Below are 72,089 nucleotides of genomic sequence, written 5' to 3'. Positions count from 1 at the left end.
ATGACCGAGGCATCCACGAATTCCAACAGCTCTACTATACCACATACTTCACTACACATGGACCCCTCGTCACCACGATCACGACCGGATCCTATAACAAGTCATGACCAGCTGCTGGTGCTCACTGATCACGGTGGTGATGCCCTTGTTCAAGAACTGTCAAGAACTTCTTGCACGCATGCACACGGCTTCATGAAACGTGCGTGCGTTCTCGGGACTCGTATAAGCACTACATATCAGCTTACCGCTTCTGGTGTTGGTAATACCCACGTTGCCATTGGCAGCGTTACCCGACCGTAAAGAACTGGTTATATAATATATATGCGGCTCTTCAACATATATATGTGTCCGTATTAAATTTATACAAATCTTTAGCATCATTTTGTAACGTGTCGCTCAGTAAAATGTTACGCCACAGTCACCTACCCGCTGCATGCTTCGCATAACATCGACTCCCACGGTACGTGGGATCTGCCGAATTTTTAGGACAAGTTTCCTTTGGTCATGAGACTTTATAACTGGCTTAATGCAAAATGTGAAGTTGAATGCACCATCATTAGATTAGATGGTACATTTAACTTCTAGATGGGTGACACACTTCTATAGGCATGGGATACTTCATTTGGTTCAGTTCAGCCCAGCACTCTAACTTTCACCATTCCGCGAATGCACCCCTTCAATTGCTACTGCACTTTCTTTTACCTACAACTGCCATTTGCAGACTAGAGCAGATGCACACAACCAACATTTGTAGCTGCAAATGCTTGCTCCTTTGTTATACTGAAATTAGTTTTTTTTTCATGTGTTGCTCTTGTACTTGACATCAAAACAACAGAAATGGGAATGTCGCTTATGTTGTTTGGTTTGTTTCCTGACTGAGAACCTGTGACCTTTGACTATTGTGTTGCTTCATCCCTTACCTTTGCTTTTGCGATGCTCTGTCGCAAGAGTGTACCTGCCTGTCTGTTGCCGATTCCGCATATGCTGCTTTAATGGTTCACAAAGTGACACACATGAATGGTTTACCGTGTACTTTCAGCATTTTTTTTACATTCACACAAATGGAAAAATGTAGTTGTTTTCAAATTGCAGCTGCCCACCTACCAACAAAGCCACATATACCTGTACCCTCTAAACAAGGAAGCATGACGTTTCAGTTAATAAGGCAAGGACCAATGTTAATGGAGTGTGGAAATTTTTTTTCTCACCATGTCTCCTTTCTTGTTGATTTCTCTTGTCATAAATGCTTGCATTTTAGCTGTTCTCACTTTATGTGTGCTTACTGGTATGAAGTTTATTTTGTGCCACTGAGAGCTGTTTTCACTGAATTTCGCCCGTTTTAAGACAGTTGCTAATATTTTCCTGTGATAGCCAGCCCGAATGACAAGTAGGAAACCATGCAGGACATGTGGTTCTTTTTCATTTGACACTGCAGTGAGCTTCGACAGCTTTTGGGAACCCGACAGCAGTGACTGCAATAACGATTTGTGTGCAGGAGGATCACCATTTGTTTTTGACTGCCTGCACGGGAAGGTAGGACGTAGTATATGATGTCACAAACACAGGGTGGTACGCATTCAAAGGTGTAATACGGGTCTCGCTAAAGAATGTTTAACCCTTTGAGGTGCAAAGCATGAGTTGGCAGTAAGCATTCCATCTTCGTCGTCTCTGTGTACCCTGTCCTCTTCATGAAAAATTAATGAAAAATTTTGGCCGCTGTTCAGCCGCACATTAAAAAACATGCCCGACAAGCAATTTTTGATCGGCAATGGGAAGGATATAATTACAGAGCTCGTGCAGAAGTACAAGGAATCGATCGAAAAAAAAAAAAAAAAAAGATCGGACACAGTGTCACTGACAAAGTACTGCAGAGAAGCACCCTTTTAGTGCGAGGAGCGAGGTAAGGAGGCACGAAGGTTGCCCTAGTGCTACCTTAACTCAAGAGAGCACCAAGGAAGGCCTCAGTGAGGGAACCTTGGTAAGAAGCGTTATAGAATACATGGCAAGGCGTCCTGAAGCAGTTATGGCCTCCTCGCTGAGGCAAGGAGCATTTCAGAATACGGGCCTTACTTCAACATTAAAGGCTTGCTAATCTGAAACACTGAATCAGTTTTTATTGATAAAGTAATCAAGGACTTTTATTCGCCTTGGTTTCATGGCAGTATGTTATTAAGAGGGAAAAGAATGGTACAAATTGCTTTTTTTAACTTTGCACCAAAAACAGTTCTTCAGTGTTCTCAAAACCATGTGGCCTGAATAGAAATCGCCACGAGCTCATAAATTATCTTGTTTTAGTGGTGTAACAAGTGATGCACTCATTCAGTTTACCACATCATTCAGTTTACCATTAATATTGCCATGCTTATCTTTCACTGCATGCATTTCGGTCTTTCCTATAGAGTTGCCTGGTAGCTGTTTCGATGCCATCACCTTTTTCACTGCTCTTTGATATCATAATTCCATATGTCACTGGGCTTATACTTATTGATAGCTTTAATAGCTAAGCAAATTCTATTTATCTATGCCCACCCACTTATCTGTTGTTTCTTTATCCAGTCTTTTGTGGTTCAAGAGATGTTGCTTACTTCTTGCATTGATGCTTTACCTCCAACTTCGACTACAGATTCAGAAATCGGTCTAGTTGTGGTTTCCTCTATGTCTTTTGTTTCTTCTTGTTCTAAGGTGTCGTATTTGTTTTCTAGGGGAATTCTAAAGTATTCTGTTTTTTTCCTGGGTTGGCCTGTGCATTAGTGGTTATTTTTTTTTGTGTGTGTTCTTCAAACTGGGGGCAAGGATTGCACTCACTAGCCTATGATCGCTGCATTTTACGTATCTATACCCTGTAGCTATCAGATGAATGAGATCACTAAGACATTTAAACACTTTTTTTTTTCAACGATCGAGTGACTGGGACAAACTACCACCAGTCCACAAAGAGAATGAGAACTATGAATCTTGAACTGTAATACACCTGTATGGTTCTTCCATGTCGTACATTTGTTTATGATGTTGGTGCATGCGAATGATATGTTTTTATTGATCATTGTTTATTCTTATTGTGTATTCGTTAGCCTTGTGCTTCATGTGTTTATTAAACCAACTATTTTTTTTCTATGTTCATTACTTATTTACACACACACATGCACACACATCCACTATACCTAACAGAATGGCTGATTGGGTGAGTTGGTAATTCATGATACTTGAAATATGAGGGCGTTACTACACAGGAACTTAACCCTGTAATGCCCAAGAGGCGTTCCGCCTGCAGAAAAATTCTGAAAAAACACTCAGCATAATTACTCTTCCTGTAGAGTTCATTTTAAGAAAAAAAAGGGTGAAATTTTATTTCGATCACAACTTAATTACTCTTAATTAAAATTAATTAATTTCATTAAATGAATAACTCAGTGTAACTTCATTATAACATGTTAAATATGCAATAATGGCTTTTCCATGAAGCTTTGACGGGCTTATTACCTCTTTTGAGGCATTATTTTTAATGTATCATATATGATACACTGGGTTTTACAGGGTTAAGTATATAACTACATCTGTTCATTTGCCCTGCTGTTCTGGGCTCAAGGCCTGCAGTATCCTGCTAACAGATAAAACAAAACTTCTACTCAACTTTGTGATGTGTTTATATCTGCTTACCTATTGTGAAGCAAGTTTTTACGAACTCACTGGAAAGGTAAAGAGCATGCTTGATACTGGCTGTTGGGTGTGTGCCCAATTCTTGCATATTTATATGCTGCGTTCCCCAAAGCAACTCTGCCTACGCAAAGCCCCAAACCTTGCTTGTGCTTGTCTGTAATGTCGTTTGGGTTTTTCAGTACTCCCTGCAAGTCTGCATGGGCAACTTTTACGTTACACTAATATGAAAAATATAACAGTCCTAGTTAGAGCATGTGGTGACAGCATCATGGTGTCAAATAATTTGCAATACCGATGCCACTTGTCCATTAAAATTTGTGCATGCTAATAAATGCATTAAAAAGTGTGTGATCATGCAGGGTGGTCATTTCAACACCTGCGGTAGGGCAAGTGATTTATAAGTTTTAGAAACCTTTACGAGTCGTGTGTGGCATGCCGCATGACATTCAGAGTTTTTTTTCGCACTTTTCCTTATTTCTTATTTATTCTTTCTTTTTTTTGCACTGTGCATAAAAAAATGGGACGAGACAGTAAATTTTCATCCTTCCTGAATCTTTGACCGTAAGCTGCATTAAAATCGAATAATTTGCAGGAAAACTACAGCCCAATGAAACAGATCAGTTCTAAAAGAATGACCATGCACATTTGAATACATGTCTAGCTGGCATGATTTCACTGCCACGACAACAGCAGCTTTGCTGGATGCATTAGGCAGCGTTTTGAGAATATGACACCGATTTCCTCACTCAGCCTTTTCAGACAAGCGGTGAAAAACATAATACCGGTGTCACACAACCTCTTTCGATCACAATCGGGCCTGATCCACATCGAATTTCTTGATCATGATTGGGTCTTTTACTCAAGCTGAAGAAGGCGGCCATCGCTGTTCATAAATTTAATACCCATAGGGCTCAAACGCGATGTAAAGGCGGTGTCTAGCGTTACGCCCAGACGTAACGATTAACAGTTGCTAAATTAACGTCCAGGGTGTCGCTCACGGAGCGCACTTGACTCTCACTTCGCCAGCATACGTGGATTGTCACTCGGGGAGCTGAGCCCGCAGCGCATTCACTGTGAACACGCGTCCCGGACGCAACACGTGCGCTCCGCCTCTTTCAGCTACGCTACTATAAGTACAAATGCGTACCCACATGCAAAAAGTTCGTCGTCTACAAGATCGGCATCTTCAGAAATTGCGAGGCCCTTTAACTAAAGCAAGGGGCAATCTCGAAGCGTTCGATGGGTGTAACAACTGGAACGGACGGAAAGTAAACACACCTCGGCCGCAGATCACCATCCGCGCGCGCTTAACAAGCAGCTGAGTGGCTGGGTTTCTTAGGGATAAACAGTTGCCTAGGTAGTACCCAGACGTACAGGGATTTTCAAGGAGCAAGCGGACGAAAAGTCTCCAGATCTCAAGTTACCCGGATGGAGTCTGTGAGAAAAGAAACGCTCGTTGGGGCGCCGCTCTGGCATTCCTGCTTTACCCAGGCGACGTGAATATAAAAGAGTGTGTGGAGAGTACTCGTTGAGTGCGGACGTTTCTTCTGCTTCGGCGCTTCGCGCCAAACAGCGTGTTCGGGCTGGCTGGCGTCCCCGCCGGTCTTGCCTGCTGCTGCGCCGGGACTACCAGCCCGTAACACAGCATTCACGTTTCCCGACGTATTGCCAGATGGCGTTCATATCTCACGCAGCGCCTCTTCTATCGTCTTTACACGACATTTGCAGCGAAGCACGCAGATACGCGGCCAATTTTTTTAAAGGGACACTAAAGAACAAAACGATTTTTCTCGCATTAGTAAAGTAGTCTTCTACGATACCAAAAACACCACGCTTTCTGCGAGAAGACGCTTAATAAGCGAGAAAACGCGCAAAAAGAAAATACAGGTGGCGACGTCACCTTGGAATTCCCGCACCATATGCCGTGACGTCACATATTTTTGACGGCGCCTGCTTGGGCCTACGTACTTTCTAATCGGTTAAATCGAAGTACATTGTCCTCTCAGGGGGCCAGAGACTTGACATAACGAGTTTGTGGAAATTTCGTCGAGCCAGTTGCGCCAAAATACGTTAAATGCTATTTGAAGTCTTTTACGTCACGAATTACAAAGTTCGGAGCGAAATTTAAAAATGAAACTTTCAACTTGGTTTTCTCCTCTTATAATAAACCTATGGTGGTGAAATAAACTACACAATAGTTCTCCGAGCACACTTTATCAATCTAAACCAATTCATTGTTTCTCTTTAGTGTCCCTTTAACGCATTCCCCCTTCGCTAGGTGGCGCCACCATCTCGGCTAGGGCACGTAAACGCTATCCCGCTAAACTAAAACACGCTTTCCGCAACCAACGTTTGTGGCACCGTAACGCTATTCCATTAACCCCCGCTATCACGCTAACGCTAAACTATAACTGTCTATTGTACGGTCACTAGACTAGCGGTGTCACGAGCCAGTGCCGCATGAACATTTAGGTAGACGCGAGATGATAAATGAACCTAATGGGCACTAGAACGCGGTTGAATATTACAGTTTAGTTGTCACAGCTGGCACCTGCACGACGCGGAAACGGTTCGAACACGAACGCATGCGAAAGGAGCGCAGATTATTCTTGCATCCCGCTGTAATTCAGAGTAAAAAAATAAATAAATAAAAACACATTCCATTTCTGTGTTTCAATATTTCTCTCAGCTTTCATTCATCATCGAAGCAGCAGATTACACAAACTACACGCCACGTCGAATAATTCTAGCAGTGTCACGTGCAAGCGACGTCAGAGCACCGATGTATATCTAGAGGAATGACGGCAGAGCACGGATAATTACGTATGACCATTCCTTGTTTTACGTCATCCCTTCCACCTATGGGCGCGCGCACGCGAGGAGGACGACAAGCAGCGTTCAGTTTGAAATTTCACCTCTTTCCGCGGCACGTAGCGTTGTAAATCTTGGCATACGTGATCGTGAGCGCCCGGGCTATGCATTTCACTTGTCACCTCGAAATGGTCAGACCTGGCGAGGGGTCCTTCAAGTTCGACGCTGGTGGAAAATCCCTACGGAGTCTCTGCTCGTAGAGGGCATGTGCTGCAGAAATTGGGCAAGCCCCACTACTCACCTCCGGTCGCACGGAGCAAGATTTCTTGAGGAGGCGAAGCTGCGCTCTCACGGGCGTCCTAATAAAGTCACGCAATCGGTCACAGCACTGACTCGCGCTTTGTCGTTCTACTCCGCCAGCGGAGAGGGAAAAATCGCGCGCTCCGACAAAGCTCGCCGGTTTAAGGCCATTCGCCGTACGCGCTTTACGCCCATGTGGGTGTGTTTCTTACAGGAGTAGTGACACGATATTGAAGTGCAGCAAAACGGACGTTTTTGGTTTCCTTGGCATGTAGTGTTAAACGCTCTCCCCACACCGCATCCGGGAAAGGGAAACACGTATAAATATTTAAGTTTGATTTTAAAGTTTTCATCTCCCAGCATCTGCAAGGCAGCTTCACCGCATGGAGAGCCCTATGACGTTTCAAGTCAGCTCACTTGGTTTGCGAAGTCTGGGTTCTGCATGCAGCCTAAATCACAGAAATCGCTGTCGGAGGCACTGGACAACAGTTCACTCATCATGAACCACGTTCGACTGACAGCAAAGGACAGCAGGTGCACATTTCGTGGGTTGCAGTCTGCCCGTGACGTCACGGGCAGACTTGACACGTCACTATGAATCCGCCCTCTCGAAACCGACACCGAAACTGCTGGTTGAAAGAAGCGGTATTAAAAATATGTGCAATGCATCCCCAGGCACCACGACACTCTTTTTAGGGTTCTCAACACCCGATCTTTCATTTAGAGCAAGAACCCGAAAAATTTTAAAATTCATGTCAGTATTCCTTTAAGGCCGTTTCTCACTCAAAACAGAGTGATTTTCAGTCTGTGAAATCGCTCGCAGCGAAAAAAAAAAAACGGCCGGTCGCACTCACCGCAGCGGTCAGCGGCGAGCGACCAAAATGTTGGAAATTTTTCGCTCTGTTCGCAGCGGCGGATCGATTTTTCAGTCGAGACCCGTCGAAATTACGCCGACCCGGTCGAGCCGTCGAAATTGCGCCAATGAGTTTGTTTTCGTTATGGCCGTTGTTGCGTATTCGTAAGTAAATTTAGATTGGAAAGATTTTTTAAATAACAAAGCACCGGTGATGAAATGTTAAGAATATTGTAACACACAGATTGTTACATTACATTCGAAAATTATGTAGTATTTGCCACAAACAACGGCAGCAAGCCACTTCGCGCGCCGCGCCAGTCGCAGAGCGAAAATCGCAGACCATTCGCAGTCCATGTCAAACGAAACCGCCATTAGCGGCGGTTGCGAATAGTGCGAACCGAGCGATTTTCTTCGCTGCAATCGCGGCATGTGAAACAACCTTTATGCGTTCTCGCCGGCTCCATAATTTTCGGTAAGTTAACGGAAGAAATGGCGTCATTTACCGAAAAATTACTTGAGTGAGATATCATGTAGAAAGCGAAATCTATAACTTTCCTTTCCGTGACGTGAACACGATAGGTTAGGTATAATTTTAAAGGCGAAAGCCTTAGATACCTCATAAAACGCAAAAATTGACCGTCGGCGTCCCGCGTCGGCGGCGTCAACATGAGAGATGTGAAAAATTATCGTCCCGTGATGACGTCACAGATCGCGAAAATTTGTGACGTCATCACGACGCCATGGTGACGTGACGTCATCACATGGCATCGTCGCTTCACATTGCCTCCGTGATCGGTGGTCAGATCACGGAGCCAGTGCAAAACCAGGTGACGAGCAGAAAGCTTGGAATGTCTCCGATCCTGGACGCAGTGCAGAACCGCGTTAGGTGCAGAAAGCTTCTGAACGGGGGTGGGGCAGGATAGACACATCGACTGAAAAGAAGGAAGAAGAAAATGGCTTTGGCATTCGAGTCGTCTTAGTCTAATGCATAAGGACCATGCGAGTTTCTTCAACGAATGTTGGGACTTACTCTCCTAGAAGTGTTTCTCGCAAACATAGTCACGAGGTGTGAGCTCTCGATCGTCCCTTGACATGGCGCGAACCCATGCTTCTAACCTCACCGGGTAGCTAGAAACTTTGAAGGTTGCGCGCTTATTCCTTGCAGGATAGGTATACACAGTTGCGGTTCGGTGCGACACAATTCCGCGCCATCCCAAAGGAGCACTGGTGGAAATCTGCAATGTGCCCTTCTTCACGTAGCAATAGTTCTTTCTGCGTACCTTTGTTGCGGCGTGAAAAGCGCGCGAAAAGTTCGAGAAGCATGCAGCGCCGCGGGCACAACGCGGAATCTAGCCACTGAGCGCGCTAAAAAGACAGAAAGCCTGCAAATCGCGGAGGAATGCGCGACAGCTTGCCCGCGCGAATTGGAAGTGTCCCTCCGAAGGCCATCTACGCAAACGTGCGCACAACGCGCACAAGCGCATAAGCTGCTTCGCATCTAAAATAGTGGCATACTAATACTAACCGTGACTTTATTCAGCCTGTTGGTTCTGTTCCATTCTTTAAAGGAGCGTTCACCCTGAAACATTCGACAGCTAGAGCGTAGCGCAAACCAGTTCGGCGGCGGAGATCCGCCGGCGCAGACCCTACCGCGCTAGTCGGTCTCGCACCAATTTTTGCGGCAGCTGCCGCCGGATTACTTCGCCGCAAAACAATGAAAGCGCGAGCCAAAATTCCAAAAAAGGCGGCGCGCTTGTTGATTTTATGCGTAGTCGTCGAAGCCCGTAGCGACAGCGAAGTCCTTCATAATCACCGTTCTTTTCGACACACGCCAAATGAAGCGCAGCGACTGTTGCACGAGTAGCAATATGTATCGATCCTTCTCAGTACACCAGGCCGCGATGTCGCAGAAGGTATAGCATTATCTCGGCGCGGCGAAGTTTCCCGCGCCTCTGCAAAGCAGGACGAACCGACCACAACTGCTTGCGTTATTAGAAACGAAGCTCCTAAAGGCCTCTCCGCGCTACGACCGTTCCGTCTCTCGTGCCCCGTCTCTCGTGTCCCGTTCCGTTTTTCGACCGGGCCGGAGACGGTACCTGCTTTTTGGCTTCGGTCGGAAAGAACGGGCCCGTTCGCTCTCTCGGTCGCTGATTGGCTGAGAAAAACAACGGTGGCCGCCTGCCCGTTTGCGGAAAACATGGCGCCCGCGTGAAGCGACGAAACGACAGTCAAGGCCTAGGCAGCAGCCGCAAAAAAGGGTTTATATGGGTGTTATTGTGATGAGTACAAGAGTTAATGATCATCCGCAGAGATATTCATAGAAAAGGAGCAAGCCGACGTTACCATTCTGCCTTCCTCGGAGCCCGCGATCGCCGACGAAATGTGCTACGCGAGGATCGGAGGCCGCCGATTTCGTGTGTTTTGTGCCGTCGTTCGCTTTGCTTTGGAACTCGTGCTAGAATATCGCCAGGTATCTGCGTGTCACACATGCGCACCGTACGCAAACGTCAATCATGTTCGATCGCCGCAAACGGCGTATGCTATGTGTATGTGGTCCGTGCCGTATTCGAGGTTCATTCCAGCGAAATGCGTACGTGTATGCTGCAGCTTTGGGTGAACCGACAGGTCCGGTGTGAAGTGCCGAGTGATGATACAGTCAGTAGCGATAAGTTTATTGTCTCATTATCGCCGTCGTTAAACATGTTCCGCTGTGTGTGCGCTGTTTTGGCGCTTTCAGTGCGCTGTGGTGACCGCATCGCCTCCGAAGTGCTCGAACGTGTCCCCAGTTTGCCCACGAAATACAAGTCGGAATATGAACCTGCGATCAGGGGCGTAGGCAGAAATTTTTTTCGGGGGGGGCACCTCCTTGCTCTGTAGTGGGGACGAGCAGGCAGATGTGGTCGAGTGTCATTTTCTGCTCTGTATGCTATGGCAAAAAAAAATTTCGGGGGGGGGCACGGGCCCAGGTGTGCCCTAACGTGGCTACGCCCCTGCCTGCGATGTGCTGCAGCAGTGCCATAAGCAGTGCTACAGGCACAAGTGTTGTTTGCTGTGTGTGTGCTCTGGAGTGTGCCGTGCATGTGGAGCTTTCTTGTGTATCAGTGCAGCTTTCTTGTGTATCAGCCATCTCGGTACAGAAGCTTCATCAAAGTTGAATTTGCTGTTTCGTTCGCGTATAGATTGTTTCAAGTTCTTTCTGCACTTATCAACTTTGTGCTTTCGTACAGCGCTGTATTGTATATGCCTGAGAATACTGAAGTAATGATTGACAACATCAGGTAGCCTTCATTTCTACCGCTTGTAAATAATGCGCCAAGAGAAAATTTCAGAAATGGCAGGCCGTGATGCGAGCAAGCACCACTAGCAAGAAGCTATATTGCTTGGTTCTTAATGTTTCCCAACCACACAAACTGCTCATTGATAGTCATGTCGAGTAGAAATGCTTCAATGCTCAACAAATGTTTACTTTATAATCGAAAGTCATGTACGTGTAGGAGAAAGGTAAAGTAATACTCTCACAAAATTACGACTGGCCCAGTGACTTGTATGAAACTTTGCTGACAGTTTGCCCTCACATGCTAGCTGCGGTCATGTTACAAAAGCTGGCAGAGTCGCCCAAATCAAAGCTTTCCAGTACCTTGCGGATCGGCCTTTGATCATTCCATCATTTGTGACATACCGTTTCGCCGTAATCCTTTATTACAATGCGAGTTATAATTAACACGTATTACCCAAATAGCCTGGCTGGACACTCCATCAGGTACTCTTTGTTCACTAATTTTGTCTACAGCTGATGCCGAATAATGCGTCTTCAACTCGCACCAGCAAAATATTCCCGTGAGCTATTTTGCAAGTGCTGTCACACAGCTATCACTACTTGGCTGACATAAAAAGCATTGATATTGCTGGTGCTGGACAATGTGTTGAAAGAAATCGCACTAGCAAAATATTCCTCTAAAATATTCTGTAAGTACTGTTACACGTAACTGTCACTGATTGGTTGCAAAAAAAGGGCAGTGACGATATGACGTCTTCATCAGTGGCGTAGCCAGAAAAAACATTTTTTTTCGGGGGAGAGAGGGGGGGAGGGGGCTGGCACGTCAATATATATATATATATATATATATATATATATATATATATATATATATATATATATATATATATATTGTAATGAAAGAAAGACAAGAGACGGCACCCTTGCTGCAGGCCAGCTGTTCTTATTCTGACTTCCTCTTTCTCGTCTTCGCGCTAGCCGAGCTCGAGCCCGTGCCCGAGCGCCGCTTCGTCTTCCTTACATTCGGCCACACTGCGAAATGGCATGGGAAGCTACCGGAATTGTCTCTGGCAGGCGGCATAGGGAACCCAAGCTCAAGTTTACAGCGCGACGACAGCATTGCGTTGCGGCTCTGAAGGCAAGCGCTGGTGAAACTGGGAATGGCGCGGCTGACCATGCTTGTTTCATGACCGACAGTGGCGGCACACGTAGCACGCATTTTTCAGTCGATGCGGGGAACTTAGGCCGCCGTGCCTAGCCGAGCCGTCAGCTCGGCACGCTGAACCGAAAGGCTTGCTGCGCAAAGCTGCATTTTCGCGACGGCAGAAGCAACCCCACAGAAGAGGAAGCGAGGTCAGAAGTATTGCTGTGTCGATAGTTACATAATAACAGTGCAGGCAACACCAAGGCACGCTTTCCAACTGTAAAAGTCGATCGGTTCCCGGACAAGTCGTGTGAGGAAGAAAGGCGACAAGTGTGGATTACCGCACTTCAAAGAATGAAGTAAATTCTAGCTCTGTCTCGCTTTGTGTTTTGGCTCTTTCAATTCATCGCTTTCGTTCGTTTCAACTGCCTGAATCAGTACGAAACGCGGCGAGTACATGCAACGACTGTAGTAGTCTCCTCGAATTGTGAAAGTCCAGTTACGATTCTATGTTGAAATAAGTTTATGCTTTGATTGCTCGCGTTTGTGAGACCTAGCCGTCGTCGTTCAGTGTTCACACTCACACACACCGTACCACAGTTAGCGTTGGGCTGTTGGTTGAATTCAACTGTTCTCCGCACCTGGTCAAAGGTTCGTCGCCCACAATTCACGCGTCGGGAAAGCTGCTTTATCGCGCCGAAATGAACGTCTGTGCATTTCCAGCAAGCTTTGCCTTCATTTTGTTGGTTTGCTTTGTATTTGTCGCTTTATTATGGTGGTACTATTTAAGCCGCTTAGTCTAAGTTGCACTAAGACATGCTTTTTAGTTGCCACCTTCAGAGATCATTTTTTTCGTGTGTGCACGTATGCGCGAGTGTTAATTAATCTCCGCACAGTGCTTCAACTGTGCATATACGAGCATGCTAATTGCGCGACGCATGTGCATGGCGCGCCCAGTACTACATCACATCTTAAAATCGGCACCTCATGCGGAGCCGCGTTTGCGCAGCAGGTCTACTAGGCCTGTAACGTGGATATTTTCATGAAAAGAGTGCGAGCGTGACACGAGAACCGAAAACAAACGAGGCAAGCAGTTCAACTTCCGTTGCAACTAGTGGTTAATTAAAGCTAAGTTAGCTGCTTCGCGGCTGAGTCAGCAAGTGATGCTCCAGCGGCACAGAGGACTTGACTCTAACCTTCTCGGGTTGTTCATTCTTCGTCATTGCTGTCATACATGTTCAGTTGCTTCTCAGCTGTTCTGCCATTGGTTGTGCTCCGTGGTGACCGCGTAGCGTCTGAGCGATTGATGGTGTCCTTTGAAGTGTATCTGCAGTGTGTTGCAGTAGTTCGAGGTGCGAATTGTTTTGTGTTTTGCGAATCATGCAATGTGTTTGTGCTATGAAGTGAACCATGCAGACAATCAGTCACTTATTCCTGTATGTCAAGCTATCAAAGCTGGTCTTATCTGCTTCACACATGTACTGTCTCTGAAGAGTTACTAGTGTACTTCAGGAGCAACTTTCGTTGAAGTGCACCTACAAAGTGGCTTGATTTACATGAGCTGATAGATCTAAACTTGACCATTAGGAAGTCTCTTTTATGGGATTTGTGGATGGCCCTCATTTTTTGTTATGTGGACGTTAGTTTTGAACCGCACAATATCCATGATTAAATGTGTATTTTTTTTTGTTCAGACCCACATTGTTTGCACAGTAAAGAATCAACTGCCCTGTTCTTGCAGGTGCCTAAATGTACGTACGGGTAATTAGTGCAGGAATTTGGGAGAGCAAATGATAGATCAGCACATATTTTGTAAGGACTGTGTAATGTAAAGGCCCCTAAACAGCCTCTGATAATGTGAAAAATGTGTGCATTATTCTCTCGTGGTGTTTACCTGTCTTTCTGGCTCAATTCCTGATGCGATCAGTCTGTTCACGTGACGTCATGAAGAAGTAAGCTGTCGATTGTTCCATATACGAGGGTTATCACTTGAGGATTGTCTTCTATCCTGCTTTGCCACGCAGTCGCACGCTCGTTCTGTCTAGTCTCGCATGTCTATGAAGCGCGATCATCTGATTTCACTTCATTTTGCGAGTTTTCGGCTGTGCGAGCGGAGATAACGGCCTGTAGCCAACAAGCGCGAAATCATGATAGGCTCAACGCTTAGTGCTGACATTTTCCGCATGCTTTTATGATAAAATAAGTGGCGAGGAGGAGACAGCGCTTGTAGGAAAGGTTGTGAAGGCGAGGAAGAAACCTATCTTTCGTCTTTCAACTCGGAATCGTTTAGGAGCCCTTTATTATTCATGTTTTCCGTATCTTCGTGTTCCGATAGAAAGGTATGTGTGTAAGTATCCAGCTCAGTAATTCACGTTGGTGGGCTGCATGGAGTGCACTAATTTGCTTTGAGAACAGAGTAAGGCATTTTTGGATAATCACGGTCATAGGGGAGTCCCTGCTAAATTGTTGTTTCACGAAAATTCTGTATTATTGTGAGGTTGCAGCAGTGAACTATGCAGCAGTGAAACCTGTAAAGTATAAATGAAGTCTTTAATGGGCAAACGTGCACCTAGCAAACCTATCTACTGAAATTTTTCGTGCAAAAACGGCAGTATCATATCAACGCATACTGTTAGGGGGTACTCCGGATGAATTCCTTGGAGTTATTAAACATTGACCTCAACATAAGTACTATCATGAGCACTATGATTAGGCACAAGCGAGCATGTGGCAAATAGCCTTGAACATAATGTTGTGCAATTCGTGCCAGTAGCTGATGGAAACAGTGTTAAATTTACGTTATTCAACTTCGTGAAGTGACGAGGACACGAGTCAAGAGCATGCACTATATCACGGGCGCAGACTGCCAACTGTTTCTTTCTCGAAAGCTAAGAAGAGATATTTCATTCTGGAAACTGGACGCGTGACCAACCTGTAAAACTTGCATGTGCAAACGACAAACATAAGAACATAGCTTTAATAAGGATGCGGCCCAAGATAGCATGTGATCAATCTCACTGAGCTTTCTGCATGTAAAGGAAAACCAGATGTCACTTCACAAATAATCTAAGTAAAGCTAAAAGGAGGGCGTAACATCGCTTGAAGAAAACATGAAAGATTGGCTGATTAGCATATCTAAAGGTGAATATGTCGTAAAACCACATGGAAACTAAAAATATGGTGGCGGATTTAAAAGAGATGAAATAAAACAGTAAGGCCCCCAGTGAAGGACTGGTGGTCATCCATATTTTTATTATAAAAATTAACGAAGGACATTGCAACAAAAACAACACACTTTTACAGGGCACTCCCCAAAACTGCAACTTCATCTGGCAGTAACGAAAGACATGGCGTGCTAATACACTTGTCACCAGTTTTCATGATAAGCTTCAACAGTCTGTCTTTTGGTCCGTTATCTCGATTTAAGTAAGAGCTTTCTTCTTTCAAGAACTGGTTTACAGGATGTATTTCTTCTGCCCTCATCTTTTCCTCTGCATCTGTCACAACATTGAGCCAAAGTGCCTCCTTCATTGTTCATTACATGCATTTGGTGTTCACTTGTCCAATATACAAGCTGTCACACGTAAGGGGAATGGCATACACCACCTGCCATGCACACTCAGTGTAATTTGTTTGATGCCTTGTTGAGCACTGGTGCTTACTCTCATTGGGAAGACCCATAAACTGGACTGCCCCTTGCAAGCTATCGCTTCAGAAAAAAATTCCTGGCAAAGGACAATTGGAAACTTCCTTCAATCTAATGTAAAACTGATTGTCAGCAAAGGCTTCTTTCTAGTCCACTATTCGATGGGAGTTGCCAGCCTCCTGAAAGAAGGTATTCAAATGACAACTACAGGGTTTTCGATTGACATCAAAGACCTGTTCTACTCAATCCCACATGACGGTTCGTTTGCCACTGTCATCTGTGCTGTGGTTCCATAATATGTGGCAGCTGGCTACAAGTGCCACTATGTGATGAATTTGTGAACATCTGCAGCAACTCATCGGTATATAAGAAGTATGATTTACGCCGTGGTGAAACATTAGACCAAAATAAGCAGCAGAAGCTGAGAAAAAAGCATTTCACTAGTGTGCTGTCATCAAAAAGTATGAGAAACTTGGGCTCAAGAAATGGTAAATCTGCAGCTTTCCCATGGCACAGTGCCTCCATATTGGCATCATCATAAAGAGGACAGATCGCAGCTCAAGATAGCCTCAAAGCTGCATTTCTAAATGATAAATAAAACCAGCTTCCTTCCGAGTTCTCTTTTCTTAGCTTGTAGCTCCTTTCTCTTAAGCTCCATTTTCTCAGCTTTCATTTACTGAGCTGTTGCTGTCAGTCATACCTTTGCCATTTCACAACAAATAAAGATATAACCCTTCCGTTTTCTGCACTTATATGAGCATAGGTCAGCAAACTCACTCGCAAGTCGACCCACTGAGACACAGATTGGGCCGTAAGTTTCAGTGAATCCGGTTGAAGAAAATTTTCGTGCATCCGAGTCTGAGTGAGTCCGGTTGAGAAAATATTTGGTGAGTCGGAGTCCGATTGAACACTCAGAGGAAAATATATTTCTCTAGTGAGTCTGAGTGAGCTCCACTGTTTCTTGCCAACCTATGGTTCTATCCACTCATCTTCAGCATTAGTATCAGCCTTATGCGGGCTTATGTTTATACTCAAGTCTATTGACACGTATCTCAGCACACTAAAGTTCATGTACCACCTCAATATTTATGGATCAGACGCGTCAGTTCGGGGAAGAGGTGCCGGGAGGTCCCCATGCACTCTTTCATTAGAAATTTTTGAGAGAGAGAGAGAATAAACGTTTATTTAGAGCAAGCGCGCTGTGCGCCCAAGGTGGGTGGCCTCCTTATTCCAGGTAGCCGCGGGCCTTCGCCATCTCTCGTTCCCGTTGAACCAGGCTTCGCTGATTCTTCAGGTCTGGGTCCGATAACTTGGCTTCCCACTGCTCTTCGGTCAGTGTAGCGGTGCTAGGGTTTTGTATGCATCCCCATAGCATATGGCAGAGAGCGTCTGGGACATCTCAGTACTTGCAGATGTACGAGTGCTCAGTCGGTGAGATACGGTGAAGTAATATACCGTGAACGTAAGTGTTTGTTTGCAGCTTCCTGAGGGTTACTGCCTCTTCCCTAGTTAACTGGGGTGAGCTGGCGGATAAGTTCTTCAGTCTAGCCTGTAGTGCTGTAAGATGTCGCTGTACTTTTTGGGTACATCATCTTTCCTCCTAAGTGCGTCCTGTGGGAAGGCCCGGTGAACATGAGCTCGGGCGGAAGCGTCGGCTGCCTCATTTCCCATCAGGAACTCGTGACCCGGAGTCCAAATGATGTACATTTCTGGTAGGTTCTTCTTTGCTGTAGCTTTGAGTATTTCTAAGGCTTGCCTGGAAATTCTTCCTTTCCGAAAATTTCGACAAGCTGCTTGTGAATCGGTCAGTATGATTGTTTCCTCAGCACAGGTTGAGATGGCCAGGGCTATGGCTGTTTCTTCAGCCGTATCGATTTCCATAGTTAAGATGCTAGCTGCCGTTCTCTCTTTTCCTTTACTGTCGTCTACGCTCACAGCATGGGCTGGGATTCCTGAATATTTTGCTGCATCAGTGTATCTTGTGTCTGGATATCGGCCGTAGTCTTGTCGCAGTTTCTCTGTTCTGGATTTTCTTCTTCCTAGATGGTAGGTAGGATGCATATTTCGTGGGATGCGGCCTACCGAGATGTACTGTCGAATTGTTGCTTGGATAGGCCTTTTCTCATCACATTGTTGTATGGCTTCAGGATAGCCTAATCTTCGAAGTGTCGCCCGTCCTGTTTCAGTTAGTCTAAGTCGCTCGAGTTGGTTTACTTTGTGTGCTTCCACGAGCTCCTCCCAGGTGTTGTGGAGACCTAAGAAATTTTTGATAAAAAAATCTTGTGCGGGTCATGTATTTCATTAAAAATGTCCTTAGTGGATTAAAAACACTGATAACTCGTACTAGACGGTACAAGATCAAAAGGCGCATTGTAGAGCACCCGATTATGTGAGATATTGGTGTTAAAGAGCATGGATACCATGCTCGAAATAGTAAATTTTTCGCAAACTTACTCATGAGTCGACTTAAGCAGCCTCAGGTGAAGCCGTAAGTCTGAGTGTGAGTTAGTCTGACTGAATAATAGGTTGATGAATCCGAGTCTGAGTGAGTCCAGTTGAGAAGAAGTTCAGTGAGTCTGAGTTCGAGTGAGTCCGGTTGAGGAAATCTTTGGCGAGTCTGAGTATGAGTGAGCCCTCAGAGGAAAATATATTTCTTGAACGAGTCTGAGTGAGCTCCACTATTGTTTGCTGACCTATCATGGTGAGTGCCGTAAAGCTGTCCATGCTTGTCTGCACGTCATTCATATTTTTATAATTGGGTTTTTGTACAAGTTGTTAGACAATACGTGCAGGACATTTCATTTTGTTTCTTTTCTGTCATTATTTGAGTACTAAAAATTAAACCAATAGCTTTATGACATAGAATGGGCCCCTGTGATTATCCTTAAAAATCTTGATGATTTTATGTCTAATTCATCATTTTTTAATTTCGGTATGACAGTGACAGTCTATCAAGTGCTGTAACTCAAAAACTACAACAAATAGCTCGAAAACGGATTCTTAAATCATCACTCTCTCTTTCTACCTTGTGATCATGCAGACTAATTGCCTTTCTTTGCCCATTTCATAAGATCGCCTATAGTGGTAATCACTCACCGCTGTTGCTCGTGAAAGTTTTTTGAACCTCGCGTCGTTCAGAAAACCCACTAATCTTCTGTGGCATTTTAGGTAGAACCCTTGCATTAAATTCATCTGCCCTGCCGCTGGTGTTCGCTGGTATGGTCTTCAGGAACACATCTACGTATGAAAAGCTACCAATTTTAGGGCTGAGGTTATGGCCACCGTTTCTAATTACTGATGTGTTGTTTAATTAGTGTACAAGGAATTCTTTCTTTCTTCGCTTCATTGTTCCATATCAACAGTCAATAACCATTGCATAATGGTGTTCGCATGATCCTGTTGTTATCACCCCTACTTACGTAACCCCCCCCCCCGCCCTCATACAATGCCCTGATGTGGAAGCCTGTCGGGCGATTTGAATTTGAAATGAATTAAGTCTTCATAGATTTACTCAAACATGTCGGCTTCTCATTGTCATTCTGAGTAAAGCCTTTATGCTCAGAGGAACTTTTGAAGCAAGATTCTATAAGAGTCAGTATTCGGCTGCAACTGTTTGGCAAGGAACTGAAGCAATACTGCTAGCCAGCCTAGTCAGCAAGGTAATGTTGAAAACAGTAGAAAGCACATTCGTGGTCTGTCAAGCTTCATCTGAAGGTTTATTGGCTGTGGTTTGAGCCACTACAACTAAACAGCAGCAACTTTTGCAGGAAGACATTGTTATTGATACTCTGGCTGCTGCACTGACACAGCGGGCCAACCATTCATCGTGGCTAATACTAAAGCAGCCGCGCTCAACATATCGCCGCACCGTGTATACGTCACGGTGCCCACGTTTTGTTGCTGTTGCATTTGCTGTTTAAGAGAGTGACACCTGCGAGGGAAAAAGGAATACTTAAAGATGTTTGTCCTGGCATTATAAGGGATTAATGAGGCAGAGTGGTGATGTCTTGTTCGGCAAGCAGTGAGTGGCTTTATATAAGGTTCAGGAGAAAGAGACAACTTATTATTATATAGTAAGAATAGAAATTAAGCCTGTGAATTTTTCTTCTTAGTTGCAAAGGCTGAATGTTGTGTACGGTCATTAGGTCACTTGGAGAATAACTGGGGCGATATTTAGAGAAGATGAACCTTATTGCTTTACGTTGGATCCTTTCTAGCGCATCAATGTTAGTTTTAGTGTAAGGATCCCATACGATAGCTGCGTATTCGAGCTTAGGACGGACAAGTGAGGTATAAGCAATTAGACGGGTCTCAGCAGGAGCATTTTTCAATTTGTGTCTGAGATAGCAGAGTTTTTTTTAAAGCTGATTCGCAAAGGTGAGAGATGTGGGAGTCCCAACTGAGATTATTAGTTATTGTGAGGCCGAGGTACTTGTATTCATCAACCTCTGTAAGTGGCATAGATGCAAGATTATACTTAAATGACAGTTTATTAATTTTTTTGGTGATTTTCATAAATACTGTTTTATCAATATTAAGCTGCATATCCCAGCGTACGCACCATGCTAAAATAATTTGAAGGCTAGAGTTTAGGGTAATTTGATCTTGCTGGCAGGTGATTTCATTAAAGAGTAAGCAGTCATCGGCGAACAATTTTATCTGTACAGGTTCAAAAATAGAGTCAACAATGTCATGAATATATATGTTAAATAACAAAGGTCCAAGAACACTTCCTTGGGGAACGCCAAAAGTTACAGAAAGGTCACCGGAAAAGCAATTATCAACAACGAATTGCCTACGGTTAGTGAGGTAAGCAGAAATCCAATTTACAAAATATGAACAAATATTCAGATTTACAAGTTTTACTATTAGTTTTGCGTGTGACACGAGATCTAACGCCTTACTAAAATCCAGAAATGTGATGTCAGTTTGTCCTGATTTGTCGACAACACTGGCAAGACTATGAATTACAGTAGTTAATTGGGTTACAGTGGAAAAGCCCTTCCTAAACCCATGCTGCATAGGAGTTAGAATGGCTCGATCATCAAGAAACGTAGTGTTTTCGTTAGCGATAATCTGTTCTAAAAGTTTACAACAAGTGAGGTTAGTGATATTGGGTGGTAATTTTGAACTAATGATGGATCGCCTTTCTTTAGAATCGGAATGACACGAGCAGATAGCCAGGTGTTCGGAAGCACAGCTGAAGATAGTGATGCACGAAAGATGATAACAAGAAAATGCGATAGCATTTAGGCGTATCTGTGAAGAAACACGTTTGGTAAGTTGTCAGGCCTGGGTGATGATTTTGTTTTTATATTCAAGAGCATAGAAAATACGCCTGGCAAAGAAATAAAACTAAAGTCATCTTTGACTGGTGGGTCATTCACGTGATGCTGAACAGGCGAGCTTGAGAAAATGCTATTGAAATAGGCATTGCAGTGAGCAGTGATCTCTTGTTTAGCGGCAACAGGATTGCCCTCGTGCATAATATGGTCGAATGGTTTACTTTATTTGCTGAGAAAAGGGGGTTAAACCGACCTCTGAGTATGTTCGTGTGTATGTTTGTATGTGTGCGTGTATATACAGCTCCAGAACTTGCTGGGAGCAGTTCGGATAAAGTTAGGCAGGGTAAACTGAAAGTAACGAAGTTTAGAAGCCTTAACAGCCTTGTTTAATTTAATTTGGTATGGTACTATTACGTCACGGTATGGTACTATTACATCACGATTCGGTGAATGAAATGCCTTCGGACAGTTTTCTTGTGATTCACAGAAGAAACTGTGGGTGTGTAACTCGGGTTCATCAAGCTGGGATGTAGTAAGGATGAGCTCACTGAACTAATAATCGAGAGCGAGCACATGGACCCCTGTGACGCATTGTGTGTTAGTCAATCTTGCATTACCTTGTTTCACAAAAACTTGAATTTCCTCCTCATGCGTAATAGCACTCTACCCCTCGTGTATTATTTCTTTTGGAAGAGCTCAGGCTTATCCTATACTCCTATTGCCAGAAATGATACCTCGTAATTGGAGACATACTTCCAAAACTACACATGGTTGGTATGTGAAGGAATTAAACGTTGCTGTGAGTAGCACCCGTGTGCCCTTTGTGTCTATCGTATGTCCTTGTCGTTTCTCGTGCTGAAAAAGCTCAGCCATTCACTACGCGTATGCTATGCTCTACTAAACACTGTGCAGGTGGAAACATTCAAAAATGAAATGTTTCAGCGATGCATAACTGCAGCGGAATGCACGACTAATACCGTCCAACTCCCAAGCATGTCGGCAATACAAGAGAATGCTCACTCACCCTGACATTTTTCAGGCTTCCAACTCACTTACATTCATACTCATGTCTACCGACATTCACAGGTACTCACTTGCATTTATACTTGCATATACCAATACTCCACGCTGCTCACTCACATGCTTACTCACGCCTTCTTACTCTCACAAGTACTCACTCACGTATACTCACGACTACTAACACTCAAGAGCACCAATCACTCGCATTCATACTCATGCCTTCTCACATTCATTAGTACTCGCTCAGGGCCAGCTCATGCTCATCAGTACTGACTCGTGTTCATGTATGTAAGTTGCCCACCCGTCATGGAGAAATCAAGAGAGGCAGATGTCACATGACTAAACTGCAGAAAAGAGAGCTTGTCTCTCTCCTAACTTCGAAGTCACTATGATCTTGAAAATTTTGACTTGTTCAACTGTTCATATCAAGATGTTCCCAAGTTATTTGCTGGGGTGTGAAACTCGAGTTCAACTACTTGGCACTTATTTTTTACACAGCTTGTTTCTGTGTGGAATCGAAGCTGTTGTGTCTAATTATTTTATTTTGACTGTATGTAGGTGTTTGTAAGGAGGTAATATCAATATTATTTTTTTTGTCAGTGTGATTAGTTGTATACATTAGTCAGCGAATAACAATCGCATTATGATGTTACTGGAAACCGTATTCTGTTTACGTTTTCTATTAGACGTATTTTAATAGTCAGTTTGAACCTTACGTAATGCAGTGCGAGATTCACAGTTTGGTTCTTTATTGTGTATGCACTGTTGCAGTATGCTACCCGTGAAATGTCAATTTATCTTTTTTTTTACTGTGGTTCCGTAGCTACTCCAACTTTTCTTTTTCCTTTTTTTTGTATGCGGCTGTGAACTAGTCAAGCTCTTCATTGAAAAAACAGCTTTTCGTCACAGTTCTTTCTGTATACTGCAGAATGAAAATAAACTTGATTTGCTTTGATTCATGATTACGCCTACTCATGCTCGTGATTACTCTTACTCATACTCATCTTTGCTCACACCCTCGTCACAAGCTCATACTGACTTATGTCATCTGAATGAGTGTGACTGAGCGTTCTCAAGATGCCGAGCTCTCTCTCATGTAACACAATGTTATTTAGATAACAGCCTAATGGCCTGAACATGATGCATTGTTCAGGTATTTTATGTCTTATGAGACATATTTTGAAATTGTAGTGCCCCCCCCCAATTAAAAAAAAACCAATAACTTCATACTCTTAAGCATGTGTCATCACACAGTGGTCATTAACTAAATAAAAAGTGGACAGCTTTTGTTGCTCAAACCCACCTTGTCACAGTTTGGCCAAATGTATTCTGCTTTCATGCAACAAATTTATAGAATAAACTACTCATTGAAGCTGTACAAGTTACATGCCGCTCAGATTTTGTTTGCACTGAATTATCTGCAGTTAATGTCAAGGCAGAATATTTCTCTATTACATGTGCATCCATTACCACATGCTACATATCTGTATGTATTTTGTGTTTGTCACCATTTGTAAGTAACATATTTATTTTTCATAATGGCTAGTAACATTCAGACCATGTATTATGTTCCAGAAGCAACGATTTTGGGTTAGTAACACTGCAATTCAAACCACTGTTTCAGTTACTGAACCTAAATGCTGTTGTTGCTGCTGGAGCCCTTCTTTTGCATTGCCCTTGGGTGAAATGTAGCTAAGAAATGAAGAAATAAAAAGTATATGGTGCATGAGTAATGTGGCTTCATAACATATGTATTACATTGCATTCCTACTAATTAAATGAAGCACACGTAGACACTATAGTGTTACTTTGGCTGGTACAGTGGGACCGACTAATTCTCCTTGGCGACATTAATGCAAAGGGAGGGTGCAAGCGAGATATAACCAAAGGAACCAATCCGCTGCCACCTACCATGTTCATCAGTTCCTACTGCTTACATCCCCATGTGTTCCTAAAAGGGTGGGTAACAGTTTAGCTCCAGACACTGCCAGATTCCGCCTTATCAAATATTAGCAGGAACAACTTGTAGAAAATCTATGCAGCAACCAATATATCCAGTGTATGACTGTGACCATGAGAAAGGTCCACCTACCCTTAAGGATAGCCAGACCAGCAAACTTGAAGCAATATTGCTACTGCCAGCAGAGAGCCCTCTCAAAACCCGCTACTGCAAGAGGATATGTATTTACTTTATGAGGGAACTTTATGCTGCCTCTGTTCAAGTAGCTGTACAGATAGGGTCGAATGTCATTGATTTGAAGTGCAGGCGGGGCAGGCAGATAGGGTCGAATGTCAATTCGTGCTCTGCATGCCCTGGCGAAAAAAATTATCTGGAGGCGGGGGGCACGGGCCCGGTGTGCCGCTGTCGGATGTGTCATCCTAAGGTTGCAGGTTGAAGGTCCCTGCCAGTGGCAAAATGTCTTTCAGGCCACTTTACTTTCTTCGTATCTATGTCGCAATTATGATACACTTAAAACTGCACAGCTAACGTCCCTTGTACTTTACTTGACTTTATTGTCTGCTGGTTTTTCATTAACGTGGTGTCAAAAAAAGAAATGATGGAACCCCAAAGGTTCCCTTCTTTCATTGATTACAGATTTGGCTCAAGTGGAAGCCATTGCCAATGCAATAGGCAATTAATTGGCTCTGTAGGTGTTTTCAGCTCACATTAAGCCTGCCACTTTGGAATCACCATCTATCACGATAGGCACGTTGCAAAGAGCTATCTGCAATTGTCACATCAGTGCTATCTTAATCTTGTGTAATTTGGGGTGATTCTTTCTAGGTAGAGGGAGCACCTGAACCTGTCGTCGCACATTGTGGGGAATGTTTCCTTTTATACTGTCTCATGCTGTGTAGTTAACTATGTCAAGTTTATTGAGTGTGTCTGCCCATAGGACTCTGGGTGAGTTGTATTATTGCATTATTCTTAGCGATCACTTTGTGATCTTCCCCTGAGATTTGGAGTTTGGTAGGGGTTTGCATACAGCACATGATAATGAAGGCTTGCAATAGGCATACCAAGTGGACTACTTTCATGACATAGTGATAATTGGATATCCTTAAATAATCAAGCCTCATCACTTGTTTGGTGCATTGCTGAGCCTTATGTATAGTATAATTGCCCATTTTTCTATGCATTCGCTGCTGTCACCTGTCACCCACAGGCCACAGCATGATGTCATCAGCTTACAGGCCATGCTGTAACACTTTGATGCTACTCAGTAATGTGGATAGACGTAAGAACGCTACATTAAGCAGAAAGGGTGACAAGACCAATCCTCAAGGTGTTCACCGATTTTTGAGTTCTACGTCATCTGATCTGATCTTGCCTCGTATGAGTTGCTTGACATGGTACATGTGGGTTCCCTCACACACATATAGGTATATGTAAAGCTTTTGCACCTTCTCTAAAATAGCCTTGTGTGTAACATTGTCAAATGCCTTCATGAGACCAATTCTAAGGATTGCTTCAATATCTGCAGTGTCACGTGCATTATTTAGTGTTCAGTTTGTATAATAATGTTGTGTGCAGGCTCCTGTAATCAATGTCACTTGAAGCTACGTATGTATAGCTTTTAGCTTGTTAGGTCCTTTTCGTAATGTGAATAAAATAATAGTGATGTGATTTGAATGTACTCGGTCATGTGAGTATTACATGATAAATAAGCCGCGTGCCTGTGCACGATGTTAATGAAATGGACCCGATATTATCTAGTTGCACCTCTTGGCTTTGGGATTATTAGTACCTGTGCAGTTTAGCAATCATGTAAGCAGCTGTCCGTCTTGCCAGCATTCAATCAGATACCCTGTGGAAGCCATGATAGAATCCTCACGAAGATTTTGCCATATCTAGTTAATGATTCTATAGGGGCTGGGCGGGGATGGCATGCGGAGCCTAAGAAGCTATACCCTGTCAACCCTCAATTATCGAGCTGTCTATAGGTCCCTCTTTTTCTTCCCAGCTCTACGAGTCCGTGCATTTTATGTGGGCAGGGCAAGACAAGCTCACAGTTACTCACAGGCTTACACAACTGTAATAGAAAAGGCAGAATGTAAATTTGATGCTGTAACTTCTGGAAATAAAAGTTAGTACATCGAATTATTTCGCTTTTTCAGAAGGTCTTTCAGTAAAAAAGGACGGCCGAGTGCAGTGACAACAATTTTAGCAGGCACTTGGGCTTTGCCATGGCCGCAGATTTGTGACGCAAGGCTGAACTGAACTATAATACAACTGTACCTTGTGGAAATTGTGCAACTTGCTGCTTTATATATATATATATATATATATATATATATATATATCATTTTTTTTGCATCGAACGTTGTTGCTTACAGCATATATTCTGCAATGCTAGCTGCAGAGGGAACATACAACTGGTGCAAGTAAGCATTTCGTTTCATTGCATTTTGTGACGGGGCCAACCGGTGGCGTAGCCAGAAACTTTTTTCGGGGGATTGGGCGGAGGGTGGTTCAACCATGTACTGTAAGCATGTTTGCGCATGCATTTGTATGTGCACGCATAGGCATGTGCAAGGTTCCCCATCAGGGAGGGCAAAGGTTCATCGTAGCACCCCCCTGCCATATACTAAGTCAATGTATGGGGCAGATTTTGCGCCTCCCTCTTAGGTGAATGGGGGGGGGGTGGCCGCCCCCCCCCCTGTCCCTATTGTGTGCCCCCTCTGTGTGCGCATGTATATATACACATGCAAAATTGAATATCTTTAGGGGGGTGGGGTAACGTGGCAGGGGTCCGCCGTTAGTTTATGGCGCTCTCCCACCCTAATCCGGCACTGCGCACATAGGCGAGAGCGAGGTTCCCCTTCAGGGGGGGGGCGAAGGGTTATTGTAGCGCCTCCCTCCCCATATTACGTCAGTGTACAGGACATACATATTGCCCCCCCCCCCCTCTTAAGCTCTTAAGTAACACGGGGGGCGGCTGTCCCCCTGCCCCCCCCCCCGCCTCCCTGTGCGTACGCCTGTGACTGCCCACTTCTATGACATGAAGAGCTTGAAATTTTATTCGTGACCTATGCGTCCGCACGTCGCGATCGACGGCCTGATCGTCGACAGCGAGCAAAGGTGTTGCCGCGGCAGGCTCCCTACCTGAATCGTCGGGTTACAGGCGTGTGCGGGGACGCCGCGTTTTTGCTAGTCGACGCGCTCACACCTTCAATCGCTGCCATGCCACGCCGGATGCGATCTAGCGAAGATGGGTTGATTGATATGCTACGAGATGCGGCAGCATTAACTGAATTTGAACTGTTTCACAAGTTGCTAAGCCTCTCTGTGCATCATTTCGGGCGTCAGTGAGCGCAACCATGCCATTCGTGTTGCTGCAGAACAGAACGTAGCAGGGCGAATGCTTCGTTTACGCCACAATACTGAAAAATTGAACTCACATGGGCATAAGTGTACGTTTGTGTCGTCTGCTAGTAATACTCGCCGCCATCGAACTCTTCTGCTCTGCCGATTGGCTCTGCCGAACTGTTGCCAGCACTTCGAAACACCACACCGTCCAATCAGCGTGCTCACGCCGGCCGCTCCGAACGGTCTCACCGAGAACGACCTCCGTCGCCGGACCGGTCGAAAAACGGAACGGGACTCGAGAGACGGGACACGAGAGACGGAACGGTCGTAGCGCGGAGAGGCCTTAAGGCCCGCACCGCGCCGTCGCCGTTGAAGCTCGCTTCTCTTAAAGGGGTCATGAAGCACCCCTTGGGCTTGTTGAAAAAACACATCCTGCGGAAAGCTGACGCGGCTATGACATGCTCTGCCAAATATTACAGTCGTGCGCGTAAAGGCCACAAGCGGAACGCGAAGTTGCGTTTCCTCAGGCGCCCTCTTTTCAAACAGAGGCCGGTTCTCACTCTCGTCGGTGGGTGGGTCGTCTGCCCGTTGACGTCGTGGATCTGCCTGTTCACGTCGCAAGAGACATAGCATGCTCATTGGCCAATAGCCGACATAAATCGAGAGCGCCGTTCGGATCAGATGCGTTTCTTGCTACGAGGTGCCGCCACTTGCCCGCGCCGCACTGCTCAGTACACGGTAGCCGCATTCGCTCACGCGAATCAGCGGGAGAGCGATCGCGTTCCATGACGCGCGCTGAAGTAACTTCTTACCCCCGTGCCATCCCTCCCTGTGTAGCTTCCAGTGCGCTGGTCGGCACGACGAGCGCACTGGAACTACACAGGGAGGGATGGCCCCCTTAACTCCGCTCATTCTTGACGGATTCGAGAAATTTTTGCTGCAATCGATTGGGAAGGCAGTAAACTCCGATACTGAGGTCATTAGATCATTACTTTGAAAAGTGGTTCATGACCCCTTTAAGTATCACTTTGGGTTGCAGTGACCGATGATTTAAGAGGAACTGTTTAGGCTTTGAGCGGTTTGGTTCTAGCTAGTCTCTAGATTTTTCCCTGCTCTTCTTAAGTAGCGACCACTGCCTCCTCTCTCAACCCCCTATCAAACGCAGTCGGCGTCAGCCGCCATGTTCTTCCTAAACCCCGAGGACGGAGAAACCGCTTAAAGAGTGCCGGACCGCTAACGCCCGCTGAGTGCCGACAGCGTTAGCTGTTCACGACTGTTAACGGCCGCATAAGTGCAGACAATCAAATACGATCCCAAAGGGGCTTAATACCGCACTGTTGGGGCTCAACGCGCAACTTGTCGGCCTTAACCGAGTCCGCCGCAACTTTCCTTTTTTTGCGACACGTGCTGCGTTGTATCGCACCGGGCTGTAAAAGGTGACGATTTCTGAGCGATGTATTTACAATATAGCCACCCTGTGTTTCGCATATTGCAGAAACGTGCGTTCCGCCGCCTCGAATATTAGAGCAACGCATGTATTGCCCTAGCACGTTTTACAAGACCCGAGTCTTCGCATGCCATTTACGCACAAAAATATTAGCACTTTTAAATACGTGCTCTTCACAGCAAAGACGTGAACACCATTTACTTACTTTTCTTACCCTACGGCTCACAGAGGCTGAAACGATCGTCGTAAAACAACGTGATCAGCTATCTGCGCGTATTTAGGATGCTTTCAGCCATCACGCGAATCTGGAAGCTTTCTAAATCAGGATCAGTGGTTCTCAAATTGGGGACCGCGAAGCCATCTTGGGGGGTCCGCAAAACCTATCCTCGGAGCTCCTCGGAGTTCATATTTAGTCCGAAGCTTTGAAAGCAGGCACACAAACAACACATTACTAACACCTTAAGTAGCGAGTCTTATGTATTTGAGGTTATAATCAGGATCAGGTAAAAGTCGCCTTGTTGATTGTTCGCGGGGACTTTAGTTTACAGTAGCCACGGAAGTTTACTAACTCTACAGTGCATCGATATAAAATACTGCGCATTCGTTTAAGTGAGGTTGGGGTAACAGCAGCTCCCATCTTCAGATAGCCAGTTATTTTTGTCTGCTTGTGGTTAGCAGTATATAAAAAATATTATGTACATTTAGAAACTACAGATACACTTACACATGAAGATCGTAGGGCTACTTTCACTGTAAGTTATTGCTGAATAGCTTTCACATCAATTTTGCATATGTCATGAAAGCAGATCCTTTCAATTCTGCGATGGAAGGTACGCGCCGTATTGTTTCAGAAACGCAAATGATTCCAATACACGAGGCAATTCTTTAATACCACTAATGTGTGAGACAAAGCCTAATGCCACTAGATCTTTTTTCCTGCAAGACGAGCTGTGAAGGCACCGCGAAGGATAGACCACGGTGCTTTGAAATGCACATCGCCCGAAGCGACAGTCGCGCTATTAATTATGTCGTAATGACTAGAGCTGAACACTGTATTAATTTCGGCCACATGGTATCCTTTGACGTGCGCGGATGAAGTAGAGCACAAAGTTTTTTTATTAATCCCACTGAGCTTCTACCGGCAGTCTGCCACAGCGGCCTGAATCCAGCACGAGCCTTAGCGGAACAGAGGCACCTATGTGCTGAAGGTGGAAAATATGCTTCGCGTTAATACTTTCTAAAAAGCGGTTGCAAAAGATATGCATAATCAACGATCTGAAATTTGTCAAAACTGAGGCGGTTACACAGGAGTGCGAACGGTCGAAACAGAACGCTGTCTCACCTGGTTTAGAAGAAAAGTGATACGTTTGTCTTTCAACGGTTCTGTGGACCGGAAAACACGCGACTTAATTACCTCACACAGCTTGCTGGACTTCATAGGCTCGAAGTTCTTTCGCCCTATTCTGTGCAGCCACGATCTACGCCTTGTCCTGTCGTGCTTTCCAAGAGGCACAGAGAAGAGAGCCAACCCTTTTCCCGACTGGGTGGAGCACCCGAAGGCGCAACAAGAAGCCATTTGCGAGAATGCTCGTGTCGACCGCAGCAAATCCTTTGCACAGGCAGAAGACAGCGGGAAAAAGCATGCGCAATCCCCCGTGCTGCAGCGTGTATGCGCCTGCGAGGTCCGCGACTCTACCGAGTCTACTGCACGAGGCAAACGGGCGAACCAGCGTTAGGAAGAACATGGCTACCGGAAGCCGTTTTTAACCGGAAACGAGCAGCACCCAATCACATTCGCCGACGGCGTATCAATGGTTTTCGCTACTTCAGAAGAACAGGGAAAAATCTAGGGACTTTAATTCTAGCGCACCAGCAATTCGAGGTTAAAAGAAATAAGCTCTGTCACAACAGGTAATAAGGGTCGTCTTCACTTTCACCACCTGTATCGTGGATTGTGAAATGACAACCATCATTCTAGCACACTACGGACGGTTTGCAGGAGGTAGTAGCTCGCACGGCGTTCTGTTGCCGCCGTCGAAGGTCCCCGCCGTATCACCACTCGCACACCTCTCCCACCTGTCTTCCTCTCCCTGCGCTGCGCGCTCCGCACACTCAATCGCTCAGTCGTTCCCGTCACACCGCCACCGATCGCAGCAGACGCTCTTCCCACCCGCTCCCCACCATGCCGCCTTCCTGAAAGCCAGCAGCGAGATCAGCCGCATAGTAGTTTACCTCACATTTTAGAGGCGAAGCTCCTTAAGGCGGCACCCGTTCGTCCCTCGTCGTGCTCGTAGTAGTGAGTAACAAGTCTTACCCTTTGACCTCCAAGGTGGTGCCGGTGGGAGATTTCTCCTGTGCGTTGTTGAACAATAAAAAATTCGCAGCGTGCGCGTTAACTAAAAGCCGAATTCTTCTGTCTCTGTAGAAGTGTAAGTGTTAGCTAAAAGCCGACTTCTTCTGTCTCTCATTCCCATTAGCAGCCATTGTTTACCTCCAAGGTAGTGCCTGGTGAGATTTCTCCTGTGCGTGATTAAACAATAAAAATTTTGTTCAAAACGCCGTTGATTGATGAAATAAACCAACGAAAGACGCCAGATGTTTTGTAAAAACAAAACGAAAGAACGCCAGATGTTTCTAAAGCAAAACGAAAAAGACGCCAGCTGCTTAACGAAAGACGCAAGGTGTTTTCTAAAGCAATGGTTTTCTAAACAATGAAAATTCACAGCGTACATGTAAAATTAAAGTGAGCTGCAAGTCGTCATAACTCATCGAACCTTTAGTATAAACGCGCCCGATCTCACGTCGGTGATGATGTATTGGGCAGAATTCACGGAAGATTCACGGTTTACCGATGAACCTCCGCAGCTTCGCCCACTCATCATCATTCACTCCGTGGATATGCTGTGATTTTTTTTTTAAGGTGGTTCGCTCATCGGTTGTATTCGTACACGGAACAACTGCTAGTTTTTTGTCTTCGAAAATGTATATTCTTGCTCCTCAACCATCTACACAAGTAACTTGCCCGCAGGCCTAGCAGTACAACTCTGCTCCTGTTTGTGATTCGCCATAAAGACACGCGAACGCAAGCAGAGAGCTGCGGGAACATCCGGGAGATCCGGCGCTTGGTTTTGCTAAGCGCTTTGCACAGCAGATGGCGCTGTGTCGCGTTTCGGCGGCGTGTTTGTTAGGCAGTGTGAACGATGCGGAATTTCGCCGGCAGGGTGATTCCGGTCGCTGAAAACGGCGGACTCCCGAGTGTATAGGTGCCTTAACAGATTAGAAGTACCTATCTCAGTGTAAATTTCTGACGATAATCTCTCATGGCTGTCAACGGCTTGGCTAAGTACCTGTAGTCTGTAGACTCCTGTACTATATATATATATATATATATATATATATATATATATATATATATATATATATATATATATATATATATATATATATATATAGCTGAGCTAACCCCCGTTCAAGCCTCGACTGGAATTTCACCCTTCACTTGACCGAGCTGAGCCCAGCGTCGCCGCTCGACTGAAAATGACGAAGCGGTTCTCGCGAAATGATGCCCACTATCACTGATGTGCAGTGAACATTCCTGCCGAAAGGCGGATCTGCAATTGACATGAGTCAAGGTGAAGCGCCGAGTGAAGGGACGTTCTAGAATACGGGGGTAAGGCGTTTCCACACTGACCATACGGTGTAAGCGCAACAGGCCAGTGGCATTAATGCAACTTCTCTGTTCTCTGGGAGTTTTTCTCAGAAAAAAGTTCAGAAAAAGTTTTCAGAAAAAAGTTCAGGATTTGTTTTTTTCAATGACCGCATCGCTTCTAAGGTTTTCCCGATCACTTTAATCCAAGCGCCAGCCAAATTAATCTGTCCGCCAGTCAATTTAATCCAGCCGCCACTCAATTTAATCCATGTGCCAGTCATTTTAATTCAAGTGCCACTGAAATTAATTCAATCGCCAGCGAATTTAATTCAAGCAGGTCGTACGTGACTACTTTGCGACTTCAAGAAGACCCACAATTTTCGGAATTGCTTGGAGTGAATAGCTCTGGAGTGATTTAAAGCGTGATTTATTCAGCATGTGTAGAGTAAAGCACGAGTGAGTCACTAGTGATCACTTTGTCCGGTGTGACCGCTGCTGCAAAAATCCCCCTCGTGATCACTGGTATCAAAGGGTGATTAACTGAGCGCTTATGTCGGAACTCTTGCAGGCACAAATGGCCTTGAGTTTTCGTGATCACTAGTGATATGTCCAGCTCTATCGTCTCGTTCCTTTTTGTGACGTTGCATCATGGGTATCGAACGAAACGGCACTGAAAAGGTCACAAGACCTTTGTGTGTAAAATATGGTACGATCGAATCATTCATGATAGGCAGTCCAAGTTACAATTCGAGCTGGTACTCATTGGTATCAAACGAATTGTAATAAAATGAGCATTACAGTAGCCAACATTGCGAGGCTAATCGCTCCGGCCTATTAGCGATCACTAGTGATGTGTTCAGATCGATTATTTCGTATACTCATGCAATATTGCGTCATGGGTATCAAACGAAAGGTCACTGAAAGGGCGATACAGTTCTTGTGTGTAAAATGTGGTACGACCGAGTCACTAGTGATAAGAAATCACTTCGTTTTTAAAGCAGTCCCAGTTACAATTCGAGTGTGTACTCATTGGCATCAAACAAAGTGTCATAAAATAAGCATTGCAGCAGTCACCACTGCAAGGCCAATCACTCCGACCTATTAGTAATCACTAGTGATGTGTTGAGATCGATGACCTCGTACATTCCTGTAACAATGCATCATGGGTATCAAACGAAAGGTCATTGAAAGGGCAATACAGCTTTTATGTGTAATATATGGTACGACCGTGTCACTAGTGATAAGAAATCACTTCGTTTTTAAAGCAGTCCTAGTTACAATTCGAAGGTGTACTCATTGGTATCAAACAAAGTGTCATGAAATAAGCATTGCAGCAAATCCACCGCAAGGCCAATCACTCTGACCTATTAGTGATCACTAGTAATGTGTTGAGATCGATGACCTCGTACATGCTTGTAACATTGCATCATGGGTATCAAACGAAAGGTCATTGAAAGGGCAATACAGCTTTTATGTGTAACATATGGTACGGCCGTGTCACTAGTGATAAGAAATCACTTCGTTTTAAAGCAGTTCTAGTTACATTTCGAGTGCGTACTCAATAGTATCAAACAAATTGTCATTAAACGAACATTGCAGTCGTGACCGCTAATCACCCTTACGTATCAGCCATCACTAGTGATATGTTCTGATTGATGGTCTCCTACATTCCTGTAACGTTGCATCATGCATGTGAAATCAAAATTGATTGAAAGGTTGATGGAATCATATTCTCAAGGCTTGGCAGGACGGAGTCGCTCGTGATGACCAGTCGTTTTGTTTGGTAACATACACGTGCCTATAATTTTCGCATGTAGTGGATGGCATCAGTAAAGCTATCAATAATTGAGCGTCACTGAAGATTTCGTTAACTGAGAATACTGGTGGCTACTAAGTATGCAAAGCAAATAGCATAGAATACGTAGGTTATGCGCACTTATGTAAAAATTCCAAAAGCACCGCGCACTTCGTAGGAATTTCATCTTGTAATGTGCTGCCAGGAATGACACGAACCGAACAAAATGAAAGGCAGCATACGGTGATGCGTAACGGACAACTTACATTATTTCCAGCATGGAAAGGCTATGCTGTGTTTCGTTTTCTTCGGCCCTTCACATTCAAGGCCGCGGGTTACACGATGTAGTCATACCGACTAGCCCTCGTTGCAGCCTTATCAGGTTCGTAAGCATCCTATTTTTCTGAAATGGTTTAGTGTTTACGCATATTCACTGAAGCCTAAAGGCAAGGATATATAGTATTGGTGTAGCGCAGCTCAGTTTGAGCATAAAGAAAAGAGGCTACAGCGAAGAAGGAAACACAGGCAACAGGATGAGCGCTAATGCACCAACTTGCCCATTCTGCAGTGCAAGAATATAGTCAGAAGCCTTTGTTTTTGAATTTTTTCAGCCCCTCCATTACGGCAGCAATAAAACCTATATATATGGACAACTGCGAGTGAACGCTGTAATAGAGTAATCCTCTAGAAAAGCAAGCTTGTTTAATGATGTCTTTGTTTTGCTAGCGCCTCGTCTTTCCTGGTATGTATCTTTAACTCCGGCGAGTGCCTTGTACTACAACGGACTTGGCGAACAGGATAAACAGACTAAATGTTAATGGAGCTGAAGGAGTGATTCATCAATCTTTTCGTACCATGTTTATGACCACAAGCAGACGTGGTGGGACGCAGACGACGAGCAGACGTACAGTCGAGTGCATAATTTTAGAGACCACGGGAGCGCGTGCCGAGGCGCGTCGCTGCGCCTTCTGGCGGCTGCACGGCTCTGTCCGGGAGCGCGTACTGCGCACGCTCGTCCCATATCACCCGGCAGCCTGTCCTTTCGCTCGTTTCAACGGCGCGCATCTCGAACCGTGGCGGACGGTGCAAGGTGTCACTTCTGTAGTCGCTGTGAAGACAATGAAAAAAGCCGAGCGCTAATGTGACGACAGCACATCATTTGCGGGTTTCGGCGTGCTGCACATAGTGCACGTTACTCCTAGGCGATCCGCGGCGTGATCACATTTTGAATGTCGAGTTAGGCAATCAATAAGCTCAGCCAGCAGTGTTGCCTTTTGCGCTCTCATTCGCCGAACTAACGCACGTAGTAATACTCGGTCCAAATATCATGTGTCTATGAACATGCATGAAACCACCAAACGTCCAACAGCTGCAGAAAAGAGCCGAGGAAGAAAGGTGAAAACAAACTCGGTTTATTAAGGATAAATCCTTTATTAAGGCCGCCGCGGTGGTGCAGTGGTTTCGATGCTCGGCTGCTGACCCGAAAGACGCATCTTCAAGTCTAGTCGCGCATGCCGTATTTCGATAGAGGAGAGATACTTGAAACTAGTATACTGAGTGGACGTTAAAGAACCCCGAATGAGCAAACATTCCCAAGACGTTACTTTGGTGGAGCTCTATGTCATATCTATATAATAAAATTTATTTCTCTCTCTATATCGTGGTTCTGTCACGTCGAGAGCCCGCACTTATTATTGGTAGGAATCTAGCCTCGACCCAAGAGTTTCTAGGATTCGAATTTCAGATATTCATGTGTCGTCTTCTACTACTCGAACCATAAACCCCGATTGAAGTCAACCCATTAATTGGATGCATTATAGTAGATTAAGACAAGTAAGCGTGAATTAATGCGGATTGAGACGTGCAAGAGATGCCATAGGCTTTCACTTTCGAGTCTTTTCATATTTGGGGGTATCTGGGAATGCTTTTTCCGGAAACCAGAGAAAATCACGAAGGTTGAAAGGGGCGTCACCGCTTTCAGTATTTCAATAGAACTCTACCCATGATATATGCACGGAACATTCTCGAACGCGAAGTAGTCGGGAATTGAGACTGCCTCCATTAACATCCGTCGCTCGAGCATCAGCGTATATTCTGGTATTCTGGTCACGTTGTTTTGTAAAATACTGCAGTGAATTACAGGCGAACACATTTCAGTTCGAAGTGCTCAAATGTTGGAGGCCCCACAAGGAAACAAAAGTTAATTCCTTAAGCTGTTCGACCAAATACCTCGCACGGCGGCACACCGCTCCTTTTGTACACATTACTCACTGCGTGGAAATGCGATTCTTTATTATAGCTCTGTCAGAAAAATTGGGCACTCAGAAGGTTCACGCGTGCTTGCGACGCAGGCGCAGTACCATTTTGTCATTTTTGTCAGTTCTTTGCCTTGTTTCGTTGTCTTTCGGGCTTGGTGACGATAAGAAATTATCTCGTACAGCAAATGTTGAATGGCAGCATATCGCGGCACAGCCCAGCTATTGGACAGTGCCATTCTCGAAAGAGTATAAGATCGGGGGTTTCAAGGCCCCCACATTCGTCTTCAAAAATGTCGCCACGAGTACCAGCTGATGAAAGGAGACGCATCGTAGAGTCAAGCATCCAAGGCTTTTCTCAGCGGGTCATCTGCCGGCTCCTTCAAAGGTCAAGAAATGCGGTGAGTCGTGCCATCCAAGCGTACCGACAAACAGGGGGGATCAGTGACAGAGACCGTGCTGGAAGGTCAAGATGCACAGATGACGAAGTGGACAGGCTAATTATCGCCGCCGTAGTAGCTGATCCCCATATATCAGCGAAAGGCATAAAAGATGCATTGCATCTCAACGCGTCCGTCTGGACTATCCGTAGGAGGTTGGCAGAAGCAGGGCTTGTCAACTGCGTCGCGGCCCAGAAGCCCCACATCACGGACAGGCAAAGATCCATGCGACTGCAGTTTGCACGTTCTGTGCAGACATGGGGATCAGAAGAGTGGGGAGAAGTCGTGTTCAGCGATGAATCAACGTTTTCAAGTCGCTGGGATCAGGAACGGCGAGTATGGCGTCCAATGAACTCGAGGTAACATTTGCGATTTGTCTTCTACCTTAATGTCATCCTTGTACTATTTACCATTGAATGTGTAGAAAGAGTAGTAACCGCAGCTGGTAAAAATTAATGGCACGTCACCCACTACAGTGCGCCTTAATTACGTTGTGGTTAAGGCAAGTAAAGCCCAGCACTTTATTGTCTTCGAACTTGCTGTAGAACGCTGCTTAGCTTTGATTCTCTTTAAGCTGTGTTACTTCTTATCGTGAGCAGCTCGCCAAACCTAAGCACCTTAGCCAATGTGTGATGTTTTTTTTTGTATATTGTACCTCATTACCTTAGAAAAATACAGTTGAGTTTGCGAGGCCTTCTGGAACGCACTGAGGGTGCCTTACCAACATGTCGAATATTTCGCACCATCTTGGCGATCTCGCATAATTAAAATTTCATTATATGGATCTTCAAGTAAGACGAAATTGTTCGGGGATAAAGTGACTATGTGCCATTGTCGTTCTTATAAATCCGTGCAACCAATCCAGCATTTCCTTCCTCGCCAGGTATTCACCACAGTACACGCAGTCGGTCTTTGCCAGTGGCCGATGTTCTGTGAGTGTCTGGGCCGCCATGACCAGGGAAGGACTTGGACCACTGGTTCTTATCGATGGGAACCTTTCAGCCTCCACGTACTCCCTTATAATAGAGAGAGAATTGCTTCCTTATATCTTGAATGGGCCGTTCAAGGATGGTTGTTTCGTGTACCGATTCACACTGCTCGCAGTGTGAAATCTTTGCTTGAGGGCCTTGCTGTTCGCACATTGGAATGGCCACCTGTAGGAGCGGACCTGAACCCCATTGAAAACGTCTGGGGTCTCGTGAAACGCCGACTTGCGGCGCGGAATCTTGGAAGTTCAACGAAGGAGACCCTATTCGGGCGTGCACGAAGTGGGAAGCACTTCGTGCACGCCCCGAGATCGTGGCCGCGCTTTACAATTCGATGCCATCTCGTGTGGCGCAAGTGATTGCCGCCGATGGGCATTTGATTAAATACTGAAAGTAGTGACCTTCCTGGATAGCTATCGTTTTCTTTTTTTTCTGGCTTATAAGAATAAACTTTATTTATCGCGTTTCCTGGCTATTCATTCTGGACGCGCGATATTCAGTGGTTTACTGCATACCACTGCACGCGCGATATTCGCACCAAGAAATGGAGCTGGCATAACGTCTCCGAGACAGAGCACAAAAGTCATCACTGCAAGATGAGCATATCACGCAACTCCGTTTGAGAAAAGCTGAGAAATTGCATGTTTTCCGCGCTGCATCAAGGAAGAAAGCGTATTGCATGGCGCGCTCGAGCCATGCTATTACATTAGAGGCATTTTCGCCGCTATATTATCGCTCGGGAGTACCGGTGCTTGCACAGCGACTGCAGAAGTGGCACCTTGCGCCGTCCGCATCGTTTCGAGATGCGCGCCGTTGAAACGAGCGAAAGGACAGGCTGCCGGGTGATATGGGACGAGCGTGCGCAGTACGCGCTCCCGGACAGAGCCGTGCAGCCGCCAGAAGGCGCAGCGACGCGCCTCGGCACGCGCTCCCGTGGTCTCTAAAATTATGCACTCGACTGTACATCGAGGTGTCTGGTCACGGAATCGTCATGTCTGCGCGTGCGTGATCCTTGAATTAAGTGAGAGTTTGCGCTGTGCGTACTGCTGCTATGGAAGACGGCCGCAATCGACGCCCTGGAAGACCACGGAAGACACCTGACGAAGAGAAGAAAAAGTACGCTCGCGTTACCCCTTTGGATCGCGTCCGGATCATAGATGTTCACAGACACGGAGGTGATCTGAAAGTGCTGTCCTAAACACTGGGAATAAATATAAAGACAGTGCGTTCTATTGCGGCAACTGACCGTGAAACAGAGAAGACACGTGGAGGTTCGTCGAAAAAGTTTGGACCAGACGTGGTCGATGCCCTGCAAGAAATTGTAGAACAAAATCCATCCTTCACCCTGGAGCAAATAAGGAGGTCTCTCGTGGAGAAGATGCCTGATATTGAAGTCAGCGTATCGACAATTGATCGGCTTCTTGATGGCCATGGTTATTCAGTAAAGCTGCCCACCCAGAGGCCAGTAGACCGAAATCGCACCGTTGTGAAACAGTTGGGGCGCCGTTATGCCCAATGGCTTCAAAACGAGGGAACTACGTTAACACGACATTAGATTGACGAGACAAACTTCAACGTGTGGTGCTCACGCAGTTTCGGAAGAGCAAAACAAGGTGCTCCAGCATACCGTCTCTCCACTAGCACAAAGGGTGCGAATATAAATATTATAGCCTGCATGTCGGCAAATGGCCTTCTGCACTGGAGTATTGCGGACAAGGTGCACTGGGCTGTGTTCACCGACTTTCTCACAGAAGTGTCGGCAAAAGTTTTTCAGCAGGAACCGGCAACAGATGCAGTGTTCTTGTTTGACAACGCGCACCGCCGCGCTGAACAGGCTGCCCTCGCTGCAAGCGAGCACACAGTGAAGCGGCACCATAAAGTGCACTTAGCCTCGATAATACTGACGTATGTACTCTAACGTGAGGGCTACCGTTACGTCGCACTACAAGCTACCCTTTCAGCGCCAGTGTTGTCGACGTGCCTGGTAAGCCCACGATGTGCACACAGCTGCTGCACTTACAAAACACGTCGATAGAGCTCGTAACTGTTGGCTAAAAGTCATAAAATACAGTATAGACGTATTCGCTGATTGCTTCGCGTGAAACCGATTCCCACAATGCGTGGGATCTGCCGAATTGTTTTTTTTTTCTAGCTTGATGACACATATGTCACCACCCCGTTTTAAAGGGGACGATCATAGCATCCATCCATCCATATAAAAGCACTGTGAGAGGAAAGTGTGAAAGAGAAAAGGCGCGTTCATGTAGCCTAAATTATGTCTTTGGCGGTGGCTTATGGTGCATTCAGACGACGGACTGAATCCAGATTTGTCGCGCACGCGGATGGCTAATCCGCAGACGATCCGCTGGCGGGCACATCCACATGGCGGACGGGGTCAAAGCGGATGACAGCACCTGTGAGCCGGATTACTCTCGACCGCAGCCTCTTCGCTGGCTGCCAGCACACCGGTTTCAGAGTATTCGACAACATGGATGCCGACAGGAAGCGACGCTTGGCTGCGATGGCTGTCGCGTTGTGTGAAATTAACGAGGAGTTCTATTCCTTCCGAAGAAAACGGAGTTGCTGGCACAAGGACTGGGTGGGCAGGAACGAATTAGGCTTCCAGAATCTTTTGTACCAACAGCTCTTGACAACTGACCACGAATAATACCGGAGGCTGCTTCTTGTCAGTAGAGAGCAGTTTCTGCAACTGCAGTCGCGCGTGGAACCTCGCATGCGAAAGGAGGACACTGTAATTCGTCGATCTGTATCGGCGGAAATCGGTTCAGGTAGGTGTCGCACGATTCCATGTTTTTGCGGAAAGCTCCGGCATGCGAAAGGAGCAACACCAGTGTAGACCAGTTTCGTGTGACCGTGCTACGGCACCAAATTTCTGGATGAACACGATCGAAATCATATTCATCTGTTTACATGTAGCTGTAACATTGGGCGTAATTGTTTCTAGCTAATACTCTATTAATATGCCGCTATAAAACAGCTGGGTATCATATGTATTAGTACACTTCGTATGTTTTGTCGTCTCAGGCACGTTTTTCTTTTTCGTTGCAGGAAAGAGCCAGCATTCGCTCAGCTGTCAGTTTAGACTGGCCATTCTAGCTTCAATGACATTATCTATGAAACGTACCGTGCCATTTACGAAGAGCTAGGAGGAGACTTCATAAGAACACCCTGCACCAAGGAAGAGTGGAAAAATGTAATGGACGGCTTCACTCAGAAATGTAATTTCCCGAACTGCATTGGAGCAATCGATAGAAAACACGTGCTCATAAAGAAGCGGCCGAAATCGGGAACAATTTATCGGAACTGTAGAAAAAGTTTTAGTGTCATTCGCTTCGCCGTCGTTGATGCCATTTACAAGTTTTTGTATACTGATATTGGTGCACCAGGATCGGGAGGAGATGCAGGTGCCTGGCAAACGACACTCCTGCAGAAAGACATAGACAACAAAAGGACAGGCCTGCCAGAACTTGTCTAGGTGGCCTGTTCACCGGATGTGCACGTTCCGCCTGTGTTCGTAGCGGACGACGAATTCCCCATCGGACGAACTATTGCCCATCGGACGAATTATTGCTGTTGTTGCGGCATTGCGTGATAGTCTGTGCTGTTTCTTCAACAACATTGATGCCGTACCGTGGCAGTGGCAGTCTGCCCACTTGGATGTGAACATCTGCAGGAGACCTCGGAAGTAAACACAAGTGGCAGCATTGAAATGGAATGAACATTTATTTGTACACGTATGTTGTTAAATATCTATATACCTATCCATCAGCCTGAGTATTTCTGCTTGGCATGATAGATGCCTTTTCTTTGGAATTGCGCGCATACTTGCAACGACAAGCCTCCCGAAGTGGTCACACGCATCATCAAGCTGCGAAGGTTGCGTTTGCTGCATATTTACAGCGATCTTTTCAAGCACCTTTTGTCGCTCTGTCCACATTTCTTCTGGCGGCAAAGATTGGTTCTTTCTTGGTCTTTTTTTGCTTGCAGCTTCGACAGTGTTGGGTATACTTGGTGCACAGAGGTTGGCAATAGGTACACACTCAGTGGTGCAGCCTTCTTCGTCCATGCAACAGTCCATGCGCAGCCTTCTTCGTCCATGCGCTTTCGGTGTCTCATTAGCTTCAGAGAACACAGGAGGCAGCAACATAACGCCACATCAGTCACAGCAATGATTAAGCAATGCTTGCCTACAGCGAAAAACGAAGCAACACTGTCTCACTGCACTTGCATTAACGCTTGGTAAGACCAAATGCGCCCTGGCGACACCTAATATTCGCGTGCACCCGAATACGGCCAGAAAAAAACTTCCAGTCAATATTGAACACATCTAACCTCCCTGAAGTGCACAAGGTGCAGGTTGAACTAAAATTTGAAGAGAGTGGTAACGGGCTGTTACCTCAAACATACCATTTCTGGTTCAGGCATATTTTGCTGAGCCTGGCCCATTGTTGAACGGCGTGGTTTAGGTTTCGCGCCATCCAGGAACTTCAAAAATAAAGTTTTTTCAGCCAACCAACCAACCAGGAACTTGAACGCCTTGTAAAATTTCCAGTGGCCTACGTACACGTCGCTGGCGGGTTGGCCGCTTTTTGTGTCGTCCATTTTTTTTCTCTCCAAGCGGTACGTTCTTCGCTTATTGTCGAAGAACCTTTTGAGCACTTCTGCGAAAATATAGGGCAATCAGTAACACTAGTGCGGAACCATGCACTCTTGCCACTCCTGCGACCGCATCACTTCTTGCAGCCTGTTTATCAACGCTGTCGTTTCCTCCTTTTCATGTTTTAGTGGTCAGAGATACGGTCCAACCACGCTATTACGGTCGTAACGCTATTAAAGTGACTGAGCGAGGCATGACAAGAACGGCCTATTTGCGAGTAGAAGCACCGCTTTAAAATAAGACCCCTGCATTCATTATAACGGCAGACATGGAATAATGAGCATGTTGTTTTAAGTTACCTTAATATTGCGTATCCTTCACAGGCACTCGAATATGCAAATGTACTTATCGACGCTGTAGGGTCCATAAATTGGCCAATTCGTCTTCATGTCTTCGACGATGTGCTCCCAAATAGACTGTTTTTTTTTGACAACGTCCGCATATTCTGCGCGGCTGAGGTCCCACAAAGTGGAAAACTCTTCCACGATGTGGATGAAATAAAAGGTGGCATCATCGCACATATTCATTGCGGTGTAGAAGTTGTTTTAAATGTTTGAGGCCCGTGTACTTAGATTTAGGCACACGTTAAAGAATCCCAGGTGGTCGAAATTTCCGGAGCCCTCCACTACGGCGTCCCTCAGAACCATATGGTGGTTTTCGGACGTTAAATCCTACATATTATTATTAGAAGTTGTTTTAACAGAGATGAGAAGCATGACACTCTGGCCGACGTACCTATATCTGTAAAAATGCGCCTTATATTTGGCTGGTCAGTTTTGAACGGTTTGGTTGACGTCACAGGGATAAGCGAAAGAATAAACTAGAAAGGATTATAGAAGCTGCCTGGGGTTGAGGGCTTGAGAAATGTGAAGATACAAACGGGAGAGGGAGGGGGGGGGGTCAGCTTTAGATAGGGAGAAACCGTAAGAGCTGGACTTATGGACTAAAGGTAAGCTACAAGCCGTACCCTTAAAACCGCATTGTCATAGGATTACATGGAATATTAGGCTGGGAACTTTCGACCACCACTGCAGGTGCCGTCGGCCTGTCAGTGAGACTGAAAACACAGACCAAGAGGGCTATTGTACGTGAGCGCCTGCTGGCATTTGACGATGGCTGATGTGATACCTTATTCTGTGAAAATTTTCTTACAACCACATTGTTCCCCGACGTGTGGCACTTCTGAACGCGTCTCCGTCCTTTTTTACAAGCGGCATGTCTCCGGTTGCAGAAGTTAAAATATTTCACCACCATAGCGGCTAAGAATCTCGCGTGTCAAACGATGGCGGTGACATTTTCCCGAACCACCAAAAGTGATATCTGCGAATTTGATCGCCTCAGTACAAAGCCCCCGGAAGCTAAGTAAACCATGTTCAAGCGTAGATGATGCCGAATGGTCATGCAGCTCTGAGCGAGCAGACGAAAAGTGTACTGGTTCCCAGAAACCCCGAGTTAATCTGCTGAAGTGACGGCTTTCTTCCGACAGAATCCCCATGTGAGAATCGGGTTGGGGTCATCCGTCCGCGAGCCGCGCGGACGAGGGGAATCGCTGATGTGAGGTCACGTGACGCGCCGTCCGTCCCGCCACATCCGGATTCGGCCCGTCGTCTGAATGCACCATTAGTGGGCTAATCGCCCGCCATCCATCGGCGCGGACCGAGAGGTCATTGGTTCGACTCCTGTCAATGGAACGTTTTCTTACAGTTTTCTTTCTTTGCCATTCGATCGCGTTCATTTCGCTGACGTATTTTCGTGACGGAAATACGTCATGAAAGTCTTGGTGGACCCCGGCACAAAACACTTTCCTGTTAAAAACAGACTTGAACGCTACTCATGGATTAGGAATCGCCTTTGGGTGTACTTACCTCTGTGGAAAAAGCAGCATTGCAATCATGTGTTTGTATCTCACAGAGTTTCCTGCTTTGCACGAGCAGTGGCCCTGCAAGGGAGAAAAAGATGGCTGATCCCCCCGTCGTAGGAATCGGTATAACACGAAAGTGAAACGTGTCGTCAAAGAAGTAGTTGATTGTTTTAATGCATTGCTATATGAGAGCTTGTACAATGTCTACTGTCGACTGGCAGATATAGCACCGCTTGATGTGGATGCACTCACGTTGACGCCCAGTGGCACATCTCCGTACCGAAGACTAACGCCCATGATCATTATTCAACCCTTGCGGTAGCTCAATTTCTTAACATATACTTGGACACCGCATATGGTGAATCCCGCGCAAACATGACACCAACAAGCACAAAATAAACACTGATATTCGGTATAGGGGAGACCCACGCCGTGGGAGGCGCTGCGGTGCCTGGCGCTGTCAGTCAATGTGGGGAGAAAACTGGTTACTCGAGTGTTGACCCCTGCGCTGTCCCCTTCAAGCTGCCTTGAAAACGCGTTGCTTTGCTCGCACGCTGCACGCGCTCTGCGCGTGTTTTTGAGAATTTCGCGTCGCGCGCGATTAGGATGTGCACGCTTCTGTCCGCGTGGCAGCAATTTGGTGAAAGGTCAGCGTCTGCTCAGCCATGTAGCAGGTGCGGAGCAAGTGATAGCAGACGACGCCGTCCTCGTCAGAGCTAAGTGCATTTCGCATGTGAAGGACGACGCTGTTTAGGACGTGGAGTTAGCACAATGTTCTGTTCGTCCATAATTATATACCTGTTTTATTTGGCTTGCTGTGTGTACTACCTACTCTCTATGTTTGTTACTGGATGCATGGGTAAGGCCGCTTCTCGTGCTTTAGGTTAAGCGGCCCTGGCGCTGTGACTGCTATTAGTTGGGATACCTTAATTTACCAGCAACCATTCGAGTTATCGTGCGGTACGCAACACTCCAAAAATAAATGGTCTATTTCGGGCTTCCTTCTTTGCCGCAGCAAAAATTGACATCTATCTCGTGTGTCCTTCCTTGCATTATCGCCGTTCTCATAGCCGGTACTCCGAGTTCACAAACAGCATGCGTACTATCCACGTGACATAGCATTATTAATAGGGAAATGACGAGCGCCCAGCTTTCAGAAAAACTTTTTTGTGTGCAATCTGCGGGGGAAGAGCCAATTGCTGTCAAGGCATTTTATAATAACAGAGAGCTGAGCTCGTTGGTAAGTATTCATTCTAAAGAGACAGGGCGTGCAAACACAGACACAAGAAAGAAGTCAGCACACCGCAAACGGCGTTTGTGGTGTCCTGACTTCTTTCTTGTGTCGGTGTTTGCACGCCCTGTCTTTCTAGAAGGAATTTTACCTTGCTCACTATCGAAAGTGCACCGTATTGTACGGGCTGTACCTGCACACTCAGCAACAACTATTCACTGTAACTGCCGAAAAAAACCAATGGACGTGCAACAACGGCTAATGCTTTTTATTTTCTTTGTTCGTAGTTGTCGTGGTCGTTCCCACTCAAGCGTGAGCTTTCCATCCATGCCTGTCGTCTGCTTTTTTCGTGCCATCTGTTTGCGGATCGGTAGAATTCCACTTCTGGAGCCGACCCCTTCCTGTTTGCATAATCATTGTGACAATTGACAACGCAGCAGTAGTTCCCCCCTTTCTACCGGGTATAATTGCGGAACGAGGGGCGTTTCACGTGCAGCGCGCGCTTCCCAAATGCGTGGGAGCCAAAGGGAGCGGAAGGGTCGTAGCACGCTACTAGTGTACGCTTTTTCCGGCAGGGGAATGGCAAGCGCTGGCGTCGGCGGGCAAACTTGAGCGAGTCTTCCCTATGCACTCCTTCAAAGTGTTGTGAAACGCGAAGAGAAACGCTACGCGCTTCGTGTCTTCCCTATAGCCTGGCCCTTAATTCTCACAGGGCGAGCGGAGAACGCTGTGTGACAGCCAGGCGAGCGTCGGAGAGCTATATTTCCATATGGATGGATGCTATGAGCGAGGCTTGGGCTAAAGCCGTCACCTCACGGTGTGCTAAAGCGTTGACGAAATTACACTTCTATTGGAAACGCCCCGAACGGGACGGTCGTAGCAGTTTTTTTCGAACATGGTGACACACGTCACCGCCCCGTTATAAAGGGGACGCTCATAGCATCCATCCATCCATCCATCCATCCATCCATCCATCCATCCATCCATCCAAGAGCACTGTGAGATGAAAATATGAAAGTTAAATGGCGCGTTCATCTAGCCTCCATAATGCGTTTGGCGGTAGCTCAGCGGACTAAACGCCCGCCATCCATCGTCGTGGAGGCCGAGGTCATGGGTTCGACTCTCGTCAACGGAACTTTTTCATAGTTTTTTTCTTTGTTATCTGATGGCGTTCATTTTGCTGGTGTATTTCCGTGACGGAAATACGTCATGAAACTCTTGGTGGACCCCGGCATAAAACACTTCCTGTAAAGAACAAATGTACTTGCTGCATTTCAGTAATAGTGGAGAAACATTTATTCTACATGGGCACGCAAATCCACATGTGCAGAACAGGTTCTTGTGCGATGCTTACATCAGATTTGTTTCTTATCAAAATGTTTTTTATGCTGTTGTGTTTTACTTTAATTCTGCACTGATCATATATCCTCGTTTCTTTATTGACTGGTTTTTATTGCTGTTGCCCACACGCCAGTCATTACGTGGGGCTGCATACTAGTCAAGGAGCTTACTGACAGATTTTTTGCTGTTTTCCTCTATCTGTAAAATTATACTTCATGGAAATAACGATTACATTTGAAATTAGTGTTCATACGGCGATGAAATCACCTCGAAGCATGACTAAAATTTTGCCATGTGCCATTTTGCCGCATAGACCATGCTTCAGCAGTCAAATACAACCAAGTGTCCTTTGTTTACAGTCGCATAAAATCAGCGTAGTTTCTGCCGTGCAAAAAGTTGGAAAACCGACGTTGCGACTGTACGTGTACGGTCGTTCCCTCATGACCAGGCGAGCCTGTGGCCGCACTCTTCAGAGCACCAGTGCTTCCGTCGTAGCCGTGAATTCGACAAGAAGACATCCGACAAAAAGCAGGAACTTCAGGTCGCTCTACACCTGTGCTACTTTTCCTTGCGGGCACGGCGCGTCGGACGCACTGACCCTCTCAAGAGCGCAGCTATTCGCTCGCATGATCTTAGAGTGAACGACCGTGTGTATACTCTATGCCGTACGCATCAGCAGCAAGCGCTTCGTTTGCGCGCAGCATTGGGGCCCGGTGAGCAACAGGTGTTTCTGGAATATCTGTCTGCGGTTAACAGAGCAAGTTCACTTCCATAAGTGAGGCCACACACGCAAAGTCGGCGAGAATTGTAAAAAATTAAACACTCTGGGAAACCACGCCATTTGTGGTGCGACACTGCAATTTTACCAGAATATTCTAGCGGGTCTCTGCTGTATGCAATAGGGAGTCCTTTGTGGCAACAAGAATTTTTCCTCAGATATAATTTTTTTCGTCTATTTTCAATTAATTACGGCAGGCCGCCGCTGTCACCCACGAGAGATGGCGATACATGCACGTGTCCCAAAATCTTGGTCATGGCTTTTCTCATGACCACGCGCATTTTATGGCTCAAGAGGGGACACAGTGAGATGTTCATGCTAAAGCGAAAACGCGATGTACGCATTGCGACGTCCCAAATCGACGATTGCTTGCCAGGTTTCGCTCTTGCTCTGCGCCGCATCTCCCACTGTGGCAACCCATGGCCATCACCTGTCACCGTTTCTAATGGTTGGCGTGACGGCGCTCTCCACTGTGACGGCGTGCTTTAATGTCTCCGTATTCTTGTGAGCAGCGAGCACCCGGTGTTTACAGTCTGTAGAAACGTAATATATTTCTTTTGAAATGCCTTTCCAGGTAGTGTCGGCTGTTGTGTAGTCAGCGAGGGAAAAAGAAACAATTTTGGCTGCATCCTTTCTTGTTTGCTCCCAGCAACCAGTGTAAGCAATTGTATTGTCACACAGTAGTAGAGCATGTTTTTATTGCGATAGCAGTTTTATGGACAGTCTCGACGGGTTTTTGCCGTCGCCGTTATATCCGGTAGAAAGTCCAAATTGATAAGATCCCCCTGCGCATCGTATGTTCTACCGCGGGTAAAACCTTGCGAGCGGGGGCGACGAACGCGGCCGAAGCAGAGATCAAACGAGCCGGCCCATTTCCGTCGCTCGGAGGGTGCATGCGATAACATCACCCGCTCGGGAAGCCTGCCGTCGAAGCAGACAGGAAACGTCCCGCCCGTGTTTAACGAGCCTTACAAGACGCGAGGTGGGGGGGGGGGGAAGTGTCGCCGCGCGAGCAGCAACTTTGAACTTGAAATCTTAGAGCGCGATCGCTGGCGCGCGCGCTATCTCGACAGCCATCACAGCGGGCGGCTCGTATACCCTTCTCCGTGCTGCGCTCTCAACGCGAAATGACAATGTTTACAGAGCATCTCTCCCTGGAGCGGCCGTATTTTCTTACACGAGCGTTTTGTAGTTACGCCAGATCCGATACAAAACAGTTAGCTGCCAGCCTCACTTCGTAAAGCACTACAATTTGTTGCTATCGCATTCATTGCTTCGCCCTTGCTGTGAAACTGTGGCTTTTTTAATGAGTGTACTCTAATAAAAAAATTATGCGCTTATGTAGTTCTGTAGTTCTCGGTGTAGTTCTAAATCCTAGGCTAAATCATGCTCCGAGGTCGTTCTTGTGTAGGCGCTGGTGTAGTTCTAAATCCCGTGTTAATGTCGTTCTTGTGCAGGTCTTGATGTAGTTCTAAATATTGCGCTTAATGCAGCTCCACTAGCGTGAAACGTGAGGAAGGGCGTAGCATGGGCAACCCAGCGCGTGCCACCGCCTCGGCAAGTCAGCTAGAAATTCCCTCGACAAATGATGCCATAAACCCCATAAACCGTCCCATAAACCCAAAGTACATGGCCTCTGGCTGATTTTGAGCATTGCCAGTTGCATAGTTAACGGGGCCGCCGCATGATGCCGCGACGTGCCCGCGCGCTAGCAGAAAATATAGAAAAGCGCTCAAGGTCATTACGCGCACTTACGAACGGGCGTAGCTTCTTGGCCCCTTGTCATACACCCCACCCACCCCTGCGTAGGTTTCAGGGCGCTCGCTGGCACGAAAGGAGAAAGCGCTTCAGCCGTGCGAGAAATCCCTGTAAAGGTAGGAACACACTGGCGGCGCGGCACTCTCCCGCCCGCCCCGCCCGCCGCTCACCGCTCGCTTGACGCCGCTTTTCTCTCTTTCTCGCGCGGAGCGTCAGCGCTTCTCTGCCGCCAAACCAATCGCTCCGGGACCTATTTTTGCCGCTGCCGCCGGCTACCGCGCAAGCAAACCGCCAATCAGCGCGTGCTTTTTCTCATCTTCCTTTTCACACGTACTGTCGCCATAGCAACCAGACATTGTTCTACTCAACCGCGCCACCCCTCTCCGTCTTGCGGGGAGTAATCGCGAGCCGGCGGGCGCGCGCTCCTCGACATGTCCACTCTTGTCTCGTGACTCTCGCGCCGGCAATCTAGACAGCGTGCCGCTGCTTGCCGCGCGGAGGTTCCGACGGGTAGGAAGCCGCCGCGGCATGCTTTCCGCCAGTGTGTACGTACCTTAACTCCGCTCGTACTCGACGAATTAAAAAAAAATTGCTGCAGTCGATTCGTGAGGCAATAAACTGTTTTAATAAAGCCATTCGATGATTACTTTGAAAGGTGTTGCAGGGCCCCTTTAAAAGGGCGTAAATTTGCTGTGCCTTACTGGCGCGCGACAATAATCATGTGACTTGCCTGGATTTCCTTTCTCGAAAACAACGCACGCTACTTACCTATCAACAATGTCAACCCTTAGCGCGCACGTCGTTTTTCAGTGGAATGTACCGCGCGCGCGGCGATAACAGGAAGAAAATAATGTTTAATATTTGCAACTTACTGCAGAAGCATACACGACATCATTATTTCCTTGCACAATTATAGTCTTGTAGAGCACTTTATTTGCGCATATACTGCATAGTAGCAAATTTTGAAACATGGAGTGACAAGTGCATCGACACGGGTATCGCATCTCTGCATTTTTGCATAGCGAACATGCTACAACCTATAAAATTGTGCAATTTGAATGAAATTTATTATGCCCATATGTATTCGTTCCTCGTTGTTACATAGAAAAGTACGATGTAAGAGTGAGCAACTGGGCGTGTTGGTATTGCACGATTCGAAATAGGCGCAAAGAAGACACGGACGGAAAGGGAGACACACACACAGGGCGCCTCTGCCAACAATGTTTATTCCAAGAAAAAACGGGTGATATTTATGCAGACAGTGTAGTCACGTTTCATTGCTGCGCTGTCGCATTCAGATACGGCAACTTTTTCTGAGATAAAGATACGAAGGCCACACTCACGCAACGATCACCTGCTTCAATAATAGTTTTAGCCTGAATTATTAACCTATTCCATTTGTCTCGACTTTTGGCGAAAAACGGGTACACACTTGCAATCTCTGCAATGTATTGTCCGTGTCTTCTTTGCGCCTCATATTTCGAATCATAGGCCCGTATTCTGAAACGCTCCTTACCTCAGACCATTTCCTTACTTTACGTGGGGAGCTCTTCATGCCTCCTTATCTTAAGGAGCTCCTTGAGGGAGCCAGCGTATTCTAAAAGCTTCCTTCAACCTTCCTTTCCTAAGGGCCGCTTCAGTAAGGCAAGGCGCGTGTTTCACAAGTCTGGGATCGAGAGTACGTGTGAAATACGGACTAAACGTCCGTTTTCAAGCAAGAATAAGGAATATTTTTTAGGCATAACGTTGAATAATAACGTGTACACTGTTTTTGTGGGAAATATTGACTAAACGTCCGTTTTCAAGCGAGAATTAAGGAACATTTTTTGTCCATAATGATGAATGTGTACACTGCTTTTTCGCGATATGGGTGCACAGCCTTTTTCATTTACTTAACTTTCGCCTGTTGCAGAAGACAAAAACAGGATGGTCGAGCAGCCTTGGAGCTCATTGCGTTCATTGATGCATTTCAACGGCCTGTTATGTGGGAGCGAGTAATAAAGATTGTTTAAAGAATTGAAGACGTGGGTGAAATTGATTTTCCTAACCGAGCAGAGTTAAGCTTGTGAAATCTCCTCACTTTGGTGCAAATTAGATTCGAATGTACTTATGTCCGAGTAAATTATTATGTTTACATTCGAAACAAGGGCGCGTCTATCGGGTCGTGCATCGCGCCTTCGTGGATTGACGTGTTTTTTTTTTGTTTTTTTGTTTTGCTAAACGAGCAAGTCTTATAGCAGTGGTTCCCAGGAACCCAAGTCCTGACAGTATTCAGATATATGTGCACTATTTCTTAGTAGTATTACAGTGTGGCGCCTCGGAGTTGCATTCTAAGTTGTCACAAATGGTCGGAATATTTGAAGAATGTCACCCGTCGTCATAACACGTGGTATTCTAGGATTCTGTGGGGTTCCTTGACGTTAAGCTCGATTTCACCCGTGATCATGTTTGCAGGACCTATGAGCTATGCTCGTACAAGCTCAACTCCGCACAGTAAGATTGTCAAAAGGGTTATTGTTCGGGCTTGCTTCTACAACGCATTAAAATAGTCATGCTGCCACAGAGTAGGTGCCAGCTTTCAGGCACAGGTCACTCGCCTGTATTATTAATTTCAATGGCTGAGATAATTCGCAGAAAAGGAAAGGAGGGTTTTCTGGGCATATATTGTAGCGCATGCGGTTGCACCTCTGTGTTCACTGAGACCAATGTTATTTTCTCTTACCCGGACGACCGCACCTGTCTTATTGTGGACGCAGCCCGCATGGCGAGTGAAGAGTGCCATTGTTAGCCTAATCCAAACAAGAACTGCCATTCCCGGAAGACGGCAGCACGAACGGTGTGCGATGAGGGGGCCTACCGTTTCGCATTCCTTGAGTCTGTTCTTTTTTTCTCTATTCCTGTAAAATGCCTTGTCCTCTTCGCCCTGCGCAATCTTAACTTAAAATGTTGACAGCCGTTCGGCCGCACGCTCAAAAACACGCCTGGCAAGCAATTTTCTAACAACGACGAGGATACAATTAGAGCGACCTTGTACAGAAGTGCAAGGCATCGATCGAAAATAAGAAATCGGACACACTGTCGCTGACAAAGTACTGCAGAGAAGCGCCCTTTCAGTGCAAGTAGCAAGGTAAGGAGGCCTGAAGGTAGCCCTAAAGGCTCATTCACACCAGCGACTAGCACCGGTCGCGCGACCGTTTGCGACTGGAAGTCAAAAAGCGACTCAAAGCGACCGATGTTCACACCTGCGTGCGACTTATAACCGTCGCCATATAGAATTCACGTCTGCTCGTATACAGCTCGCATTGCCGTTGCCCCGTAAAATAGGCTGATGTCCTGTTTCTGCTCATCTGATTGGTTCAGAGGTTTGCGACTGCAGTCGCACGACTGAAAAATCGAGCAGCGAGCGACTGAGCCAAAGCAGTCGCTTTGCGACCAAAACGGCCATTTGCGATCGTTTGCGACCAGTCGCTTTGCGACTAACTTAGTCGCGCGACCGTTGCTAGTCGCCGGTGTGAACCAGCCTTAAAGCTACCTTAACTTGAGGGAGCACCAAGGAGGGCCTCAGTGAGAGAACCTTAGTAAGGAGCGTTCCAGAATACGTGATAAGGCGTCCCCAAGCAGTTAAGGCCCCCTCACTGAGGTAAGGAGCGTTTCAGAATACGGGCCATAGAAAAGTAGGTATCAAAATCATACTTTGTTGGTATGACCCTTGCAAGATAGCGTTTGTAATATTTGATTTACCAGAAGCAGCAGTGGTGCGGGCAACGTGTTTGCTAAAACGCTAAAACAACGAAGACGGAGTAAAACAGAATGGACACGGATGAGCGCTGACTCGCAACTGAAACATTTATTTGGAGAAGACATGAAGGCAAGGGCAAAGAAGCATCATCGTTGCGCAGAAGTGTTAAAAAGGTTGGGAAAACAAACAATGCTCATCACCTAGCGGCACACGTGCTTAGCAGATAGGCATGGTTGTCTCTTAAGAACAAGGACCTGACTTACGCATGCGTCACAGGCAAATATGTACAGAAACACATAAACATTCGATTTTATATGGGGAGCTTCAACGGGAAAATAAAAATGTATACAAGAATTACGAATCAACAATAAACACAAATAACGGCACAAAGGTGGGAGACTAAGCTTATACAAAATACTTCGTAAATAGTCGCACAAAAGATTGTTCGTTGTATGCATTGCACATGTTAAGCCTCATCACCGGCAACCTCATCGTCTTCCGAGAGGTCTTCGTGCACAATATCAAAGCAGACAGTGGCCACCACGCAGTTGCAGTAGGCGTCGGCCATTGTAGTGAGCCACTGCCTGAACAAAGGGAGAAAACACAGATCAAAACGCTCTCTACAGAGCTGACCTCAAAGTGTAAATCCGCGAGTCCGGCATCATAATAGACAACACAAATGAAAGATGTGTAGACATCTCATTCGATGTTTCTGCGATAATGGGTATTTAGTTAACAACTCGACGAAAATAAGCTTTGCAGGTATACTAAGAGGTTACCGCCAGCGACCACGTCAAGGTGGGAAAACGGGCTCAAACGATTTGGCTTCACGCGGCACCCTGAAGTGGTACCCATTCGTTAATGCCCGAATACATTACTTCAGTTGCAGTTGGTTTACAATTGCTTAACTTCATTGCGGAACAACGCTTGCAATCGTGTATACATAATATCGAAAGGGTATATGCTCATAGACAATCGCGAATTCCACTGGATAGGTCTTCTGAGTTGAAACGCGAGTGTCATTTCGTTTGTTCCTAATCGCAGCCCGCCTGGCATCCATTTTAATATTACGTTTATTGCATTAGCTACGAATGTTGATTAGACACGCGGAATGATGTTTATAGCAGGCTATACTATAACCTATAATATACTATATATAATATGCTATAAGTGCGTGTTCGCCAAGCAAGTTCTTCTAGGCTGTCGGGCATATTCCAACGAAAGTTTACCAATGTTGAAATTATGAAGACATTTTCGTACTGCTGCGATTCTTGTACCGCTCGGTGAGTACGTACTTTACCTGCCCACGTCGGAATCTTTCATTTATACTCCTCGCGCCAGTCGCTTTTGCACCACTGAATGCCACATAACCAATTACACTCATCGCGGGGGACACCCAGAGACTTAGCATACATTTAACGAACATGCTCATCGTCTATCGTGGTGTCCTCACATCCGGCCGGAGAGAATGCGGAAAGAGGAAGGAAACGCACACAAGTGGTTCGGCAGCCACCACAAGTGGTTCCTTGTGGAATCCCTTGACTCCTAGGAGGAGGCTGACTATTGCAGGCGAAGCTCCGTCATCTGACAGGCTCGCCACTATGGCGTTTGCAGCGGCGCCTATCAGCTCCCAGCCCTGGAGATCCACCTGCGAATAGAAATCGCCGGTGGGGTAGACGTCGCAGTGCTAGCGATAATATATTGCTGTCTTCAAATAGCTGATGCTATTTGAACACGGCAACGTATTTAAAGAGAACAATATAAAATAGCAGAGCAAGACTGGCGTCTGCTCTCCCAGTGCACACAAGCAGAGCTGCCACAACAATCCACCTGGATGAAGGGGCCAGCCGATCACTTCCTACTGACAGGTATAACAACTTTTGGATATGCCTATCTCTGTCGGTCACGTAGTTCAGTAAATTCCGACTTAAACGGTACACTTCCTCATAATATTTACGTCTCCTAACTTGCACACAAAGGAGAGACATTATTTTTTAGCCGTCCCACGCCGCCAAATGTTTTTCATGCCATCAGCAGACCACTGCTAACGTTTGCACTTCTACTAAAACAAGAGGACCGCGGGAATGTGATGACTATTTGCTCGGCGTAAAGACGTGCTGACAGTCTTTCAAAAAGGGCATTCCGTGGTTCAAAGAGCTGTGGTAGGTCAACATCGGGGGAGTTTTCGCTGGTGAAGCAGTAATTTTATTTGTATCGCGCTGTACTGTGGCACTGTGGCTGTATGTGACGAGTCAGTGATAGTTCAGTTCGAATAATAATGAGGACAGCTGCGGAAGCTGAGTTTCATTCCGTCCGGGCTCACGGCCACCATTTGCGTTCCTGCTGGATTCTCACTCTTTCGGACGCCTTGACGTGCTCAACAGGCATCAGAACTTGAATAAGTGCTCCCGTGTCGAACCCAAGGAGGTTAAACAAAATTGCTGGAGTGGCGATTATTGCACAAGAATGAAGCCATGCCCACCAAAAGATGGCGGCTGCGCCCGCCATCTTAGTAGGGGCACGAAGAAACATCGGAGTTTGGCGAAGGAAACCGCGCGTTTTCCTCGCACGCCAGACGAGTTTATTATGGCAACTTCTACAGGCCACATACTTCTCCAAGTGTGTCTTTGTGTTACTAGTTTTTGAAAATATACCTCAAAGCCATGGCAAATTTTATTGGAGATCAATCGCCAATACTCCTCTCGACGGGTTACTTTTGCCGGCAACAACGATCTTTTATTTTATCATTAACGTAGTTTTTACGCTCACAGATCAAAGCCATTTGATCTCTAAGTAGGCACCACCAGAAAAGAGCATGCTTCCGAGCTCTTTGATGGGCAAAAGCTTGCTTCACTTTTGCTGGCAAGGCGTTGCGAGAGTTTCCACTCCAGAATTTTTTTTAAACCTCCTTGGTCGAACCACATCGGTTGGGAATCAAACGGAGAAACCGCGATCTACATTTTGCGTGAGATAACACCAGTTTCTCGCGCTCTCCACCCAGCCCCTTGCTTTCAGCTACAGCATGACTGGTTTCTGTCCTCGCCGCATACCCTGTACATGTGCGTGAGGAACAGGAGGGACACACACAGCTGAGCCACGCTTCCCGAGCGGCCCAACACGATGCCCATTGGAAGCACGGTGCGCACCACTCGGGCGTCCAAGCCGCTCTTCATCTCTAGCACGGACACGCCCAGGGGCAGACTGGCTGCCATCGAACGCGTGCTCGCGCTTACCACCAGTGGCACGTACGTCTGCGAAGAGAAGCACATGCTTATTTGTCAAGGTACGCATTTCCTGAATACTGCTAGATTTCACAACGTATCAGTGAGCCGGCGGTAGCTTTGATGTAGGACAAAGCGGCAGTGACCCTCTCGTCACCGTGAGTCTCGACACCGATGAACGATACACCAAAGGCTGCGTACAAAGGCACCACGCATGAGTGCAGAACGAATGGTGCAGAGCAGCGCCAACCGGTGCGGAGCAAGTCTTTGGAAAATAATCAAAGCATCTAGCAGAATTGGCGAATATATATGTATACTGCGACGACCATATGGGCCTAGACATCCTCCTCTGGATATATAAGTTGGTTACAACCTAAAAGCATATAAGCTCCGCCAATAGCTGATACCGTTCCACGATCAAAGAATTTGCCTAATATACTCCAGTCAGTTACGTTCGCCAATTTTCGTCACGTCAAGTGTTTCTGCGTGTTCAATATGACTGAATTTTACGATGCACGTTTGTGTGGCTAGTCAAAGAAAATTGGAACGTCCCGACAAATGCGATTACAGGGTGTGAGATCTGTACTCGGTCGAATTTAATATTTTAGCCAGAAAAGACAAACTGTTGTTTTGTAAAAAACATAACCACAGTAAAGGTACCATAAGCGTTACCACAGTAAAGGTACTTCCAGCTGGTTCCACTCTCCCACAGATCGGAAGAACAGGTGCAGTGCTGTTGTGTAGGTGGAGCTTATTTATTCTTAGGCTGAAACCGGCTATAACTGTGGATTTGTAGGATACACAGGAAATAAATCGATCACCGCTGTGGTCGAAATATGGAGTCATATTTATGCATGGCTCATTCCAGCAGTGCCCTTATCGTGTGTAGAACAAAAAATATAGCTGGTAATTGGTGTTGCTGCAGTATGTATCCTGACGTGAAAGAGTCGGAGCGCCCTACCGCCCTCCCTTGTGAACAAGATAAAGAGGGGCAAGCTAACGCTGGTACCTCAGGCAATATGTAGCGCGACCTCCCAAGAGAGGTTGTTGCTACGGTAGCCACATTAGAGAAAGCACCTGCGTCTCTGCCTTTGGCATCAAAGAACTTGAGTAGGCATTCATGCTCACTCCCCATTGTTCTATCATCACGAGCACTTACCAATCATTCTCTATGCACATGTTTCACGTCACTCATGATTTTATTACTCATATGTTTTACCCGTCCTTAGCGCGAGGAATTTTCGGCCCCTATACAGCCACTTAACATAACCATTGTTCACATTCGCTATCACGTCCGGGCGCTTTTTGGCCATCGAATGGCCCTTGCGCCAATCAACATCATATGTCATCATCAGCCCTGGTACCTCGCCCCGCCTGCCCTGACTGAGGCTTTGGTGATTTGGTATAAGCCCTTTTTCAGTGAAAGTTCAAGTAACCTACCTTCAACAGGTAATGCCAATCGGTGTACGCCGCCCTTCAATACGCCCTTCTAACGTGAGCTTGGGTCACCGGTAAATGAAATAGGGCAATCTGCATTTCTCTAGTAGTAGGCCAAGTCACGCTGCATCGTGTACATTCAGCTATGCAACACGCATTTTGCCAGTGAAAAAGCAGGTGGATACCTAGGTTTTTTCAATGCTAACAGCATCCGTTGTCGTCGACATCCATCCTAAGATATTTTCTGCCGTTTTTTTTTCTCCAGGCGAATTCAGAGCAATCAACGTCTTTATTGATTCATCGTGTTATGGTCATGCTTTAAGAAAATTGTGCACCACTATTCGCTACTTGGAAATCAATGGCTGACAGGACGGACTCTTTGATAATGTTGACCTCGAGATTAAACCCGCCACAAGGAGTTTTTTTTTTATTAACCGCAGCTTAGAGTTATTAATACGGGTATTACTACATTAAAATGTCGTCTCCGCTTGTGGGAATAAGACCTGCTATCTCGTGTTGAATAGTATAGTCAACATTTACACTGAGAAATGAATGCAGGTCAATTACCACCTAATCCTTTCACATCTATTTCACCAAAGATACTTTTCTTGCGCTCTGCGTTTGGCAACTGCAAATTTTTTTCTGACAAAAATGAACGCGAGAACACCGCAACAGATTCTACGCGCCGTGCTGCAATCTACGTGTAGCGGAGCTTAATTCGCTTTTGCAATTTCGTCCTTCATCCAACGGTCAGAGGCGCACGATGGGACGTGCCACCATGGGCATCTCGCACCCACCCTCTGCGACGGGGTGTAGACGGTCATTTCTGAACAATCCTGCCTCACGGGCCTTTTCCGGCTTCCTGTAACAGGAAGCGAACTAAGTGGCCCGAACTGAAAACGACCGTAGGACCAGTAGTTAGTAGCTGAACGTCCCTCATTCGGCTAAGTGGCATATGAAAATTTGAATCGCATTGAATGTGCCGCAGTTTTACAGCGAGGCTTTGTATGGCTAGGAGGTAGAAAAATGTTGCGACCTGTGAGTGCGCAGAAACTATAATGAAGAAGCGATGCTAGCATACGCTAGCTCAAAGGGTCTTCGCACTTGGAATAGTTTCTCTTCAGGTTTTTTTATCATTATCATATAGCTAAGGATGGTACTCGCCGCGGCATGAATAGCTACCCGCTGTATCGTATTTTGGGCGCCGAGCGCTACACGTGTGCCACGATAGCGTTTCGTATCTGTTGAACGTTCTACTCGAAGAGCTTATCTGTTAACGGCGTAATCACACGCCCCTTCTAAATCCTATATATGTACTGGTGTGCAATAAAGCCGGCCTGTTTTCCCCCATCGCCCGGTGCAGCATGTTTGTTTTACTGGACACAACGATACACCCGCAGTCATTTAGGCTAATTCACCCTTATGTCATTTACGCTAACGTCAGCAAACTCAGTTTGCGGCAGGCATCTCTTAAATGTCGTGAACACCGTGAACGCACGTTTCAGCTTGGCTGGGTAACCGTCTGCACAGAGTGCTCGGCGGTGATTTTCTTTTTATTTATTTCTATGTGTGAGCTATTCGGTTCGACAGCAGCAGCAGTGAGGGTCAAGAAAACCTGGCAAGGTTGAAAATCAAGCCTCGCTTTGAAACAAGCCATGAAACGTGCTTCCTCAGACACCTAATATTTGCCGGAACTGCTGGTCCCTTTATGGAAGCTGTAACACAGAGTTCAAAGTAGGCGACACATTCTGTTAGTGTTTTCGCATAGGGCTACACGTCTGCGTGTCGTTCCACGCTACATGCTGGACGAATAATCGTGGTCGCGATAAGAGAATATTGCAGTGCCCGCGATGGCACCTCGTTCACCTGGCCGAGGAACCCTATCATGCCGCGGTTCCAGCGCAGAACCAGGAGCCACTGGACGAGGGGTAGCACGACGAAAGTGTGCACCAGCACGGCCACCGCCACGTTCAGCGAGTAGGTGAGCAGGAGCGACACGCTATGCGCCGAGCGAAGGCTCGCGGCAGCCAGTAGAATGACATTGGCAGTGAGCGACACGAGGCCCAGAGGCAGGAACCAGGAGAGCAGGCGGCCCATGGCGGCGAGCACGTTGCTCAGATGGATGAAGAAGTTGAGCAACACGTTGCGGTCGTCCGCGTTGTGCGCCAACACGAAGCCCAGCGCGAGCGCGAACGACAAGAGACCGAGGCCGCTCACTCTCCGTAGAGGGCTCGTAGAATCGACCGTGCCTTGTTCGTAGCGCCGATGCGGGCACGGCTCGTGAAATTCGTAGGTCCAGAGTTCGCTGCCGCGCGGTATGTCATCCGAGGGCCAGATATTCATGGACACGTCCACGATATTCGGCGGGAACAGGCCCCTGGAAATGGGATTATCACGTTTTATACATTACCACGCTGAAGTTAAGTCACACACGTGTGCGTGTGGAGAATGTGGAGCCAAAATTCGCGCAGATTTTACGTTCGGAAGTGGTTTTGGCCCATTGCTGCACACTTCCATAGGAATGGGCTCCTTCTGAACTATTATCTCTCTTATAAATGTAAGCAAAACCTTCGTGACGGTACTACCGCATCGCTTGTAACGATAACCTAAATGCCTCGTAAACGAGGTCATAAAAAGATGCCCGATTTTATTCTTCTTCTTTTTTTCTTTTTTTGCTGAGTGATACTGATATGTCTTCGAGAACTCCATATACTTTAATGTTCCCCTCTTCGCAAATACCATGCCAGGATTTTTGCTTGATTGTTTTGCCGTGATCATCATTTTCCCGTTTTTCGCGGCTCTGAAAACTTCGCTGTCACTAAGTGATAGTGACTTATCTGTTCCTCTATATTCTAATGAAAACTATCATCATACAGGTGATCCTACACTCTTAATCAGGTCGCGCTTAAAGTGCTAGGTATAGCCAGGAAAGCGGACATTTTTCCTCTAGTTTCGTGGATATAGCCAGAGTTTAACCAGGACCTGATTAAAAGTGTAAGGTAGTCTCAGCTATCACTCTTATGAACATTATTCTTTGTAAAAGGTTACGTGTTATACATTTAAATGCCGCGATATTTGAATCAGTAGAGCTAAACGTTTTCTCCTCAGTCGGATGCAGCAGTGACTATTCCTGGCGCTATCTATCGCTCGCGTTCGTTCCGGCTATTGCAATGTCCTTATTAACTTGAACGAGCAAGCTTGTAAAAATGGTGTTTCCCGTAGTGCATAAATATAAGCTCTAATTTACTTGACGCCTCCAGCGATACTACATTTTAGTATGGTTTGTCTGCTCTAGGTTTCAATCCTGAATAACAGTAGCAACACGTTGTACTGACAGTTGACCGTTATCATTAATTGATCACATCCTCTCGATCTCCTACAAAGCATTTCACGCAGGCGTGATGGAAACCGTTATCAGGGATCATTTTTTTATATGTATTTGCATTTCGAAAGTACTAGATTGCTCATCACGTCAGTGCGGCTCCGATAGTTCAGTAAACCACTTTCATCACATTGCCGAACCCGACTTATCAGTATACAAATTTTTACCTACAATGAGCATTCTTGCGTTATTAATGTTACTGTGTTACTAATGCTAGGTTTCGGAACAATAGGTTTAAGCGGGAAGCCTCCTCCTTGCATGAGGTGTCCGTCAGACTGCTCAGCTTCTTCGGCGCTGAGAACACAACATGCATATTGCAACAATAAATGTACGGGATCACCGCTACGCTTTTGACCTTGTACATTGATCTCGTAAGGCGTAAGAAAATAGCACGGCGTTGCAATATGCATGTTGTGTTCTTGGCGACGAACAAGCTGAGCAGTCTGTGGCGAAAGGCCAAACCGGGGCGAGTTGAAAAAGGTGTTTGCGATAAGAACCACCGAAACAAGCTTGACCATTTCAACACAGGTGTCATCTACCGGATCCCGCTAACGTATGGGGCATGCTAGGCGCAACCTGACGTGTTCCTTACAATTCACTGCCCACCTCTCCCCTGCCCACCTACAATGCCCACCTACAATTCACTGCCCACCTACAATGCCCGCCTCTCTTTAATCTAAACGTATTCTTGGAAAGAACAGGAACGAAGTTACGAGGCTGATAATCGAAGCGTAGCTCATCGCCAAGTTTGGTAACACGTGCATTGCTAAACCATATATTATCAGCTAAAGAAACAAAATTTCAGAAAGTGACGCGAAGATGTGTATCAGATCTATGATTGTTTCTTTTGAGCACGTGTCCTGTTACGCACCTGATGTAGGGTATATGTACTGTTGATTCTATAAATCAACTGTATTGTTGAAAGTTAGCGCTGTGTACGTGTGTTTATGTGTCTTTCGCTTTGTTCCGTTATGTATGCGCTATGCCCTCGGTCACTACGATTCACCAACAAGCCTGCCGTGCAACCTTAGCAGAGCACAGATAACCCGATCCCAGCGCGAAAAGAGGAATACAAAGTTTACCTTACGATGCCGTGTACCTTCCTTTGTAACGTCGCTATTGAAAATCGCAGATAGAAGGTCTAAGTACGAGACGCGACAGCTTCAGTGATATCGTGAACAAACATGAAGAACCCTTAAGCAATATTTTTGAAACTTGTTTGGGCATTAACAAGCGTAAGTAGCGAGGTCCTGTAGAGTACTGTAGAGTACCCGTATGATCTCGCTTGAGGGCCAGAATGTCTCGCATGATGTGCCCAGATAACGGCGCTGGAAATTCGCTCAAAGTCGCTTGAGTGCCGTCGACGGTGGGAGGTAAATTCATTAAAAAAAGCCATGACATGTTCTCTCAACAATTTTCGATTTTCAGCAAAGAATAGAAGTAGAGGGTCTATTATGCATATACAAACATGAAGAACAGCCTGTAAAAGAATGCTTTAGCGCAAAATGAGCCCTAGAAGGTACCGGCTATAAACCCCGCCCACCGCCGGCGACCCGATGGCGTGTGTGACGTCATGTGCTGCCAAAGTCTTCTACCAAGCTTTCAGCCGTTGCAGATCTTTCAATTTGAATGCCTCGTTGAAAAAGGCTACAATAGCTCAATTGCACGCACAGCTGACCACGGAAGAGAATCGTTCTTGGGAATGCAGACGCTCGCAAAGCAACCAGCTTGTTAAGTCACGGCTCGCGGGTGTGCCAGTGTTGACCGACGCTGAGGGCGCTCGCGTTTTTATAAAATATTCAATTACAAATTATGTGCTCGACCGAATGCGCTTAAATTTCGCCAGCTTGCTTGTAAACGCGCAAGGATTAACCCGCATAACAGAGACTACGATCGAAAAGTGGGTGTCATGGCCCTTTAATGCTTAAAACTGAGCCAGCCGCGATGGTTGTTTCCCCGCACCCCCTGAACTCCGTGGACCTAGTGCTGCAGCTGCCGTTATTTCAAATCAGTCAAAAACAACTCGATCCGATGCAGTTGATCACTTGTGCTTGTGATGTGCATCACGCCAGGGTTGCAAAAGTGAGGGTTCGCTGACATCAACGAGGTGTGTTAGTGATTGCCTGCCCTCGTGACACCATGCGCGTCACTTTGGTTAGTACGCGAATGTATGCTGTAATATATAGGGTCGATAGAACTATATACAAAATTTGTTTATAGCTGTCAGGTGCATTGGTGTTGCTGTCAGTTATTTGCCTTTGAGGCGAAGTTGTGGCTTTTGAGCAACACACTACTTACACGGGGCGTACTTTAAGCTTGTACACCTGTGCAGACAAAAATATTATATAGCCTAACGTTCTTGCAAGGGACAAATAACGTGAAAAACTCTGCACTTCCAGCATTCGAAACATGCGTACCTGATCATTTCCATGGCGAGATCCGTAGTCTGAATGGCGGTCACGTTGATCGCCGCCGAAGGGCTGAGCTGAAGCGACGAAGCGATCTCGTCGCGAACAGTTCGTAAGAGCAGCACGCTGCCGAAGGCGACGGCGGCGGCGCTGGCGGCGCTTAGGGACCAATAGGCGAGCGCGCACCGCAGCATCTTGCCGCCCGTGCGGTACGAGGTGCTTCCAATGGAGCCCACGATGCAAGACATCTTGAGCGGCAGCAACAACATGGCCAACATCTGCAGTCCGATAACAACTAAATATACTTATGCGGCCACGTGCACAATATTTATTTATGAATAAGGGGCATGTTACACGTAATCTGCAACGAAATTTAATACTAAGTAAGCAGCCTAGCTAGTGCAAATACAAAGGAGGTTCCTATGCAGAAGTTTGCAGTGGATGTAAGAGAGGAAGCCTTAATTTGGGAAAGCGCACACAAATAGTCGTTATCGGTACCGAAACAGGAAAAGCGACGCCTGCATGACAAACACGTGGCCTACAACGCGCAGCTTACCGTCGTGACCTCAGAGGTAAACGAGCACTGAAATATCTCGGAAGCGGCGTGTCCCCACCCATGTCATACCTACAACGGCTAGGTGCAAGAGTCGTCTGCATAGGCGCTGTTCGAATGTTGCTACCAATAAAACTATTATCAATACCACCATTGCGGTCTTGCCAATATTAAGTCCGTGGTACTTGCTACTCACACTTCATGAATTTAGCGAAAAGAAATGTAGTTGCAGCTGACCTTTCGAAGAAAACAGTATTTGAGCTTTAATAGAGCAACCAATCCTCCCAAAATACCGATATCTCGGAACATACAGTACGAGCCGAAGTCAACGACGTTGGGCCAGTTGGTGATGCCTGACGAAAGGGAAAAACTGCACTTATACGACGAAGAAAAGGAAGGAACGACACATGATGCATTTTTTTTAACTTCTCTCTTACGTTCCTTACTCACGTTGACATGATAATGTGTACTACGCATGTGCTAGCAGGCATTGATTTTTCATATATTGCCTAGCTGCAATAAAATTATTCTTATTTCACGTTATGTGCAATAAGAGGAACCATAAGAAGAAGCACTTGGTACTGGCCTCGCCTTTAGTCAGATGTATAGGGATACGTTTGTAAATCACATAGTTTTCGTCTATGAACCAACTCGCCCAGCAGAAAGTTCTACTGAACGACAATAGTTTCATACATTCTGGAACGTACTCGAGCGTCAGTGATTATGCTGCAATTCGCCAGAACCCAAGGATAAGTGGACGATCTGGTAGATAGATCTAAATTGCACATTTGTGCTGGCCGATGCCGTCGTGCTGCATCACTTTTTTTTTTTTTGCTTGCGACAACTTCGCCCTACTGAAGGGTTCACTCTTAGAGCTAACGACTTGACCACGCTGTCCTTCACTGCAACCACAACACAGACCATATTCTGCTGTTTCCATTTCCGATGATGCATTGCATCCTGTAAAGGCAAACGTGTCACTAACGCCGCAAAAAAAAAAAAAAATTAAACCCCAATGCGGCGAGCTAGCCAAACATCGCTGACTGCAGAAAGATAGTGAGCGTAACGACTTAAACAATGTTCTCTATTTTTTTCAGGTCAAGGTAAGAACGGCGCAAACGTCATAGGAGTCCACTCAGGACGTTTGCAAACAAATGAATATTTTGACAGCCGAGCTGTTATGTAGTAGCTTCGAGCAGATCGCTGCGTCCGTAGATCAAAAACCTCAGCACCACCTAAGGAGCAGTGGTGCATTTTGAATCATTAAAATCGAGCCTATTGCACCCTTTATGGAGTGGCGGAAGAAACTAATACATTAGAAAAGACATCCGTGAATCACTGGCGTAAATCATGGGGGGTAGGGGGGTCCTGACCCCCCCTTGTGTTCAGGCTGGGAGGGGAGGGGACTCCCCTAGCAAGTGTCCCTCCTTGAGATTTAGCTTTTAAATATCATTTAATTTGCTTGAAAAATTAAGTATAGCGCACACTCCCCAAACAAATTCTGAATTCTAAAGCCCTTGCTAAGAGCAGACGCGAAGTACAAAAGTGAAAGCTACTTTTCGTTTCAATATGCACCGTAGTGCAGGAGCTTTATGAGTGCTATGGGTTGACGCACCGCAATTTTATTGTGCTGGACTTTAAGATGCAAATAGTTAAAGAATCCCCCGATGATCTACCGTTATTCTTTATGTCGACTGTTAGGCGGAAGCCATTGAGAATGAACTACAAATCCAATTCTCGACTATGATTCTGTGATTTAAAAAAAAAATAATGCTCGTTTTTTTATTCAATTTCGAAGTGGGGTTTTAATTTTTATATGACTAGAAATTAAACGCACATTTATCAAACAAAATGGCCGCCATGGCAGGACGCGTCCCCCCTTGTGATTTTCCTAGATTTACGCCACTGCCGCGAATAAAGAAAACAAACGAACAAAAGAAAATAAATTATCTTGGCAGGACTGGATTTCATCCCGGGCCCACATGCTCCGAAAGCGAGTGTATTCACAACTGTAAGGGAAAAATATCGCTTATACGAGGAGGACAGGGAAGGGACGACACACGATGCGCTCTTCCCTGTCCTCGTCGTATAAGCGCTGTTTTCCCTTTTTATTATGCAACACCAACTGGCCGATGTCGTTCACTTCACAACTGCACCACACACCCATGCTTGCATAACGTGAATATACTTGAACGATATGAATGCGTTGTACCTGAGGTCCAGAGCAAATGCAAAAAGAGAGCACTTTCTATAAAGGCATCGTTGACTTTCGTGGTGGTGAATAAAAGCCCTCTGCACGGCAACATAAAAGGTCAGTGCTCACGTATGGAAACGCGACATCACTTTTGTTTACTGTATACCGACTTCTATGAGCAATTGCTCAAGAAAACCGCGTCATGTCGCTACAAATATGGCCACTAAAGGTAACGATGGCTCTGATGTAAGCATTCCCATCTAAATTACGCCGATATGACACCAACTGAACACGCTGGAAACGGAAGTACGTGAGTTACCTTGGCCTAAGTTTTCACGTTTCAACCCGCGAGTACTGTGCTATCGGCGTCAAATGAAACCTGAACAGCGGCAAGCATTAGCAATAGTATATTGCGCGCCGTTCATTCATCACCGTGGACATGTGCAGTGCTGCCAAACTGGAGCTTAGCGCGCCTGTCAGTGGTGGTGACTGGACGGCGCGCACTATACCATGTCTAATGCTTGCCGCTGTTCGTGTTTCATTTGACGGCAATAGTACAGGTTTTCGCGTCTCCTCACGTTAACCCCATTAACTACTGTTCTCTGTGTGATTACGTGGTTTTTGTCTGTCGCAAAGATCGTTAACCTTCAAGTTACTGCTTGATACGTTAGTACAACTACAATGCAGCAATTCTACACTTTGTTGACAGTCTGCGGTAAGTTTCTGGTCGGTACCTTGGAATATCGCATATTTTCGCCTCGTTCGTCCTGACCAGCTTTACTCTCTTCAAATCGAAGTAAATCGCATACCTAGAACAACCAACTAGCTCGTCTTTCCGTTTTGCTAGAATACCGCTCAAATGAAATGCTTGCCGTCTGGAACGAATGCTGCGCGTTCGCATTACTGATACACGCTGTGATGGCGGTGTGCCTTTCGCATTCAATGAGACGCGGGCTCTGATTCTGAAGCGATAGAATCGTACCCTGGAATACACCTCTCCTGGAAAGCTGATGTAGATGAACTGCCGTTCAGTGAGAGACTGGCCACGTAGCGACAGGCCCAGGATGGCGCCTATAACGATCGACGATACTATGACGCCTGGTTCCCAGTGGCGTGTAGCCCAGGCACAGCATTTGGGACGCTCGGTCACCTCGGTGTACTGCATGTTGATGACGATATTCCTCTGCAACATGGTACGTACCCACCACGATGGTGGGTGAGCGAAGAATCGCGTAGGCAATGTCCGAGTTGATCACAAAAAAATAAACATGATCAGGCAAGATTGTACGAAAGTGTTCTGTTATATTAGAAGGTTATATATGACATGAGGTATATGTGTGATATACCGTATGTATGTACCGTAATGTTACTAACAGCGCAAAAAAGGACGAGGGACCAGGAAGAATCACAGACAAGTGCTGACTTTCAACTGAAGTTTATTTTCGAAACGAGACAAAATATAAGGAAACGGCACGTGGACAAAAAAGATTGCAAAGCACTTATTTGCAAAAAAAACACAAAACAGTGTTATCAGCCTACATCACTTGCGGTGGTCATGCGCACGGGAAATGTACCGAACCTCCTTTTCCATCAAGGCAATGGACGGGACGCTCACGCACTTATCGCCAAGTTTCGCGATTTCTGCAGCCTCAATTATTTCCCGCGTTAATTGAGAAGCAGATCGCCCCACCACACGGCACCTCTCGAATAGGGGTTTGCACTCAGCAGAGTCACACGTGCTGCAATGAAGGGCTAAGTGCCCACTGTTCATTTGCCGAACATTGTTGCTATGTTCGCGCAACCGGTCGTTCACGCATCGGCCGGTTTGACCGACGTACTGTTTTCCACACGTTAGCGGGATGCTATAGATCACGCTAACGGTCTTCCCGCTTATTGTCTGAGGCACAGAGGAAGCTGGTGATGGGCTTCGAAAAGGACATTAGGTGGGATTCGATTTGGCGGCGGCAAATCATCTATACATGATTCACACAACATGATTGAACACAACAATTCATTTTGCGGCAAAGAATAATACAGTTCCTTCACATCAGCTCAGAAGGCCTTAAGTCCTTTGTGAGAGCTAGCTTTTACGAACGCGAGAACTTCTGAATTTTTCGTGATAAAGGGATCTTTAACCTCGAGTAGGTCTAGCTTGTCTAAAAGATAACATGCAATGGCCTTCTGGCATGTGTCCTTCTCCGACACAATTACCCTGAACAGGAAGCTTTCCTTATGCGTCTCGCGCTAAAAAATATATCGAGACTGGTATTCTTACTTACGTCGTCTAGCTTCATGTGACGGCACAACGCTAAAGCTCCGCTCTTTACCTAAGCCAACGAAATTCATTTGTGTTCATTGAAGACTGCGTTTATGGCATCACTTGCTTTTTCCTCGTAGCTACCACGTGAAACCACTGCAAATCCCCCTTCTTTATCAGCTGGTACTACGGACAGTGCATTTTTAACAGGGTGCGAAACAACGATATTGGCAGGTAATTTCGAACGCTGAGGCTTACATTTCTTGAGAACATCAACGCCCTCAGTGTTCATTCTCACGCCTCTTTGCCTCCTTCCGCTACACGTCTGAAAAATCTGCCGCAAGTGCTGTTGCCCTTTTACATCCCCTTTCGCCTTCCCACGTGCAGGGTAGCAAACCGGAGACTGCTTCTGGTTAACCTCCCTGTCTTTCCTTTCTCCCTCTTCTCTCTCTCTGCCGCACCAGAGTGAGTAGCTTCGGTTTTGTCCCATTGGTTTCAGTGGCGAACTTCGGTCCTCATTCCAAGATCCTACGCAGTTTATCCGGCAGGGAAACGCCTTCCGGAATGTGGACCGTGCCACCTTTTTGGCTCGATGAGATGTACCGCTCCCTGGACACTGGATCACGGAGGTGCCGCATCTGTTGTCGCCATCGGTGTTCCGTCACTTGATCTGTCAGGGTCAAGTAATTGTGAACTTGGTTATTCGCCATTCTAAATTCGTAGGTACAGTACAACTGTGCGCCGAGGTGAGCCCTGAGACGTCGGGCTTGATGCAGCCACTCAGCACGTAAAATCTTGAGAATCCCTGTTGCGTGTCCCGTCGAAGGAGCGCACCTTCCGAAAAGGTTCCTGACATCTTCAGTCAGGAATTTCTCCCTCATACAGAAGCTTAAAGCCCGGGCTCTGCACACCACCTGGGCTATAAGTGCAACAGTGTCTTCTCGTTTCCGAAGTACATGCATAAACGAGCCCGATGTACTAGAAATTAAGTTCACGAGGGATGAGACGCGGGCTTGTTGGTAGTATACATCTTGAGTAGGTTTCCTTGTAGCGAACATAAAAAAAACCACACGTGAAAAATATAGGCACACGCAGCAACGTCGTCGACAGCTCTGAATGATTGCCAGTAAAGTATTTAAAAATTCGCAGTCATACTGGTACTGTCTATTATATGGCGTATATACGTATATATAATCAAGGGACACAGTGTGCTGTTCCCCGTGACAGCTCGTGGCCCTCTCGAAATCTTAGTACACTTTTCTAGAAAAACGCGACACTGCCGTACTGCGGCAAAAGTGACCTAAGAAGTGCCCTGCCATACATCAAAGCCAGACCACATCTACTTTTCCCACTTTTATCCTCTGTCAACACGCCATTGTTGGCGATTTCAATTTGGCTAATTCGGCCGTTTCGTAGGCAGCCAATCGGCTTTACGCGCGATTGTTAGTGAAAGAAGAAATCAAATGCGCTGCTAAAGGTGACTGAACTAGTTCACAGCATTTTCTGACATGCGGAGGCGAAAAGTATGAGCTATATTTACACAACAGAATAGTTTGAATTAAGTTGCTTTCAAACACAAGGCTGGCCAACCAATAAACTTGAATAATAATAATAATATCTGGGGTTTAACGTCCCAAAACCACGCTATGATTATGAGAGACGCCGTAGTGGAGGGCTCCGGAAATTTCGACCACCTGGGGTTCTTTAACGTGCACCTAAATCTAAGTACACGGGCCTCAGACATTTTCGCCTCCATCGAAAATGCAGCCGCCGCGGCCGGGATTCGATCCCGCGACCTTAACCAATAAACTTGAAGAATTCTCGAATTATCAGAATTTGAATTATCATGGGTCTACTGTAATATACAAGATTTATTGCTGTTTCAAAATACATTGCAAAAATCATACTAGCCTACGACGCTTTGACCTATTTTTCACGCTATTTATCGGCACTTTTGGCTAACAGTTCATTAGTTGTCGCAATACACTGAGTTTTCGCTATATGTGAACTGCTTTGCATTATAGTTGCTGTTCCTATAACCTGCGGTTATCCATACATTGTGTTTTCATTTATGGCTTCGGGTCTAACATTCTGCATGCTGTTGCACCACCATAAAGCAGTTTGTTGGTTAATATAGATACAATAGAGCCGTTCTCATCTGTCGGCCATGGCGATGAACTTAGCAGTGCCGGAGCATCCATCAAAGCGCGGTTCGCCAAGCTCCATTGCAAAAGTGAGTGCTTTGCCTACAGACGCACTGATAGTCTGCGCTGCAAGCTTAAATTTCATAATCTGCAAGCGGTAAACACAACTGTATTACACACAAACATATCTCTTGATGTAAATAACAAATATATACACCACAAGACCTTGGCTTTCTAGCATTGTAAGCATTACCTGTTCGTCGTATTCCACAAGTGCACGAGAGAGCTTGTTGCCTGCTCGAAGACCTTCTCTTTCTTGTAGGTCATTAAGAAGCACAGTGTACTTCCACTCAATTTCCTGCATTGGAAAGATGGATAGCCGACAGGGTTTGCGTCATTGAGAACTCTCATGGAGTCAGCTTCATGGTCCGTGCTTTATTCGTTCATTCATGTGTGCATTTGTATGTGTGTGCGTGGCCTCCGTGATCGGTACAGGCAGCGCGCGCGCGCGGACTGTGCCGATCGCAGAGGCCACGGTGTGTGCATACATGTACACAGTATCTACATACAAGAATGCTAAAATTTGACTAATTTGGGCTTTGAACTGCCTAGAAATAAATGTCTGGCTACGCCTCTGATAGTTGTGTACCGTATCAGCCAGGACAAGAATGTTACACAGGTACCGGAAGGGTGACCATTCCAGTAGTATCTTAATAACCAGTGATTCCACTTGCCAGAAAGCCCTCCCCTTATACACAACAATAGAATTGTACAGTGCTCACCAGTTTACACGCTGCAGTTTGTGCACATGATGGCCAGAGCTCTTTGGCGTCACAAGCGAACGCTACGGGATCACGTGGAGTTACAATGATGTCACAATGAAGGATGAAGGACTTAACTTCCATTGTATACATAATGGGGAAGCTCGATGTCTCCAGCGCTCTCTGGTAGAGCAAAGAAATACCGGCCACCATGCAGACCGATTACCGCGTTTGAATTGCTGAGAACAGCGTCTGTAGCAGAGTAACTCGAATTTCGGGATGTGTCATGGCAGCTTTGGGGAACAGATATTTTGAAGGTCATGGTAGCTTTAGGATTTACACTGAATCAATATTCTCAAATGATTTGCTTGTCAATGCGCGATATTTATTTGAAACATGTCGCCTAGATTAAGTCTCTCAGTCATAAGAATAATTAGATGTGAAAACTCACACACATGTGAGGACAC

The 72,089-nt window shown here is 46.1% G+C and overlaps 1 protein-coding gene and 1 long non-coding RNA gene across 2 annotated transcripts in view; one reads left to right on the top strand and one right to left on the bottom strand.

Moving 5' to 3' along the window:
- Positions 1 to 3,109, top strand: part of LOC125758121 (uncharacterized) — a 5,063-nt gene extending 1,954 nt beyond the window's left edge. Inside the window, exon 2 of the long non-coding RNA XR_007415879.1 lies at positions 1,093 to 3,109. This is a non-coding gene — a long non-coding RNA (uncharacterized LOC125758121). The remainder of the gene's footprint in view (positions 1 to 1,092) is intronic.
- Positions 3,110 to 53,731: 50,622 nt separating this feature from the next.
- On the bottom strand, positions 53,732 to 67,652 carry LOC119391688 (excitatory amino acid transporter 1). Its single transcript, XM_049415372.1, has 6 exons — positions 67,443 to 67,652; positions 63,723 to 63,991; positions 59,790 to 60,300; positions 56,316 to 56,516; positions 54,759 to 54,913; positions 53,732 to 53,849 (listed from the first exon to the last, which is right to left on the bottom strand). The coding sequence occupies exons 1-6, from the start codon at positions 67,650 to 67,652 to the stop codon at positions 53,732 to 53,734; spliced, it is 1,464 nt and encodes a 487-aa protein (XP_049271329.1).
- Between the last annotated feature and the right edge of the window lie 4,437 nt (positions 67,653 to 72,089).

Source organism: Rhipicephalus sanguineus, chromosome 4, assembly GCF_013339695.2.
Source record: "Rhipicephalus sanguineus isolate Rsan-2018 chromosome 4, BIME_Rsan_1.4, whole genome shotgun sequence".
NCBI classification, from domain to species: Eukaryota; Metazoa; Arthropoda; class Arachnida; order Ixodida; family Ixodidae; genus Rhipicephalus; species Rhipicephalus sanguineus.
Note: the sequence above shows the minus strand (reverse complement) of the source record. Positions and strands in the feature narration are given on the sequence as shown.

Excerpts from the sequence above, each read along its gene's own strand:
- LOC119391688 (XM_049415372.1), bottom strand. The coding sequence starts at position 67,652 with ATGTTGCAGAGGAATATCGTCATCAACATGCAGTACACCGAGGTGACC. Across the intron at positions 63,992-67,442 it reads CAGGAGAGGTGTATTCCAGG|ATGTTGGCCATGTTGTTGCT; the intron begins GTACGATTCTAT and ends ATCGGACTGCAG. Across the intron at positions 53,850-54,758 it reads GTGGCTGCCGAACCACTTGT|GCAGTGGCTCACTACAATGG; the intron begins GTGCGTTTCCTT and ends CCCTTTGTTCAG.